Raw genomic sequence first — 72,089 nt, forward strand, 5'->3', positions numbered from 1 at the left:
ACGTTGTAATATGTAAAACGATTGATACGGTAGTCAAGACCAGAAGTAACAGACTCGTTGACTGCATTATCGCTTCCTTCACACGAGAAACACAGAAAAATAAAAACCAAGGAACTGTAATGAGTCTGAATAACATCAGAAGATTTATCTTTGACATATTATTGTACATTTATCATTGGAAGTTTAGACCTTGCTTATTTCAGAGAGCTTTCGATTATATTCAATTCAATAGTTTATCCATTTCCATTAAAAGAATAAAAAAGATTCAAAGCGGCACACATTTACAGATTAACTTTCATTCATCTGACAAGGACAGTACCTTGAACAAAAGTATATGAACCAACGATATCATAAAGAAGAACATGATAAACAATGCAAACTTTGTCATGCACGGTAACAAAAAAAGAAGAAGAATTAAGAAAGTCTTCCATTATAAGAACGAGTAATAAAGATGTCTTCATACATGACGTAAAACTGATCTGAACCAAGTATTTCTCAATCCTGTCTTAGGACGGTTGTCGATGGAAATAGCTTCAGGCCTGAATAGCAGAACGGAAGTAGACCTACTAGTAATGAATGGCACGTGTGCGTGTGACAGCAATGGATTCAAGAAGTTATGATAAACATCCAGGTTCCCTGGATGATTTAGTTTGTGGTTTTACAAATTCTTGTAGTGCTAAACTATACTTCCAGAAACAATGACAGATGTTTCAAACGAAACAACTTGATCTTCTACATGGTAGACACCATGGCTGAAGCTTTCTTCAACTTAACCTCAATAGGCGTAGACTATACATAGTGGTTCACTTCATCACGCAATAAAAATGTATCAATGCGCCATGCCAGAACTAAGGACACTCATAAACAATGGGTTATATATATCGTAGTACAAAAGATGTTATAGTTACCTCCTTATAGGTGTGTCTTCGACAAATTATAATAATTTGAAAATAAAAAAAGAGATATTGCTGTCAAGTGTGTCTTCAAATCTCTGAAGACAAACATTATTTTCTTATGACTGCAGAACTGTCGAGATTTGCTCGAAAATGTATTCAAAGTAAGAAATAGGGGGAAATAGTATCTCAAATCGACTTGTAACAAAAGTGTTGGTTGAAACAACAACAACAAATCTGGTGCTAGTGTATAATACTCTACCCACACATTTGTCACCTTTATATGCTCAATGAATATGAGGCCTAAAAAAGAAGAAGGTAGGTTTCTCATCCAAGCGCCAATCAGATTTTTCCATTCAGGTGTCTTGTTATAGTTACTGTTGTTGCTGTTGTTGCTGTTTAGTATTCACCATTTTTTTTCACATCACATATGAAAACATTAAAAAAAAATCGATATTTGCTTTTCTTAGCCTCAGATAAAAAAGGAGAAAAATCGGAAATTCCCATATGTTTTGCAATGTATGATCACTTTGCATTGTCATAACAGTGTGTCTATTTACTAGCTGTTTAGAAAGCATCAACAATTACGTTGTGAATGGACAAGTTGTTCCACAAACTCGTACAGGTGTATTAAGAGCCAGGCTGTCTTGGTTTTAAAATATTATGTACTGGGGATGGTATTCTGAAAACCTTCCTGGGAAGATTTTTTCTACCTATGTCAAGATTTTTTTTTTCTTAAGTGATATTCTGAAAACATTTCTTTCTTTACTTTCTTTAACTAAGCAGGAAGAAACATAGAATATTCAAATAAGGATGAATTCTAAGGATATGCACTTTTCTGACTTTAAGAAGAAATTGGTTCATTGTATTCTAGAACGCACTTAAAAAATAATTTTAGGAAGACTAATAAGGAGAGCCTTAAACCTGTACTAAGTACGTTATCATGATAATCAATGTTATTTCTAAGATATAGCAAGATATACAAAGAATCATGTCAGCGGCTATAGCAAACAGAAGGATGCAACATTACAGAGGAAAGATTACCCATGTTTCCCCCATAAAGAATTGCCGCCTTCATTATAAAGACTTTCAAAGGCTGCGTGAGTATGAAAAGATTATACATTTCGTAGTGGGCGCCATTTCATACAAACACGTAATATGCGAGGCAGAGAATTCTCTCTGGTATGAATTATAACATTGTAAGTAATTACTTCTGTTACTCTAAGTAATGGAGACTGCAAGTTGGGTGTTTGCTTTCCTATACAAATTGATGTGAGTGCATAAAATTCTCTGAAAGAATCCATGAACGTTCAGTCAGTACTCGCTGTACTGTAAGCCTACATACGGAAAGCGAACAGGCGTAATGACGTATGTATGAGTACTAGGCATGTTGGAAGCGTTTGCCGCCGCGCTGCCCTCGGCCGCCGGCCCGCTGGTCGATCGTGTAGCTAGCTGGATGTATCCAGCCGGTCAGCCCTGCCACATACCGTCAACGTAGCCTAACACACGTGTGCTGTATACACTGACTAGAACTAACCCTTGTTGTTTGTTTGTTTACTTTTGTACAAAACAAACAAACAAACAAAAAGTCAGCCATTTTCTTTGAATGCTTCTTTCCTTCTAAGAAGTTCATGTTTTAGGACTGTGTAGTATCATGGGTATTCCAGTTAAATTAAAACACGAATTGTTATTAACCTGCTGTCACTTGAATTTCATAATAATGTCACTGCACTGGTTACTTTTTTTTCAAAAGCGACGACTAGTAATGTTGATTTTGATATCAGAAACTGCAGTGGGCTGGGATAAGGATGTCTCAATTTACAGTAAGAATTTCTTGGGATCACGTGTCAGACCCGGGTGTTAGATTTGAATGGTCTTATCTTTTTTAAGCACTTCATAACTTTGTGCCTTAGGATTCTGGAAAATATTTAGAAAGAAATTTAGGAAGATTTTCAGAATACCACCCCAGGACTCGTGCCCGACATTGGGCCGGGCGATCATTCATGTGGTTGTATAGTAAGTAGGACAAGTTGTAGTTTCGTGTCGCCTCATATTTATTATGATAATAATATTCACACATCTACAAACTCGTCCTAAATGTTTTGTAATCTAAACCACATCTAAAATTGTAAAAACCTTGGAGAAGTTCAATTTTTCGGATACACTTTTACCCATTCTAAAATAACTCGATGGTTTGAATTGAAGCTCTGCGCTAGCTGCACTCCAACAGTTGGCCGCAGTGCGGTAGTGTACACGTACACGGCAGCGAAGTACAGTCATTTTTAAATGAGTCTAAAAGTGACAAAATTAACAGCAAATATCCAACTTTTACCAGACTTTGTATTCTCAGATGTAGGGACTTTCGTTTGTAAAATATTTAGGGAGAGTTTGTGCATGTTTGAAATTTGCGTGGCGATGCAGAACTACACTACACAAGCACTGTGCCTCCCGCTAGATTGTGCATTGATTTTGACGTACATACAACACTGTATGAATTGGCTAAAGATAAAGAGAGAGAGAGAGAGAGAGGGAGGGAGAGAGGGAGAGAGATGAAGAAAGAAGCAAAACTCGAGCGAGAAACTTCTTTAATTCAATTTTAAATCATTTTTTTTTTCATCTTAGATTTTTATTTTATTATTTTCATTTCTGTAACTTGGCCTGAGTTACTCAGTACATTATGAAATACGTGAATAAATGAATCAAACTTACGGTCTCCTTCACACCTCACTCCGGCGTCTTCACTGTGACTACAGCCATCACATCCCCATGGATCACGAAAGCAATAAACCAGAGAGTTTTCCGTTCCATCACAGTTAGCCCTGTTAACCCAGATTGGTCCAGATCCCTGCCCAAAGTGCGATAACCTATAAGTAGCTGAGGCCGATGAGTAGCCGAGATCTCTGCACACCACGTGCGCGTCACTCATATCCCAGTGAATGTCACACACCGTGCCCCACTGCCCGTTACACGATATCTCAACTCGGCCTTCATTTGGGGTTGATCCACCAACCAGCCTCACTGTAATAACATGAGATAAAAAGATAAATAGATATATGAATGACATTTATCAAAATCACATGAATTGCAACCTAATATTGTATTGTACGTTAGGCAGATTAATCAACACATCCCATAAGAAAAAGAAAAGTCTGCCCGCAGATCTCCGGCAGACTTGCCGCAGGTCTGCAGCATACTTTTTAGTCTGCAGCGGGGGTACAGTATGCGGCAGAACCAAGCTTTGCTGCAGACCTGCCGCATACTAACTGTTAGTATGCGGCAGGTTCAACAGTCTGTGGCAGATCTGCGGGAAGGCTGCCACAGAGAGGAACTTGCGGCAGACTTCTCGCATACTGCATACCTGCATGTGTAGAAATCTTGCCGCAGATCTGCCATAACCTCTTCCTGAAATTGTACTTATGAATCAGCCTGCTGCAGATCTGCCGCAGATCTGCCACATTTATTTTAGTAACCGTGCCATAAAACATAACAATTTTTTGTGGGTATACAAATCATGTGATGCATTGCAATTGTATGTAGAACTATAGCTGAGTCTAAGCATTAGACTGCTGCATACCTGCCGCTTACTTGCAGCAGCCCTAGCTAATTCGTGCATACTTGCCGATGTAGGTTAGGTCATCTTAATACTAGATCTACATATTTAATAGGCGTCTGCTGTGAGACTTGCCGCTGACTTGCCCCAGCCTAATGCCGCTTTAATACTTAATACTGCATACCTGTAGAAATCTTGCCGCAGATCTACCACTTAAGCTCTTCCTGAAATCGTACTTATATGAATATTCATCATTAACAGTCTGCCGCATAGATCTGCCGCAGACTCTCCAGTCTCCCTCAGTGGCCTGGAAGAGTCTGCGGCAGCAGCTAATTTGCATGTGAAAATGATGCCTGTCTGCGGCAGATCTGCGGCAAGGCATCCGCAGCAGTATGCGGCAGGCTGATTTCTTTCCTATGGGATGGCGCAGTTAATAAATATTCGTAATAAAAAACTTAACTGCAAATGCACATAACATTAGAAACCAAGAAACAAATCCCTTCAAATACACACATATACGATGTTGTGCTTGTCTGTTTTTGCAGGCTTATCGTATTCATTCGTTTGTGAATATCTTCATATTCACGGACACAAATCTGAGGGTTGGTGTTGTGAGTAACCCGTGGGTCTTAGGTCGATGTTTAGTAGTGACATCTCACCAGATCAGCACAATAACGACATCACAAACCAAACCAATTACAAACATTTCTGAGACAACCAAACGACGCCTCTTACACAAACTACTAGTTAGAGAAGTCTGTTCAACACTTGCCAAAGTGCCATAATGTTAACGTTCAATATTCCAACATCTCTAACTCATGAAATGAGAATAAATACACCATAATAACAAATCAAATTCATAATCTCTTACAGTCTTATCTGCTATAGCAAACTCAAATGGCAACTTCTACAGGAACGCAGGACACAGAGCAAGATGCTGACGATACACCGTGTAATCGACCAGAGTATGGGCATCAAAACATCAAACATCAAACATTCCTAGAATGCCGAGTACCAACATCACTCCGTGGACACTCCAGGCATTTTCCAGATAAATTTTGTACGGACTCTTGTCTAGGTCCTACCCCTTCCCAGATGCTATCAGGTTATGGAAACACTCTGTCTGAGCAACTAGTCACCACCACCTCTGTAAACCTCTTCAAGCAGATGTACAACATCCTGTTTCATTGATAGAAGAGCATTGTTTTTAGCTGCACAAAGTACGAATACGATGTAAAACTGTTTTTAAAGTCACTAGTTACATCCACCACACCTGCCAATAGAACACCAATAGGCTTATTTTACATGTTCACCTGATGGTGGACTGTACTTTCCAAGAAGAAGGGGAGAGAAAGGACTCGAGAAGAAAAAGAAGAAGAAGAAGAAGGAGAAGAAGAAGAAGCTGTTTACAAAGTAAACCTTATGGAAGAAGGATTAACCTAACCGGTATTAGGCCTATGCCGTACTGCTAATCAAAATACTATTTATGATAATCAAACTATCAGTATACTAGCAGCTATCACAGCACTACAGTACAAGAAATGATTTTAATATTTTTAAATTGATTTAGACCAAATCAAAGCGACTTGAAACTTAAGAATTTTACAATGTCTTGCGTCTCTTAACAGGCACACAAACTGGAACAGCAAACGGTATGGTCTATAGTAGTAGGCCTAGTGTAGGTCTACGTCTATAAATGTTAGTTTAACTGTAACGTTTAAGTCTGATATCATCAATGCTAGGTCATTCTACTCCTAGTTTCTACCTCTTACATTGGCCTTAACTCTACATGTTAATCACACCTTACCCTCATGATCACGATAGCATTTCCAGCAACCTTTAATCCCAATAATAGTTGACACATTCACGGGCTGTCGTAACCTTACACTTTCTCCAAACTTGTCATCAACTTTGGTGTAGATACAAGTTTATCCAACCGAATTTCTTTCGCCGAAGCTTTCAGCCAACACACATACACTACGCACACAAAACTATGCAACATGCACACACTATGCGCGTGATTTCACACCTTAGTATTTTGTGATAGTGGAATGCGATGCAATCCCGCAGACATTAGCAGCTGCCAGGAGCCGGCAAATGCAAGCCAACTGAAATGTTACACTAAGAATAAAGATTGATTAGTGTAAGCATTATAAGAATTAATGAACATGCACTAGTAATCCTATCTTAATTGTCATTTAAAAGCAATGAAATACAGCTTCAAATAATCACTTTAACATAGGTTCGACTCACCATCCAGCCATGAACAAACAGCAAGTGATGCCGAATTTATGAAATGGATGATTACTAGATCCTAGTGATGTAGATTGAGCCCTCTATAGTTTGATCAATGCACAGCATGCACACCGTGCCGCCCCCCCCCCACATTCCCCTATCATGACAATTAAAGTTTTAAGACTGTCATTATTTACAAGAAAGAACATTGAGAAATATATTTTTTTAAAGGACAGATTACATCTTATATTTCTGTTGTATTTCAATAATGAGAATGTCACTCCAACAAATTAAAAATTAAACTTTGAATGATTATCTACATTAACAATACGGGCTATACTTTGTTGCAGGTGCATGATTTTCATGACAAAACGATCTGCAGCCAAATTTGAACTTGGGCCGTTCTTATTATAGGCCTTATAGAGAGACTCTTATAATACATAATTTCTACCCCAAAACGATGCTCTTGGCTCTATGGAACAGAGTATAGGTCCTACAAAAAAAAAATGTATCACGTTACAACAGAGTATCACAGAAGATATAAGAACAATAAACAAAGAAACTATACTCATAGGTGCCTATATACAAGTAAACATTCTTTGTCAATGTAAATACACAAATCATAGGTCTTGAGGTTCTTTTTGAAAGCATCAATAGAAGGTGCTGGTCGAAAAGATATTGGAAGGCTGTTCCAAAGTTTTTGGCCCATGTATGAGAAAGCACAATCCCCTCAACTAATTAATTCGAGGTGAAGCTTTAATCTTTGTGAGTTCTATGAACGAAGATTTCGTGGTGATTGGTAAAGAAGAATGTTTTTAAGATAGGCAGTGGAAATTTTTTTTACAATGTATACGATAGACATGAAAGAAGAAGAATCTTGAAGTTAATACCTTTTGCTATATACCCCTGTCATGAGCCAGCAGCCCCCCCCCCCTTTACTTTTCTGCACACGTATTTTTTTTCTTGTGTTCTTTTTTGTTACCTCATGAAACCCCGATGTGCCCTCCCCCACCCCCGCACATACACACACTTTTGAAAACGTGGCTCCGGCGCGCCGGAGCCACGGCGGTGCTGGCGGCACAAGGTGAAAACGGTGCACTATACTTAGTTATTTGTGACAGGCTGCAATACATTGCCGAAATCTCAAGTCTGAAGTGTTGATAACCACAAATTGTCTATAAATATAACTGTTGGCATCTTGACATGTAATTTACGTGAATACATGAAATTATGATGAAAACGTACAAAACTAACAAGAAAATTCCTATTATAGAGGCGTTGTTAATGAAATTTTATTGTAATTAATGCAGTTGTTTTGGAGGACGACCGCGTAGTTCCAAAACACAGGAATGATATTCAAATTATGATCATAATGTATAAGGGCGTAAGGGATATTCATGGCTCTCATATACAAACGAAACAAAATAAATCACTATTATTGTAATCCATATTTTCAAGCATTCTCAAAAATACCGTATTTTGGCCATGACAAGAAGTAATCATGACCGGAGATCAAGCAGCTGTCAAGTGGGTACACCGAGCTTCATTCAGTTCTTGCTATACTTGCTATATCTTGCTATACAAATAAACGATTTCATGCCCATTTTTTTTTTTCAGGAAAACAAGCATTTGCTTTCTGCCCTATACCAATAGGGCCTGGCCACAGTGGGAAAGGAGGTAAAAACTTCATCATGTATTTGGCATTGAACAGGGATTAACAGGACATTGGTACTTTGGCTTTTTGATGAGGAAAGTCATTACCATGAACGGGCTATAAGAAGTAGGGAAAGACAAAGCAAAGTGAAGTATAAGGCGAAACAAGATTTGCTTTAAAAGTTGAATCCAGCCGTGATTGTGTGTCAGCTGTATATACTCACGTAATAACTATAGGCCTATCCATTGGTACCGCCTCTCATCATACTCATTTTGCTTTGATATACGCGCACAAAGCTTAGTGTACCGTATTTATAATACAATGTGCCTGTTCCACTGTGTATTTTGGAACGTAGTCAAATTATCAAGTGGCGTGCACCCGTCCCAGTGGCGGATCCAGAGGGGGCGCAACTGGCGCACGCCCCCCCCCCCTCCTTTATTTTTCGTTAAGAATAAAAGAAATGAATAGAAAAAAAAAATGAAATGAAACCCGGAAGTGGCACCAGAAATATCATTTGCCCCCCCCCCCCCCCCTTTACAAAATTCTTGGATCCGCCCCTGCGTCCGGTACTCACCCGCATAACCAGGACATGTGTTTCCACACTTATCGCCGCATCCAGTATAGAGTGGACGTTATGTTGTGAATTTCATTCGTCACACAGCACACACTGCCTCTAGGTGTTAAAAAGTTAGTAATCGACAGAAAACCCTACCTCAGGAGTTATTTTAACCCGGTTAAGATAAATGAAGGGATCAAACACCGTGCCTTCTCTATAATTTTAGTAGAATACTTATCTCACATGGTGTTGAAATCCTACCCTTCCTGATTTTCAGCACTTGTGGGTAAAAGTTGACATCCGATTTCTCAACTCCATTGTTTTCCGTTTCGACATTCTGTGTGATAAATTTCCATTTCACCAAGCATATCTCCCTGTGCTAAGACCTTATTGTCTTCTAAATGATTTGTATAAAGCTTCTCGACATGTGTCACACATTCTATCCTGCTGTTGTAAAGTAGGAATTTTTTTCGCTTGTACAGAGATCATTTCAGACCTGGAAACTATACTCGTTTTATCAGGGACAAAAATCCTTATTATAAGCCTTACATGAATATGGCAGAAATCGTCTGTCTTTTAACGTAAGTAATTTCAATTTAATGAACCATTCGGTCACATTTTCAAGGCTAAATATAATATCCAATAATCACATGCATTCAGATTATGTCCGTCACAAACTCATAAGTACTTCAAATTCATTTTCACAATTTTTACCGGTCAGTCTAACCCAAAGAAGGTACAGTAATCATCGCTTCGGATGATTTCGCTGGTAGTGGTGAAGCCGTCTGTGATTTGGACGCCGTTCAAATACCAGGTCAGAGCAGCCGAGCCGTGGATGTCATTTCCTGAGCACACTGCTGTGACTTCAAGGCCAGCCCGGAGAGTCAAGGGTACCTCGAGGTTCACTGTCATTGCAACTGAAAGAACAAAAAGAAAATCTATAAGGGGATTGATACTGAGTCATGATTTAATGAATTTAACACAGATACAAAAGACTCGTATGCACACTTTAGGTTCTACATTATCCTAAATACAAAGTACACATGTATAAGTGAAGTGAGCAATTGCATTGAGTAATTTGATAAGAAAGGAATGGTAAATACAGACTCCTGATGATACACAACATTAATAGATGAAAATTTACCCAAACATGGTCATTTTCAGTCTTTCATAACATTTTATAACATTCGATTTGCTTCACGACTTCCCACATATCTCTTCGCCGCTTCACACGTTGTAGCTGCCTGCAATGTAAAATTCATGTCAGTGTATATAAATTGCACGAAAATGGATAATGCCATGGTGCAAAATAATAAACAGACTATTTAACGTTTTTTATACTCCTTACCGTTATGGTAAATATTCATGAGAAGAATCCCGACCTGAACCAACACTCCGTTGCCGATCATTCTGATGTGAGTCTTGGATAACATGAGAACCCTGCTGGATGAAATAAAGATGAAAATAATTAACTATACTATAGTGAGTACATACTATTAAAACTTAAGTACATTGCATTCAAAAATACAAATAGATATAAAATATCAATAAACTGACAAATGAATACAAAGAAATGAATAACTTATCATCAGTATAAGATATCGATACAAAGTAATTCTTCTTAATTTAGTTGACTTCTAAAAGAGGAATGAATATTTCGCATAGCAAATACCAGATGTTTGAGGAAGATAAAATTCAGCATTCGTTAGTCTTCTGTACTCGCCTCTACTCACAATTGATATCACTCCTGGAGAATGTGAAGGAGAGAGTGTTGTACATTTCAAGAAATACTTGATTATAAACATCACTCGTCACCCGGTCTGGTATAGTTGTAAATGGAGAAAAGACAACTTCCGTGATCCAGATCCGTCCGCGCAACGTGCGGTGGGCTGGAAGGCTGGTCTCTCGCTTTACATCCCATGATCAAAACACATGTCTTGATTTCCTTGTTCTACTTCAGTTGGGTTTGGATGCTGTGAAAATCAGATTTCTTGTGTTCAAGCTTTTAGAGTTTAAAATTCTATTTGCGTAGATATACGAGTCTTTGCAAATCCCTTCTGAAGCATATTTGAACACCAATGTCTATTGTTATCGAATTGCTGAAAAAAAAAAACCTTCAGATAAATAAAAACAGAAAATATGACAGATTTGCTACGGCGTAGAGACGAATTCAAGGATGTACCAAGAACTTCCGTTATAATGATAAGTGAGAAACGGACAAAGATAGCATGTGTTTATTGTTTAAATCATGAGAATGGACGAATTTTCACAATTGAGATATCAAATTTAGACTGATCAATGAACTACAATGTATATAAATGGGAATCACGGCATTGCGCATTGGAAATGCTGGTCTGAGTATTATATAGCATCATGATGTATCCACTTATTTGTTCATGGATATTTCCTGTCAAGCTATATGGATAATTATATGATCTCACTTTTTGCTGTTCTTGTTTTGACTGCTTGGGCATATTTCCGGTTTTTTGTTGACGTTTGAGGTCCTGCGAGTCCGTTTTGAAATTATTTCACTGCACTTCCTCTATTAACAGTTCGTAATGATCTGTGAATATAGCAGACACTAAGAATATGTGATAATCATTGAGGTGTTGATAACTCCATCTTTTATAAACTAGTATAATACTATGTTCTGATGTTCTCAATATTCTACCACAGTTACAACTATAGCAGGCACATGCACTGTGACGTCTTGTTGAGATGTCTCTACTTGTAGGAATATCTCAGATTCGTTTACTTTCAGTGGACATACAGTATTACCAATACCACCTGTGAAAGTTCTTCAAGGCCCTAAACTTACTGAACTGTATTTTAGGTTGACTTCCGTCTGCCTCCTCCGACACGATTTTACTGTAGAACTAATGGTAAATACGCTCTGTTGAGATATCTCGACTTGTAGAAAAACCTCAGGATCTTTTCTTTTAATGCTCCATTACATTTTACTTCTATACTGTTATACTTCTAATAGTACGATGTCCTGTGAAAGTTCTTTAAGACCCTAAAAATCATTGAACTGTATTGCAGGTTGACTTCCGTCTGCCTCCTCTGACGCGATTTTACTGTAGAACGAGTGGTATATACGCTCTGTTGAGATATCTCGACTTGTAGAGAAACCTCAGCTTCTTTTCTTCCCATGCTCCATTATATTCTACTTTGATTTTTGTTATACTACCAATACTACCGGTGAAAGTTAGAGACCTTAGACGTAATACTGGACTGCATGATTGCAGGTTGACTTCCGTCTGCCCTCCTCAGACACGATTTTGCTGAAGAACTGGTCGTTGAGGGAGTTCATCAGTGTGGCTTATCAGATTCGGCACTGGGGCTTATCTTAGTTGTTGTGGGTACATGCATCAGCACTTTCGTAATTAGCTCACGTGAACCTTTCCGAAAATGACCTTTCTTTTTGCTCATTTGGTTGAGGCATGTAATTTTTGTTTCAAAGCGTTATGAGGCATACGGTTGCCCGACGTAGCAATTTATGGAATTCATGTTCAAACAAAGAATAAATTTGCATAGACCAGACTGGTTACCAGAGAAGCCGCCTCTCGATCAACAATCAGGGAAGCATCATTTCATAGTATGCACTGTATGCAGAGCAAACTATTTCTACTATTATTGCCAAATGCTGGGCTTTAATGAATAATTTGCTGCTATCAGGTGGATGTGCTAGCAAGAACTGTTAAGGTTTACATGAGCAATCATGGCATCACAGATGCAATGCCTGTTATAAAATGACTTTTTTTTTTTTTTTTTTGCTCATGCGCAAAGTCGAACTACAAAATGGCTTTTAACCAAACAAAACCAAACCAAACCAAACAAAACCAGGGCGATTGTTTTTCAATAGCTCTTTCGTTTGAAAATATACTGCCCTGTAACTGAAGATAGGAGATTGGTATCTACACGGAAGATAGAAGTAGAAATAAACAATGACTTCGTAGAGGTCAGTCGAAATAAAGAAAGAAACAAACAAACAAAGAAACATCAACAAACTCACCTATTTAACAGGAACCCATTAGAAAGAGTAACAAAATTCACTTGCTTTCAACCAAAGGAAGTCTGCTCTTTAAATTCAAGCTTCCATATTACTATCAGTGATGAATGATATCATTTTTTTTTCAATTTTTATTTCATTTCTTTTATTTCAATATTTGCCATGAGGGGCATATCTTCAATGCACGTATTACTTGATATTCTAATGTAATAATACATATTAATTTGTAAAAGACAATCCACTTTAACAGGTCAAAAACCATTCCTGGCAAAGGAATGGAAGCTGGTGATGAAGTTAAGAACATGTGGCAACATGAAGCAACAGGCTAAATCTAATTACGTGTTCATGGATATTCCCTGTAAAGCTATATCGATAGAGGATCTCACTTTTTGCTGTTCTTGTTTTCACTGCTTGGGTAAATTGCCGTGTTTTTTTTTTTTTTTTTTTTTTTTTGACGGTTGGAGTCTGACGAGTCCATTTCAAAATAATTTTACTGCACTTCCTCTATTAAATCTTCGTAATGCTCTTTGAATTCCAGAACCTAGGAATATGTGATTAGCATAAGGTGTTGATAACTCCATCTTTTACAAGTTTAACAGGTCGTATGTTCATGCATGATGTTCTCTATATTACATCACAGTTACAACTTACCGGCACATGCACTGTAAGACGTCCTGTTGGGATGTCTCTTCTTGTAGGAATATTTTTACTGTTTTACTTTCCATGGTATATTATGCTACCAAAACCACCACTGAATGTTTTGTAGAACTTAGATTATTGAACTGCATTGCAAGTTTACTTCCGTCTTCCTCCTCTGACACAAATTTACTGTAGAACGAGAGATTGACACGTCTTGTTGAGATATTTCGACTTGTAGGAAAACCTCAGATTATTTTACTTGCAGCACTTCATTACACTCTAATACTGGAATACTACAAATACCTTTTAGTTAAATTACTTTATTTGAGGTTTATTGCAGGTTGACTTCCGTCTGCGGCCTCCTCCGACACGATTTTGCTGAAGAACGAGTGACTTATCATAAGCAAGTGTTGAGATATCTAGAATTGTGGGAAAACCTCAGACTCTTTTAATTTCAATACTGCATTATATTCCATTATTATAGGCCTTCTCTGATCAATCCCATTTCTGACATTTCTGTATAAGACCTGAATCTTAATGGTGGTGAGGTTGACATCTAATCTGCCTCCTCCGATAGAATTTGGCTCTATAGAACATGTCGTTGAGGGCGTTTGTCATAATAGTTTGTTTTATTTTAGATTAAAACCCCCACCAAAATCATCATCAACAACAACAACAACAAAACAACACCTTTTTGTTAAAGCTCTTTGCGTTTGAAAATATTTGACCCCGTTCCGTAGATATAGGTGGCTGCTTTCGTGAAACATAGAAATGAAAATGAAGTAATAAGACTTCGAAGACTGTATAATTATTTCGGAAACGTTTGTGTGTTTCCTTTTTGTTTTGTTTATTTATTTTTTACTTTAAGCATAATTGTGTGATTAGATGTGCCCGAAGAGCCCCTTTTTCATTTCTTAAAAATCTTTACACACTTTTCAAGATCAATTCTTACATCTTCTGCAAGGATGCTGCTAGCACTGTTTCGAAAGTTGGTACTACACACAACATGTGTCAATCATATTAGTCGAGCATGATCAAATTCATATTGATTTGATAATCCCTTCACTGTCGTTGCTATGAAGTTTTACAATATTTTTTTTTTGCCCTACTCCGATATTTATTTTACACAGCACGGCTCACGGTAAGATTAAACGCTTGCATAGACTGTACTTCAGAACCTCTTTTCTCTGAACACACTTTTCCAGAGTGTGTGCTTTCTTTCCAATATTTAGATAGCTTATAGGAGAGTATTTTTGAGTTGAGTTATGCATTATTTAAAGTTTCAAGTCTGGATACTCTTCCAGAACATGATCGCGCTAAAAAATCCATGTCTTGTGGCTTCTTTATTGGTTTTCTGATGTAGGGTCATTTATGTATATATATACAGTGCACTCCCGTTATAACGAACACGGTTATAGCGAACTTCCGGTTATAACGAAGTAAAAATTTGGGCTGCAATGTCATCCACTCTATGTATTTCTATTGTTTATTTTGTTCGGTTATAACGAAATTCCGATATAACGAAAGAAAACTGCCGGTCCCGAGGACTTCGTTATGACGGGAGTCCACTGTATATATATATTATATATATATAAATTGAAACAAGAGAGGGAAAACTGACCAGAAACAAATAATAAATTGAGAAAGCTTTGAGCGAAGAAAATGGGTTTTCATCGGGATTCGAACCCGAGACCTCCGGATTACACGAGCAAAGAGAATTAAGGGTTTGGGACGAACACCGATCTAGGGCTTTCAATAGCTCAGTCGGTAGAGCACCGGTCTAGTAATCCGGAGGTCTCGGGTTCGAATCCCGATGAAAACCCATTTTCTTTGCTCAAAGTTTTCGCAAACTATATATATATATATATATATATATATATATATATATATATTTATTTATTTATTTATGTATACATGTACTATTCCCAAATACAATGCGACACGAAGTCTACGTTCACCATCAGATGTGTTGTTACTCCAAAAATCTAGAGGAAAACATGGATGGGGTGATCGTGCTTTCTCCGTTATAGGGCTCACACCCGTAAATACAATGGAATGTCCCAGACCCCTTCACAAATTCGTACCAAAGATACCAAAATAAATGGAGAAAAAAATTAATTAAAAATCAATGATGTAGTTTGGCAAAAAACTGAATAGCTGTAGATATTGAGTATGAATTCCTCTACAAATTGCATTTTGGTTGGAAGATGAAAGCTTTTCTGGTGGAATTTGAGGGGACTATATTTCATTGGGTACGTGTACGGAAAATGGGTGATTTTTTGAGTGACAAGAACTCGTAGTCTGGCTTTGCGGACCCCTGGACAGAATTTGAACTGAATTATCCACCCTGAGAATTTGATGGATGAAAGAGTATATCTAACTTATCCAGGTAAGTGAAGCTGAAACACCTCATTTCTCCCAGCTATTTTACAGAATTTTTTGAAATTTGATTTTTAACACACATCCCTATGGGGAAATATTTATGGGTGTGAGCCCTATAGGACCAGAATTGTGGAATCAGCTACTTATTCAAATGAGGCAACTGTCATCTACAAAATATTTGAATCCAAACTTAAAACGTATCTGTTCCCCTCACAATGAGGACTATAACTGCAATCTGTAATGTTCGGAACGATTGCATTCTTTATCTGGTATGTGGTTGTTTGTTGCTTGTTATTGTCTTCTGTGTTTTCATGTTTGAACATGTATGATATTTATGTTTATTTTTATTTCTTGAAACGCCATCGAAAAAAGTGGACCTGCGCCCTGTGCAAGTATAGGCACCATTGTTTTTATTATTATTATTATTATTATCATTATTATTATTATTATTATTATTATCATTATTATTATTATTATCATTATTATTATTATTATTGTTATTATTATTATCATTATTCACGTCATTATCATCATTATTATTTGTAAAGCAAGCAAGCTTTTCACTATTGCATTCCTAGATTGAATGCAGAAATGGGGATCTCTGAGCGTTAGCCTTCGATGACCAGCACGACCGCAAAGCAAGCAAGCAAACAAGCAAGCAAGCAAAGGGACAAGACAAAAAACAACAACAAAAAACAAACAAACAAACAAACAAACAGATGATTAATGTATTATCGGCTCGGATGCAGCTCGGGAAGACCGAAATCATTAAACAGAAACGAAGAATTAATCACTGTGATTGCGAAGACTTCGTTGATACCCGTTATTTTTCGCTGTTCACAGAATATGAATTTTTCCACTGAAATAACAAACGATGTTAGAAAATTGAAATGGGAGGGGTAATTTTCTTGTGGCAAATTAATTGGCGGAGAGGTGATTGTTTGGGGCCTAATTTTAGAAAAGGGCAATTTTAAATGGAAATAATGTTCTGTGTTAGCTATTATATAATCTATAGTGGTTAATGCAAAATGATGCAGCAGGGCAATACTGAAATGAATGGTACGGTATAAACAGAAAATAGCATCGAAATTCTCCTAGACACATCTGGAGGCGGTGATAAGAATTGTCCAAATAGATACAGTAATGTATTCATTAATTTATGAAATAAAGGTAATATATGTGGGCCCATAACTAGACATAATCATGGGATATTGCGGCTACTCCATGACCTTTCATCCCAAGCAGAACTGCCTCTGAGTAGTTGTCTTGGGCCGTGGGTTCGGGGGTGCCCGATGGGGAATTGTCCTGGTGAATTGGCCTGGAGGATAAGAAGTTTGATATCCAGAGGTAGTTGTAGGCTATCAGGATTGGTGGGAGAGCCCTAGAGGGAGTAATCACTCGGGTGATGTTTATCTGGTGAGATGGGCAAATAATTGCCCTGGGAAAATTGTCCTGGTGGTATTTATCCGGGGAAGGGGGGGGGGGATGTTGTCGGGAGGGGGGGGGGATAGTTGCCCTATTGGGAATAGCCCTGGAGGTAAGTTGTTCGGGGCTAGCCCTGTGATTGCCATGGAGGGTAATTGCGCTGGGAAAGTTGAAGATTGCGGTGGTAATTCCCCAGGGTAGTACTAATTATCGGGTAGTAGTTATACCAGGGGTAATGCAGGTAGTAGTTATCCCGATTGTAGTGCAATCTTCGTCATAATACTATGTCGGTGTTAGACACTGTGTTGTCACGGAAACAGAAAAAAAAAAACCACCAGTGTTTTGCTCACTCCATTGGTCAGGTTTCTGCATTGAGATTTTAGTAAGGATAATCATTTCTAAATGAGCTGAACATATCTTTGATCATCGTTGGGCAATGTGTTGCCGTTGGGTGGTACTATAATGACAAGTTTGTTTTTTCTGAAAGAACATAAATCCAATCACCAGTTTTGCTGGATGAGCTAACACCATCGGGTCAGGGTGGGGCATCGGAAATATTCAGTGATTGTTTAAGTTGTATTTGTCTTTGAATTCACTGCTTTTTTTTTGTTGTGATAATGTTTCATTATAGTGCTATCTGGGGGTAGTCATCTGCGCGATAGTTATCCAGGGGGTAGTTATCCGGGGGGTAGTTATCCGGGGGATAATTTCGGGGGGTAATTATCCGGGGGTACTTATCGGGGGGGGGGGGGGTAGTTATCCGGGGGTAGTTATCCAGGGGGTAGTTATCCGGGGGGTAGTTATCCAGGGGGTAGTAATCCGGATAGTAGTTATCCAGGGGGTAGCTGTCCGGGGGTAGTTATCTGGGGGGGGGGGTAGTTATCTGGGGGGCAGCTATCCGGGGGGTAGTTTTCCAGGGGGTAGCTGTCCGGGGGGTAGTTATCCAGGGGGTAGTTATCCGGGGGGGGGGGGGGGGTAGTTATCCAAGAGGTAGATGTCCGGGGGTAGTTACCTGGGGGGTAGTTATCCAGTAGGGGTAGTTATCCAGGGGTAGTCATCCTGGGGGTGGTTATCCGTGGGGTAATTGTCCTAAGGGGGAATCGCCCAGAGGGGTGATTGCCCTAGGAGGGTAGTTGTCCGGTGGGTAGTTGTCCTAGGAGGTAATTGCCCTGGAGGGTAATTGCCCTAGGGGGGTAGTTGTCCGGCGGGTAGCTGTCCTAGGGGGAAATTGTCCTGGGGGGTAATTATCCCAGTGGTAATTATCCGGAGGGTGGTTTTCCAGGGGGGTAGTGTTCCTAGACCCATATATACATATATAGATAATCATATAAACTCCTCAAAATAAGTTCTGCAATTAAAGTTTGATATCATATTTCTCTTTTACCCGCATTATCTTTATTAAATATGACCTAAGAAAGCCTGATTAATTATCTTTAAAGTGACACCTCACTTGCTATGATTTGGTATTCCTGGAATGCACAGTATGACCGAGTATGTGGAAAGGTCAAATGTGAAATGTTGCAAAATAGAGCAAATGTGTTATGTCAAACAGCATAATTCCCGTTTGCTTTGTCGTTTCAGGGAAGGAATGTGCTTGAAAAGAATGCATTATGAGATTATCATTAGATTCCAGGCTTCATCCATGAATCAAAAACTGCAGTAGTATCTGCAGATCAAAATTAAACATAAAGGTTGACCAAACAGTCATCTGATGTCTAGGAAATGGGAGTTTTTTAAAGTACTGTCATTTCAGCATTGCTTATTCCAGTGGCCTTTTTTTCATCAAAACTGTACATTATCAATAGCAGAATTATGCGATTTCTCACTTTTGATCTGTCCCCATACTGAGCTGTTTTGCACATTTCAAGAACACCCAATCATAGCAAGTGAGGTGTCATTTTAAAGATAATTAACCAGGCTTTTCTTAAGATGTCCATTGTAATGAAGATAATGCGGGTATAAGAAAAATAAGATAGATCAAACTTTAATTGCAGAACTTATTTTGAGGAGTTACGTGTTTCTGTACCAATGATAGATATATGCGCGAGTTATAATCACACACAGACAATTGGAAAATCAATGATTATTCAATTGAATTATTAGAAGCAAAATGCAGGGGACCGTCATTATGATAATAAAAAAAATGATGGATACTTCAGCAGAATTGAGAAGCATAGAAGACTTTACTCTGTGAAGATTGTATTGTCCGAAGAACTGGCCGAGCAATTTTCAGCGGAGCAACAATTGTCCGCGGAGCAAATGTCGACGGAGCAATAACCAATAATATGTCGCGGAGCATTTTTCGGCGGAGCATTTGTAGTGGAACATGTAGAAGAGTTTTGGAACCTTCCATCATGGTGAGAGATCATAATGTAAAGCACTCCTAGATAATTGAAAGCGAAGGGCCTATAAGGTTACAACAGCTTGGACCTTGGGCCTTATAAGGCTACAACAGCTTGGACTGTAGATGGTTGCGTCTTTGTCCTGATTCCTGCAAGCAATGGAAAATCTACCAAACGACTGATAAAATGCAAAGACGATCTCACATAGCTTTGACTTCTAAAAAATGCATATACACTGTATTCATGTATATCTTTGAATCAAAAATACACCTTGTATGTTATGCCATCCTTTTTTTTCTTTTTTTTATTTCTTCCTTCCTCTCCATCTCTCCCTCTTTCTTTTATGTACCGATGTGTTGGCTCAGTGAGTAGAGCGGCTGCCCTCACAATCGGGAGATCATGGGTTCAAACCCCGGCCGCGTCATACCAAAAGACGTTAAAAGATGGGAGTTGCTGCTACCTTGTTTGCCGTTCAACAGTTGAAAAGGTTAGAGCAACGTCGATCTGGCGCTGCTCAGTGGCTGCCGGGCCCACGATCAATTGGGCAAAAAGAATTTCCATTTTCGGACAATAAAATTTGGAGTTTACATCCAAAACAATTATTATTATTATTATTATTATTATTATTATTATTCTCTCTATAGCTGCATACAGTATTGCTAATACACTTGTATATATACTATACAGTGGACAAAGTATGCTGAGTAGATTTTCTGTTCTTTTTTCCAACAAACATACCATGAAATTCATTATAGTTCTTAAAGGTCATTAAATGCATTAGCTACCCCGTGGCTTCCTCTAGACTTTGCTCTGAGTATTTTTCGGTATGATAATAATAATAATAAATATCATTTATAAAGCGCTTATTACAATGTTTCTAAGCGCTGAAGAAAAATTAGGAAAAATAGATTCAATTATGGAATATAATACAAATTGAAATACGATGAAATGCAATACAAGATACAAAATATATAAAATAAACGTTGTAAGTTACAACTTATAGAACGAACTTAACATATATGCAGACTGCATATAATAAATCAATACAAATTACATGGCATGAGAAAACAGATGAGTTTTCAGTGATGATTTGAAGGAGTCTACTGTTGGAGCTTCACGGACGTGGATGGGCAAGTTGTTCCATAGTGTAGGTGCAATAACACTGAAGGCACGGTTGCAATAACGGGTACGGGTATTTCGGTATCTATAATGTATCATCGTAAATCCTTGTGTTTTATTATTTTTCAATATGTGTGTTTTTATGTGTGTGTATTAGGCAAATGTCTGAATATCAAGCTCAAATTTACTTTGATTCTGTCAATAGTAACATCAGTAATAGTGTAGGATTGTCTGAATATTTCTCTCCTTTCGCTAAAAGTGAAGAAATGGAACGGTCCATTCAGTCTTTTCAACACAGAAATATATACGTGATGTTTTTATCATGAAAATATTTATAGCACATTTTCAACCTTTCATTTTAACTGCATGATTTTGCGTAAAAATTTTGATATGGATGGAAATCACTGATCTCTATGGAAGAGCCCAAAGAGCTTTTCCTCAGTGGAGAGGAGAAAAATCTCTTTGCAAGATCATCGGTGGAAGTAGGTGCTTGGCGGAGGTCTGCGCTCTCAGAGTGCTTTTCTAGTTGATATACGATGATGATGCCTATAACGAAAGAATAAAAAATACCATAAAAAAGTGTGAGCGCAAGTGTGTGTGTGTGTGTGTGTACGCGTTTGCTTGCGTGTGCTCTTATGACTTATGTGTGTAATGTGCAAAACTAAATCGATGTGTGCAGCTGTGAACTATTATATAGATGATGGCTGGTGGGGGAGGGAATATACCGAATGTTCCACCCGAAGGGTTTGAAATGCTATTGAGGGAAGCTATAAGTCCCGAGACGAAGTCGAGGGACTTATACTTTAGCCTCCCGAAATAGCATTTCAAACCCTGAGGGCGGAACGTTTGAGACATGTTCCCGACAAAAGTCATCATCTGTTATATTATATAGGTTAGTCAAATCTGCTTTTTCACATTGTATGGAATAGGCAAATTTTATCCTATCGATTGCGTGAAAAATATGATCGTTCAATCGTTGGTATCGTTTGTCATTAATTTGTTACGAGAAAATGTTCGCCCATGGGAGAACATTAAAAAATGTTCTCCCATGAACCAACTATATATATTAAAGTGCCATTACACTGTCGTTTGTTATAAAGAATACCTATGGAAAATAAGACAGACGAAATGAATAGGTTCTTGACGAAAATAAACACTTTACACATGTTATGAATTACAACTTTAGCATAGAAAAGTTTCAAAATAAGTTTGAACTTATCACATTACAAAAGAAAGAAAGAAAGAAAAGAAAAGGAAAGAAGGGGAAAGTAATGGACTACTGGCTTCGGGACAAACAGATTTGCGCGAGATGTATGAAGACATCACTGCTGGATTGATCACAATTATTATTAACAACAACACTTCAATTGTATCCTTTTGTAGAAACTATCTTTGTGATAATTTCTTTCTTATTTTTCATAGGTCTTCTTTATAACAAACGACAGTGCAATGGCACTTTAATATAGAGTTGGTTCACTGATCAAATTTATAAAGTCTTGAATACTGAATTAATTTATGTGGCTGTTTTCCCCTATGAAACAAGTCTTAATGAAAACAGAAATAACATCTATGCCCATTTGTCTTATATCAGGGAGCCACGTGTGATGCGACAGTAGACTGAGGTTTTCGTCTAATAGAAACTTTTTAGACCTGGAAAAGTTTTTAAGTACAAGTTTTTTTTTGTTGTTGTTGTAGTTGATCCGTTTTGTGGAAGGGTATTGGAGTAAATTTAGCATTGTTACCACCTGGGCAACCTTGGGCAACTTTTTTTATTAGCCTAATTAGCATAATTACGTAATTAGCATATATAAATATGTAATATATTACTAATCTTGATACAGGGAACCAGAAAACATGGGAAATAAAACTTTTAAGGGTTTTCTATATCGAGGAATCTATTCATAACATTAATTTTCAATTTCAAATTATTTAAGTGTCTTAAATATCGTAATTAGCATAATGAGCGTATTTGCAAACGTGTTAAAGTGAAGTATATGGTAATACATACCATTGAAATGACCTGAAAATGCCGTTAAGCCCAGGGTTTTTTTGGTGTTGTGGTTGATTCATTCTTAGGATGGGTACTGAAGTTATCTGAGCTTGCTTGGTACCTTGGCAACCTTGAACAATCATTTTTATTAGTCTCATTAGCATATTCAGCTAATTAGCGCGATATGTCATATGTTTTTAATTTCATTGCAGAAAGCCCGAAAACACACTTATACATGTAATACGATTTTCAAAGGTTTTTTTAAGACCAAGTATTAATCTGTAACACTGGTTTGTACTTCCAAAGTATGTACATCGTAACTGTCTTAAATATCATGATTAGCATAATTACATAATTAACATATTATATGTACAGTGTACAATAGTCCAGCATAATGGTGTCATACCATGTACTGTATATGACCAGTAAAAGTTGGTATGTACAAGGTCTTTGTAGACTGGGGTTTTAATAGATATGTTAGATGGGAACTAACAAAGCAGTAAACTAGTTAAGCTTGGTTGCCCCTCTCTCAACCTTGGTTAATTATATCTGATTAGGCTAATTAGCATAATGTTAGCTAATTAGAATATGCAATGAGCATGTTGCTGATCTTAATCCAGGAATCTGAATACTCATAAGATATAACTTATCGAGGTTTTGAGATTTGTATTCAAGGACAAACAATATTTCGGTGCCACTTTGGCAACATCAGGCAATTACAGTTTAGTAGCCTAATAGCATAAAGATCTAATTAGGTTGACAATAGAATATGATGTTTACACTTTATGATAAAGAAAGCTTGAAAAAATAACACATTTTCAATGGTTTTCTATGAACAGGAATCCATTTGTGGCGCCAGTTTTTATGGGGGATGGCTGGGTTTGGAGGGGAAGGACATCTCCCTATAAAACAAAATAATAGTTTTTCATTGTTGTATGATTAAAATATGTATATATATATATATATATATATATATATATATATATATCATTACAGTCATGTATGAGGAGGGAAATACTGGTGGCACAACAACATGTCACACATTCTGACAACAAAACAAATCACAACCACCAACTCTCTAAAAAAAATCGAGTGAAAATATTCACTCTTAAAGGAGTGAATACAAAAAAGAGTGAATTTAGAGTGAAATTGGAGTGAATTTCGAGTGAAAATGTTCATTTTCACTCGTTTTGGAGTGACCTCAGGGATCACTTCAAAATCTTCGAGTGATCCCTGAGATCACTCCATAATGAGTGAAAATGAACATTTTCACTCAGAATTCACTCCCATTTCACTCTGAATTCACTCTTTTTTGTATCCACTCCTTTAAGAGTGAATATTTTCACTCGATTTCTTTTTTAGAGAGAATGATATCAGACTTACGGGATGACTAGTCACTGATCAGTGGGAATCGGTGGGAATGCTGGGGGGATGTTCCAATCCTTGTGGGATTCATTTAAGAGTATACATTCTATATCTGTTGTTGTGTGAAACTTATTTGCTTCAGAATGGTCTCATATTCAAGTAATGTGCAGTTCGATCGCCCCGTCACTGTACAGGCATGCTATAACCTGGAAACATTAAACCGCACATTACTTGAAAACTTTTCCAGGTCATGTACATGGTCTATGACATCGTCTACTAGACTATTTGGTCATATTGGTGAATTTGTTGATGAACTTGGATTTCCACCAATAATTACTTTTGTAGAGTAACAAACAAAGCCCCTGGAGCCGAAAGTCATGTGTTTTGATGTGATTCGACCGTCAGAATTGACAATACTGTATATATTAATACTCTTCCAATTCCTATCAAATGCGTTGTACATACACAACGAGGCAACAGTAGAATGATGTGAGGCGACAGTAGACTGATGTTTGGTCGTATTGATGAATTTACTGAGGATTTCTACCAGAAGCATATTGTAGCACCATCGTTTATCATAGGCCTACACACAGGAGATTCAATCATCAATCGTAGCCAACATAATATGGCAGTGGAACAAAATCGCAGCACTATATACAAGTGTAGGGCCTACATGATGACAGGGGCGGATCTAGCTTTTTTTCCGAGGGGTTTTCAGGGGCTGAGCTGGTAGGCCTATATATTGCGAGGGAGCGAAGCGAGCGAGGGGGGGGGGGGAGGGTGTGGGAGGGGGTATCCCCGTAGCATAGTAGGGAGATTTTTCATTTTTAGCGTTTCCAGCTTGCGATTTCAAGCATACTTGCATGCCCTATTTTTTCTCTTTTTTCTTTTTTCCCAAATAATTGGGGTGGGGGGGGGGGGAGGGGGATGGGAAGGGGCGTGCACACCGGAACATTTCTTTTTTGTTTGTTTGTTTGTTTTTTGAGGGGCAAAATCTGGACGAGGGTACATTCATGTGACGGTGTGAGATCCTCGACGAGGGAGCGAAGCGACGGAGCGGGGGGGGGGGGGGTGTGTTGCAGGGGGAATACCCCCTCCCACGGTAGGGACTTTTAACGGAGTACAATAGTCCCGTTTATAGAGCATTTAAAAGCAAAGTTCTATAGATAGGGAATACAGTGTAAAGAATCATTACGAAGGACTATGATTATAACATACGGGGGTACCATAATTATGTGACGGTGCGAGATCCTCGGTGAGGGAGCGAAGCGACCGAGCGGGGGAGGGTGTGGGAAGGACATTCCCCTTCCCACGGTAGGGACTTTTTTTTTTGTAAAAACAGAGTATAAAAGTCGCGTTTATAGAGCATTTTAATCAAATTTCTGGGGAATTAAACATAGTGAAAAAATCACTGCGCAGGACTATAATCAAAACTTAGCAAACTATTCTTATTTTTTTCCTATAAGTATAACAGACAGAGCGAGCGTTCCACTCTCTGCACTTTGCCTTAAGTCTGAAATCATTCATTATACGTAATCGCATTGTTCGACCAATAAAAATTATTCTTATATTTAGAAAGCATAGAAGAAAAGGAAAATATATGTAGGGTTTATTAAGATTATGTTCCACGGGGACGTAGATGGCGGAGTGAACGGACGTAGTTCTGGCGTGCTCTTGACTTTTACTTCCCCGGAATTCATATACACCTTACTTTTTCACATCTCTACCGAGAATGTTGTCTGAACGTGACAAGGAAAAAGAGACTTCAATCTTCGAAAACAAACTGGAAATAAATCACGTTCAAAAACCAAGCCAACTGAAATCGAAACTGAAGGAAGTGCGACTGGGGCGTCTTCTCGTGATGAATCGCCAGATCCCTCCGTGCGGCCCAAGGAACCCAGCATTCCTAGCGGCTCCGCCCAGCAGGTTGCGCAGGACCAGAGCGAACCGTCCATACGGGAGCTTATGTCCATGATGACTGATCTGAAAGATACTATCACAACAAAAATGGACGCTGTCCTTTCGGAAGTGATTTCCTTTAAGAGAGACCTAGCTGAAGTCAAAAAGAACATTGCAGAATTGGAGCACAGCGTAGCTGACACCTCGGACAGGATCGCCGAAGTTGAAGATAGTAAGTTGCCCAACCTGAGAAAAGAAATAGACAAAAAAGAGAAAATGCTGCTCTACGAGATTCACAACCGGAAACTAAATCTACCCTGCTCGAAAAAAAATCACAAAAATATTATAAAAATATTCAAAAAATCACCCAAAAAATATATTTTTACGATATTTTTGTACCTAAAGAATACTTCAAAAATATATTTTTGCAAGTATATTTTTTACGTACAGTTTTGGAACACCGAATACTGTATGTTAAAAATATATTTTTTGAATATTTTTTGTCATGTCGTGCTGCTACAGCAAAAAAATACTGTAAAAATATGTTTTCTAGGTATTTTAGTGCCTTTATGATTTGGGGCTACAAAAATACTGCAAAAATATATTTTTCAAATATTTTTGTTATACATTTTCGAGTTTGGACAAAATAAATATTAATTTCTTGAGTTATGTTGATGTTTGAGCTTATCCCAGAACACATAGATTGTACATCCTGTGTATGTGAAGACATTATCAATATCCAAATTAACCTTTCATAAACATAACCCTACAACTAGTCTTAGAGCCTAGGCTTTAATATGTAAACTATGTGTCTACACCCTATACCTAGTTGGTACCAGACACATCACACTAACTTATGTAGGGCCATTTAGTTATAATGTTTTAAGGCATGGTTACCAAGTAAATTACACTTTTGATATTGAAAAATGAAAATGCCTCCTCATAATACAAGTTGAAATCATGAATACCACAACAATAATATTGAGTAAACTTTCTAACACAGTTCAAAGCTTATTGTAATCATAAAAACAATTAGAACTATATTTTTTCTTTCTCCATTCCAAGAGAATTTGAATAGCTTACGAATATGCATGACCAGTAGAAATCAGTAAAAACCAACTGGTATTTTGGTTAATTGGTTTTAATCTGGTATGAACTGGTAAGCAAGCCCAGTCAGGTACATGGCTTTCAAGTGTCAACAAACTGTTTACACACAAATTAACACACACACACACACACACACACAAACACACACAAGAGCATTATACATACCTGGTCTACATTATAGTTTGCTAGTTGAAATGTCAACTGACTTCAGTTTGCATCAACTGAATTAACTTTTACCACAATTTTACCACATTTTTAATTTTTAAGCATATTTTAATGCTTTATTTACTAATTTGTTTTTCACTAATCAAGCTGAAAAAATACGGGAAAAATATAGATAATATTTCAAATGAGAAAAATACCCAAAAATATCCTATTTTTAGAGTATTTTTACAAACTGTCAAGAACGTTTATAAGAAAGATGAAAAAATAAAAAAAAAATATTCGTCTCGTCTCGAGACTCGAAAAAATACCCCAAAAATATGCTATTTTCAGAGTATTTTTTTTAAAAATACCAATAAAATATGGTATTTTTAGAGTATTTTTCAAAAAAATATCACAAAAATATGCAGTTTAAAAGAAAATACTCAAAAAATATCCGAAAAATGTGTAAAAAATATATTTTTCAGTTGGGAAAAACGACTGGGGTACTCAATACGGCGTCACCCCACAAAGCAACGAAAATGTCTACGAAGCAGTCTACACTGTCCTCCTTGGGGTTTCCCGGGACCAGGTGGAGAAAATACCTCTAAGGCTGCGTTCACATAGAAATATTCGGTATTCGGTATTCTGTATTCGCTATTCGGGCACCGAATACACCATCACCCGCACCGTCAACTCACCATCCCATGCCGTGAGGATTTCTTCCTCCTACATCCCGGCAAATCTTATTAACAATTTCTAAACTGCATCAGAATGTCGGTCTACATGCTTATTTTTGCTAAAGGGCAAATCCAGACCAAAGTGTCATTGGCGTTCCGTTTATCAACTCCTTTCCTCGGCAGAAACAGGATATCCAAACAGCTTTCAAGGAATTTTTACGAGTTGACAAACGCAAAGCTGTTTTGAAAGTCCTTTAGGAAAGCCTTTTACGAAAGGGTGCGTTTATCAACTCTCCTTTCTCGGCAGAAACTGGTTATCCAAACAGCTTTCCAGGAATTTTCACACGAGTTGATAAACGCAAAGCAGTTCGAAAGCCCTTTAGGAAAGCCTTTTCGAAAGCCCCAAATTTGTGACGATCCAAACAGGTTTCCTAAACAGGTTATCAGAAACCTGTTTGTAAAAGCCTTTCGAAGTTGATAAACGCAAAGCTGTTTTGAAAGCCCTTTAGGTCGCCCTACTGCGGTTACGCAACCATGCGTTTCCGGTTTCTGAAAAGACGCGCGCCACGTAAAGTGCACACGAGTATGTGTGTAATGCACGCATATGCTTGGAACAAGGAGGTGTTTCTTTCACCAATAACAAGATTTGAGAAATAGAGTAACAACAGTCTCATTCCCTTTGATCCCATGTCTCATGCCGCCACTCAGAAATATTTGAAGTATGTGCTAAACTGGAGCTGCCTCACAGATAGGCCAGACAATTACATGTGGCACTGTATCATGACTCGTCACTCTCAAATGAAGATATGTCTTTATGATGGTAATTGCTTTTCGCCGTCCCTTCTTAGAAAACAAGCGGCACATTAATAGTACAGGCAGTCAGGGCTTTAGGGCTCTCGAAAGGGCTATGGAAAGGGCTTTCGAAAGGGCTATCGAAAGCCGTTTAAACAGGGGGAAGTTGATAAACGCAGCCGACGAAAACAAGCGGCACATTAATAGTACAGGGGAGTGGACAGGGCTTTCGAAAGGGCTATCGAAAGGGCTTTCGAAAGTCGTTTAAACAGCGGAAGTTGATAAACACAGCCATTATTTCATAAACGAGAGACGGTATACGCTGCAAAATCGAACAAGCTCGATTCCCACTTTGCTATACTTTTCGCAGCTATTCGATACTTTCGAATAGTGCCCTCTTAGGCTGCGTTCACACAGGCTGCGTTTATCAACTTTCCCCAGATTAAACGACTTTCGAAAGCCCTTTCGATAGCCCTTTCCATGGCCCTTTCCATAGCCCTTTCGAAAGCCCTTTCCATATAGCCCTTTCGAAAGCTCTGTCCACTCCCTGTACTATTAATGTGCCGCTTGTTTTCGTCGGCTGCGTTTATCAACTTTCGATAGCCCTTTCGATAGCCCTTTCCATAGCCCTTTCGAGATCCCTTTCCAAAGCCCTGACTGCCTGTACTATTAATGTGCCGCTTGTTTTCTAAGAAGGGACGGCGAAAAGCAATTACCATCATAAAGACATATCTTCCTTTGAGAGTGACGAGTCACGATACAATGACACATGAATCAATTGTCTTCCTATCTGTGAGGCAGCTCCAGTTTAGCACATACTTCAAATATTTCTGAGTGGCGGCATGAGACATGGGATCAAAGGGAATGAGACTGTTGTTACTCTATTTCTCAAACCTTGTTGGTGAAAGAAACACCTCCTTGTTCCAAGCATATGCGTACATTACACACAGCTGTATGTATACACCTGTGTACACGTACTCGTGTGCACTTTACGTGGCGCGTGTCTTTTCAGAAACTGGAAACGCATGGTTGCGTAACCGCAGTGGGGCGACCTAAAGGGCTATCAGAACAGCTTTGCGTTTATCAACTTCGAAAGGCTTTTACAAACAGGTTTCTGATAACCTGTTTAGGAAACCTGTTTGGATCGTCACAAATTTCGGGCTTTCGAAAAAGCTTTCCTAAGGCTGCGTTCACATAGAAGTATACTATTCGGGTATTCGGGCTCGTTTTTCGAGGGCACGCGAATACCTTGAATCGAACGATAGGATTTCCTCACACCGGTTCACATAGGAGGGCACTATTCGAAAGTACGAATAGCTGCGAAAAGTATAGCAAAATAGGAATCGAGCTTGTTCGATTTTCTTGCAGCGTATACCGTCTCTCGTTTATGGAATAATGACAATTTTGGTCTGGATTTGCCCTTTAGCAAAAATAAGCATGTAGACTGACATTCTGATGCAGTTTAAAAATTGTTAATAAGATTTGCTGGGATGTAGGAGGAAGAAATCCTCACTGCATGGGATGGTGAGTTGACGGTGCGGGTGATGGTATATTCGGTGCCCGAATACCGAATAGTGAATAGCGAATACCGATTTATACTTCTATGTGAACGCAGCCTAAAGGGCTAGCTTTCAAAACAGCTTTGCGTTTATCAACTCGTGAAAATTCCTTGAAAGCTGTTTGGATAACCTGTTTCTGCTGAGAAAGGAGAGTTGATAAACGCACCCTTTCGTAAAAGGCTTTCGACTAAAGGGCTTTAACAGCTTTGCGTTTATCAACTCGTAAAAATTCCTTGAAAGCTGTTTGGATAACCTGTTTCTGCCGAGAAAAGGAGTTGATAAACACAGCCTATAATAGAAGTATATTCGGGTATTCGGGCTCGTTTTTCGAGGGCACGCGAATAGCTTGAATCGAACGATAGGATTTCCTCACACCGGTTCACATAGGAGGGCACTATTCGAAAGTACCGAATAGCTGCGAAAAGTACATTGTATAGCAAAGTGGGAATCGAGCTTGTTCGATTTTCTTGCAGCGTATACCGTGTCTTGTTTATGAAATAATGACACCTTTGGTCTGGATTTGCCCTTTAGCAAAAATAAGCATGTAGACTGCGCCATTACTGAAGAAGGAAACAACAGACGATTCGGATGTAGTTGAAACGATTTATTGCCGTGGCCGAGACGAGCTTACGACCAACACAGAAACTCAACGTGCATAACAATAACAGTGGCTATGGAAAGCCATTAGTAACAAATAATGTAACACAGCTATTATAATAATCTAACTATATTGGCGTGGCTTCTTCTTTCCTTTTTATCTCTTTCATTTCCACTATGTGATTTGTTACGCCTAACAAATAAACGACTATTTAAGGCTTCAATCTCTAAACCTAAATATATACTCATGTATAAATCAAATCAAATTTTCTAACAATCACAATACCCTACCAAAAATTACAAATTGTTGAAACCATTTCTACACGGCAGTATTATGGATCCAACTAATTTTGTACACCAACAGAGATGAGGAACTCTGTATTACACAGCGCCTACCATATATAATATTAATTTACCTACCAATAACTGTTCGTATACAAACAATCTTCATAAAATGAATCAAAAATAAAATCACCTTACCAACAATCTCATCTTTACTATATTACTGTTTAATAAATATGTACGAAACAAACGTATATGTGCATTATAATACAAAACCCTGAATAAAACTGGATTTAATAACATAATCATATTGCTGACCTGTCGTGCATATTTATCTAAGGAAGTGAGGCTGCACCATTGAAGATGGCAAAATAACACACCTTAGTTTTCCTACTCCCTACCCTTCACCTCAGGGGAGGGGACTACATCTGTCACAACCAATGGGCCATAGTGCATGCCAAAGGACACAGACTACAAATATGTGTGCATAATAATAATAAAAAAAAACAAACCCACAAATACTATAAACAACATGGCAAGCGTTTATAGGTAACAGTTGGGAACTATGGAAGGTATGCCCATGAACCTCACAGACCCCTCCACTTGAAAGGCACATAATAAAACATAAAACAAATGAAAATAGGTTTACACGTTGTACATGTATAGTTTCAAATTTAGCAATACATTAACATTTTCAAAATCTATGTGGGTGAATGAGGATTATGGGCACCATAAGCGAATACAATACAGGAAGAACAAAAACTAGAAAATATCAAGGGCATTTGAACCTAAATTATAGAAACTCGCAGGTACACGAATAATGTTGAAGGCAGGTATACATAATAAAACAAAGGTACATGTATGTGCTGTGTATCGTGTAAGCTGGCACATAAGATATGCCCGGGACAAAACTTGTAGTTACAGCGTAAGGAATGTAGCCCGAGCAATTAATGCCCTTAAAGACAATAACGAAAAAAAAAACCCACCAAAGTGTTGGTGTAGCAAGCAACGTGTACAAATAATCCTTTCATAAAAGGAACATACGGAGTGGAAAAAAACCCTTCATGACAGCCTGCAACCAGAGTAAAAACAGCATATGAATTACATCCACTATCACACCTGTGCCCTTAAGGTTATACTTAAAAATAAAAGCACAAATTCAATATGCACATAACAATCAGCATAATAGTATACAAAGTGGGATAGGTACACTAGATAAGCCACATTAATAAAATATACAACATCAACTGGAATCCATATTAACCATCTTCCGTTTACCCTCAAAAAGCGCAGATATGAGGTCCCCTCAAAAGTAATCGTTAAAGAAATTTTAATATAAATCATGAAAACACAATCACCAAACAATTCTCATTATGCATAATATGTTGTTTCATGACCAAAAAAAAAAACAAACAAACAAACAATTAAAGTAACAAATTGAATTTCCAGCTAGTGAAAACCCACAGCGTACCAGTCTCAAAAAAGGAGTATCGCATTGTAGAAATAAGGTGTACAAACATCATGTGGCCCAGAAATAAAGTATTATCCTACACCACTTATGGTATCGGAATATTAAAGACCACACATAATCTAACAAAAATATTGGTGTATTTTATAAACAAAGTACACATACATTTACACTGTACTTATGTACATGTACATACCATTATAATAAACAATACTAAGTAATCAAAGTCTGGAAAGTACACTGTACTCTAAAAAAAATCTCTAAAAATATAAAGCAAATGACCTAATTAACTATTATGATGTGGGTATATGTACTTAGAATGTCCTCTGTGCAAGTACACATAACATGTACCCAATAAATCATATGTACAATGTATATACACTACAATACACTTCAGTGTGGAATTTACGGGGCAGTGTAAGGAAACTAGGGACATGTAACTAGTGACACACTCAACCAGGGGTCAACGGGGGCATGGGAGGGCCATGGAGTACGGCTGGCAGTCCAATGTAGTCAGGGGGTGCTGAGGGATGGGGAAACTGGAGCACGCGAAGATGGCGGACGTCCATCGGATCAGGGCCAGCACGATCACGGGTAGGAGCGCAGAAGACATTTCCCAGATGGGTGGTGGCTATCATCCGAGTTTCTGCATATCAAGCTCCAAGGTGGGGACGAGGGAAAGGACCTCCTTCACTCATTGATGATGGCAGGCAAAGGCAACCAGTCCAGGGGGGACTCCAAGCTGGGGGTGTGTCGTTATCAGTAGAGCCAACATCATCCATTCCAGGTGGATGGAGGCATTCAGTGTCATCATCGGCATTTGGAGAAGTCAGGGCACCAGGCCTAGATGCTCCTTGGGGTGTGAGATCTGCCTCTGAAGGTGTAGTCTCGTCGGGAGGCTTGCCTGTACTGTCCTTAGGACCATCAAGGTGTTGCCGTGGAGGTATAACTGGCGGTCTCGTGTTACTGAGAGAATGGGTCGGCGTCAAGATGTCCAGGGTGCTCATACCAGTCTCTCTGCAGTCCTGAGAAGCACTGTAGCCATGGGTAACACCAGCACCACCCACATGACCCAGCTGGCCAGCATCGCGGCGCCGGCTGGGACAGTCACCCACACGACAGTCGGTGTGAGAACACTTCTCAACAGCATCTGCACTATGCTCAGCAAGCTGGATGTGTGGAGCAGTAGAACAGCACTCAGTGGACAGACAATTGCTATCAACATCTGTCCCAGCGCAGGAACAATCAGAGCCATAAAAAATGGGGATACAGCCAACGTCTGCAGATACACCAGGTGGGAAGTGAACGGAGGAACTGCTACCCAATGAATCTATATCAACACCTGACAGGTAACTGAAGTACTCTAACGACTTTACATACAACTCCATGTTGTCATGAATATCATCCCTGTCCTTGTGTAGACCAGTATGTTTGTCCTTGTGTAGACCAGTATGTTTGTCCTTGTGTAGACCAGTGTGTTCAGTGATGGTGTCACTGTGTGTTGATGTAAATTTGATGATCATCTCACATTCACCTACAGCTTTCATCACATTATGTATGAGCATTGGATCGCATTCATTCTCTGTACCCATCACATTACCAACACATTCAGGATCAACTTGTTCATTCTCTGTTCCCATCACATTTTCCACACAATCAGGATCAACATGTTCGTTCTCTGTTCCCATCACTATTTCCACACATTCATGATCATGTTCATTCTCCATTCCCATCTCATTCTCCACACACTCTGTCTTTGTGCCGTGGTTGAAGGTCATGTGGTCACAATCACATCCATGCATGTGTGAGTGAGAGGTATTAACAGTGACAGTACGTGTCATGTGATCACAATCGGTATGTCCATGCTTGTTTATTTGTGTGGCTTTGCCTGTGTTTGTCTCTCTGTGTGTATTGTGACTGTCTATCTCATGTTCATATCCACCAACAAATCCATTCACACACTCGCTGTTCATCACACAATCGTGTTCAGTGTCAGTATTGTGAACAACACCAGCCACATCTGACCGAACACCAGGGTGGCCATCCTGACCAGACGTAGTACTGGCACCGTAACTAAAAACACAACTATCACCAAACATGATGACATGCTTAGAGGGTCTGACCGACACATCATTTTCCTCCATAAATGGAGAACCAGCCAAAACATCAATGGCAGTGTCATGTGTGTACAATTCCATGGTGTCATCATCGATAACTATAGACCATCAAACCACATGTCTTGTTGATTGTGTACAAGTGAAAAGCAAGCGAGGCCTACAATGCCTTGTTTCAAGATGTCAGTGGAGGAATCAAGGTCAAAATAATCACCATAACAAAAATCATCCACCACCACATCGAGGCCTAAAGCATCTGCAGTAGTTTGTCTAATGAGGTTTATAGTCGAACCACTTTTAACCCCTATTTGCACAATTGTGTCCAAATTCGAGTGGACATTGGCTGGGAAACACGGAAATTCATTCCGGGGTCGCCAAACGTCGCTCGGCGCGACACCGACCGGACACCATCTCTCTGATGCCCCTGCGGTAGCGGCAGCGCTTCGCTGCGTTGGAGCGTTGCCGGGGTTGGACCCGGCCACGGCGGCGCATCGCTTCGTCGATGCAACGTGCATGTCTACGGACGGGACTAAACGCACTATAAATCACTCCAATCGTATACCTACACCCAAACTATCACCAAAATATCAATGGAGTGCCTGTCCCCACTATGTTGGGCGAGATTTCTCCTTGTCTTGGAACTTGGGAGAACAGAACTGCGGCGTTAGATTCGAAATCCGAGCTGCCACCACGCCATTACTGAAGAAGGAAACAACAGACGATTCGGATGTAGTTGAAACGATTTATTGCCGTGGCCGAGACGAGCTTACGACCAACACAGAAACTCAACGTGCATAACAATAACAGTGGCTATGGAAAGCCATTAGTAACAAATAATGTAACACAGCTATTATAATAATCTAACTATATTGGCGCTGACATTTTGATGCAGTTTAGACATTGTTAATAAGATTTACTGGGATGTAGGAGGAAGAAATCCTCACTGCATGGGATGGTGAGTTGACGGTGCGGGTGATGGTGTACTAGTATTCGGTGCGCGAATAGCGAATAGCGAATAGCGAATAGCGAATACCGAATACCGAATACTTCTATGTGAACGCAGCCTTATGTGAACCGGTGAGAGGAACTCCTATCGTTCGATTCAAGCTATTCGCGTGCCCTCGAAAAACGAGCCCGAATACCCGAATAGTATACTTTTATGTGAACGCAGCCTTACCAACGCTCACCGAGTGCCTCGTGCGAGGAATCCCAAGGAAAATCAGAGTGACCGAGCGAACAACCCCCCGGACCCCATCATTGTCCGATTCAGCCGAATGGTGGACCGCGATAGAGTTCTCCGAGCTTTCGAGAGGCCGGTACAGCGCGAGGACCCGCCGAGAGCTGCCGCACTTAGAGCTGCCGCACCCAGAGCTGCTGCACCTGGCGCCACCAAAGTCTCCAACGAACGGATCATGATCCGTTCTGATCTACCCCCAAGTATGAAGCGAGAAAGAGGCAGGCTCGCAGCCATCGCGTACAAACTTCGACAGCAGCAGAAAGTCTCCACCAAAATCATCATCAACAAAACCAAGGTCATCCTCCAAACTAGGAAAAAGCAAGACGAGGGACGTCCAGATCCTTGGTCGACCTACAGTGAGTCAGGAAAGTAAAAAGAAAATGAATTAATGTTGGAAGGGAAAAGAACAGGTCAGCATTTTTGCATATGTCAATATTATGTCAAGCTTTCGTCTTCTTTTACTATGTTTATAGATACAACTTTGTTGTCTTGTATCATGAATTGAATCTATAGATTATAATAATTTTGAATCTGATTATCAAGAAAAAAAGTTCTTGGCATTAATAACAAAAAAGAAATAGATATAATTGTAGAGATTGATGAATTATTTTCTGCAAGCATGTATGCTAACTTAATTTGTAAATTTAAGTTTTATAACTTCCATTTTTATTTTCTTTCTGACAAAAAAAAAATCGAATCCCTCGTTTCTCCGAAACTGTGCATGACAAGGGTTAATTTGCACAGTAAATTATCATTGAGTTCATAAATAATATTACTTTCATAAATATATATTGGAATAGAACAGTCGTTAAGTGTTCTATTATAAAGCTGAGTATCATTTTGCCTTTTTTGTTCATTGACTGTATCGACGTATATACATTGGCCAAAAAACAAACAAACACAAAAGACATTTTAATGAAGCGGAGTATTATTTCGCCTTTCTGCTCATAGACTTAATTGATACATACATCGGCCAATTAAAAAAAAGAAAAAAAAGTGCCGCATATCAGTCGGTTATATTTTTAAACGACTTCCCCCTTTATCCTATCATTCAATCTGCAGCTTATTACAGGGGTCATATAAATCTACACTTCTACAGCGTTGTTATTGCCCTAAAACATGGCAAAGTCCTACACTCAATGATTTGCTGTCAATTCACTCCTCTGTCCATATCCCTATACCACCCTTCGATTTCCTCCTGATTTTATTTGCAGAAATACTTTTCTGTCAACACCATCAATGTTATGTTCGTATGGACCACATTATTCCGCTAATAGCTACGCGCCTTTCCTTATTTTTTCAATGCTGAGTGTGGTCATTGTAGTAGCATGATACCAATGGGATGTTGTGTGATCTACGTCTTTGTTTTGCATATTATACGTGATTATTCGCATACCTTTTATACGCTTCTACGCTTCTATTACAGTCAACAAACTTTCATTTTTAGGTGGCATTGCCATATTTGTTTCCTTTTCTGATGTGTGGCAAATTGTAACGTTCATACTGCACTGAACTGTGACAAAACATGTATAAATACATGCTGGTCGCATACTCTTTGCATTTATTGTGTGCTTCTAATTCATATTACATAAAGAATCCCCCCCCCCCCACAAAAAATATATATATATATATATATATATATATATGTATATATGTATATATATATGTATATATATATTTCTTCCCGAAATTGAGGTAAACTACTTTTTTTTTTAATTTGCAAACCGGATATTTCAAATAATAGTGCTTTCCGCTCTGGCTAACAGCCAGCTTGACCTATTATTCGATATTACAGTCTTGATGTATATGCTATACTGTGCATTAAGCATGCCGATTGTTTACGTTCTGATAAAGTTAAATATTTCTTTCGCAAATCAGCATACACCTGCCCACATACCGGTTTTGACCGACTATAAACTCCCCTATGCAGTGTGTGACCTAAGCTGGCTGCTCAGCTCGCTGAGTTGAAATACAGTCTATTATTATCATTTTGGCGCCACTTGCAGCGAGATTTAGTCTCATGAACTTGTTTTATGCCTATATGCATGTACACTAATGATTGGAAAAGGTTTTTTTTTTAATGAAACTACTGAAATGTTCTTCTTCTTCATACTTTCGAACTGACGTTTAAAAGCTCACGCTTTTACGATACGGCATATTTTTTTTCTTTTCTGTCTCTGCATGCTCGTATATAAATGTACTGGTTTGCACCTGTCGTATTCCTGATACCCTAGTAACGAATTGGCCGCTCAGCTCACTGAGCTGGCATACAATGGCTTATAGTCGTTGCCATTTTGACACCACTTCTTTCGTCATACGATTCGTGGTTGGTTAAATACATTAACGTTGAAAAATGCTCTAAGCACAATTAAAGATGTTATCCGCCGCTATATGCAATATCGGCACGGATTCTGCTAATTTTTCTTTAAAGTCATTTAAAAGGATATAAAATTTTATGATATTTATTCTGTAATATGAGCACATGCCCCAATGTTGGATTTGACTGTATACATAAGTGTCTGATACATGGTACTGACTGATTTTGTAATTTAAATAGGCTGCTCAGCCTACTGAGTTGATAGTTAGTCTGTGTTGTTTTCTCTTCGGAGCCGCTTGTGGCACAATATTTCAATTTCAATTTCAATTTATTTTCATATTTCTCGATGAAAAATTACATCAAATATAACAAAATTAAATGAAATACATGACATACATAGAATATCGCAAATATGTAAAACATAATAGTGGTCGATCTGTTCAGTTTGGAATCTGTGAATGAATGCTAAAGAAATATGAAGGAACCTACTTAAAAAGCGAGCTTGTTGAGCGTAGGTCCCGGTTAAAAACGAGTTTAAGATTGAGAAGGGGAGCACGGGTACAACAATGACCGGAACATAAGAGAAAAACAAAAAAAAATAAAAAAGTACAAATATACAGTTATATAACAAAATTCTTCTCTAGTGCAGGTTAGGGATCGGAAAAGCCACATGCTGTATATAGGCGGATGAACCATTGTCGTTCTGGCAATACAATATGACTTAATATAGTTATAATAACAATGATACCGTTTAGACAGTATTAGAAATGTGTACATTGCGTGTATTAAGAAGGGAACACATGCACCTGCAAATCCATTAAAAAAGACATCGAACAACCAGTTGCAGTGCAGTGAGAATGTGAAATACCAGCTGTTTTCTCGTCCCAGCTATCTTTAAAGAAGGAAAAATATACATAAACACAGTGATAGAATTTAAGGGCGCAAACAGCTGGGCTCTTAAAGTCTGGTTTTACATGACAACAACCCTGGAGTACAGTATAACGGGATAGTCCTGGACAGCACAAAACAGAATTTCAATGAACTGATGTAGCGTAATTATTCAATAAATACTGTCTTAATTTGCATTTGAAGGATGATAGTGATAAACAACCTTTGAGTTCAGGGGGGAGGTCATTCCAGTATTTCGGTCCCGCATACATAATTGTTTTCATCGCGAAAATTGTGCGAGTACGTGGAAGGTGATAAGCGTCCCGTTGGCGGGTGGGATAATTGTGAACTGAGTAGTTTCTTTTGAACATGTGAAGAAAAACATCAGGAAGATCATTCGTTGAGTACTTATACATGAAAATACCTAGATTGTAATCAAACAAATCAATCAATTTCAGAATTTTATTCTTGTGAAAAAATTCATCTGTATGAGATAAATATCCGGCGTTATTGATAATTCTGATGGCGCGTTTTTGAAGAAGGAATAGCGAATCAAGTAAAAATTTGGACGAATTACCCCATGCTAGAATTCCATAGTTGAGGTAAGGGGAAATCATTGTTGAATATATAATTTGTAATATACGTATGGGGAAATTATATTTCAGCTTGTTTAAAATTCCAATGTTTCTGGACAAAATTTTACTTAAATAGTTAATATGGGTTTTCCAGGATAGATCACTATCAATGTAAAGTCCCAGAAACTTGATACTATCTACCTGGTTTAAATAGATACCATTGATCTTAACATAATCAGAAACAGAGTTCAGAGAATTGCTGAAAAGCATATAATGCGTCTTATCAATATTTAGTGACAACTTATTTGCGTGGATCCAGGACTGAACAAGTTTCAGTTCATTGTTTAACATATGTATAAGCGTGTTTGAGTTACGATGTGAAAGAAATAAATTTGTGTCGTCAGCAAAGCATATGAAAGAAAGAATCTGGGACGAATTTTGGAGGTCGTTTATGTACAGGATAAATAATAACGGGCCAAGTAGGGAACCCTGAGGGACACCACAAGAAGTTGTTTTCAATAGAGACTCATATCCATTTACATAAACATATTGCTTTCTATTAGTAAGGTAGTCTTTAAACCAATCTTGAGCTGTCCCACGAATGCCGTAATGGCTTAACTTATAAAGCAAAATATCATGGTCTATCGTATCAAACGCTTTCGAGAAGTCGAGAAAAACACCTATAGTATGGGAAGCGTCGTCTAAAGCATGTGCTACTTTATCGATGAAAGCTAACAAAGCGTGGGTTGTGCTATGCTGTTTTCTGAAACCAAACTGAAAATTCGAAAGAATATTGCAGTTGATAAGGAATCTAAGAGTTCGTTTGTGAACAAGCTTTTCTAAGATTTTTGAAATTGAAGTTAAAAGAGATATTGGACGATAATTGCTAACCGATTCTTCAGCACCCTTTTTGAATATGGGAACGACTCTAGCAATTTTCATCTTTTCAGGGACCTTTCCAGTCGACAAAGATTGATTAAAAATATAAGTAAGGGGAGTAATTATTTCAGTTATTATGTTTTTTAACAGAAAAACTGAAATTCCGTCATCACCTGTACTTTTCTTGTTATTTAGTTTGCGAACAATTTCTTTAATTTCTTCCTCAACAATGGGAACAAAAAAACAAAGTGTGTGCATTCCTATCCCTTAGAAACGAATGAAAAGGTGTCCCGGAGCGAGGTATTTTCTAGGCAAGATCTGGCCCAAGGTTAACGAAGAAGTCATTGAATGCATCTGCTATCTCCTCTGGATTGTCTAGCAGGCGACCCTCTTTCAGAATACGATTTGGAGAATTCGCCTTAGTGCTGGATTTTAAAGCTGTGTTAATCACCTTCCACGTACTCTGTATATCAGATTTGCATCTATCAAACTGTCGGTAAAAATACTGTTGCTTAGCTAAGCGTAACGTAGAGGTCAGGGTATTTCGATAACAAACATAACGAGATTTAGTTGAAACATTTGGGGATTTACGGTATCTACAAAATAATCTGTTTTTCTTATTAATAGACCTAAGAAGAGATTTCGTGATCCAAGGCTGTCTTGATATTCTTTTATAATTAGATTTGGATCGTTTTAACAAAGGTATATGATTATCACAAGTTTCTATCAACATTTTCATAAAAACCTCAAAGGATGAGTTTACATTTCCTGCGTTGTAGACAGGAGACCAGTCAACGGACCCAAATCCCTCCCTGAGCCTATCTAGATTGCGTTCAGACATGTCACGAATACCATGGTTAGACTGATGTTGGAGTTTTTCTTGCTGTAAACTGAGGTACAAGGGTATAAATCGGGAAGTGATCAGAAATGTCAGAGACTACAATGCCAGATGTGACATCAAGAGATAAATTATTAACAAATATATTATCGATAAGAGTTGAAGTGACATCGGAAATTCGAGTAGGTTTTCTTATAAAAGGAATGAAGGATTTGGACAACATAATGTTGAGGAAATCTTGACAGACTGTAGTATCATTATAACTAAGGAGATTTATATTAAAGTCTCCCATGATAATGCATGTCTTGTTATCAAAATATTTATCAGAGAGGAGATCATGAAGCAACCCAATAAACTCAGTAGGGTTAGAATGCGGGGGTCTATAAATTTCCCCCAGTATGATGTTACCTTTGTTCGGAGTTATAACCTCCACAAAAATACACTCTATACATTCTGAGGTAATGCTGTATTCATGTAACAATTGACAATTCAGAGTTTGTGAAACATAAAAACCTACTCCGCCACCTCTTTTCCCGGTTCTGTTATTGGTAAGCAATTTAAAACGATTGATGGAGTATTGAGAAGAAGGCGACGTTTCCTTTAGCCAAGTTTCACTGAGGCCAATGATCATGTGACTAAATTGTAACTCGTTAACAAATGAAAGAAATTGATCAAAATTTTTATTCAAACTTCTGATGTTGATATGCGAAACAAAGAGATCTTTCGGGTTAGAATGAGACAATGTAACTATATCATTTTCCAAAAGATAATTAGAAGATACATTTTTCAGTGAAATATCATTTAAATCAAAATCCAGATTTAATTCCTGGGTTTCTGCATTTAAAGATGTGATAAAATCGGTGCTGTTGCCTTCTTCACAATCAGAACACGTTAAGGGAGAGTTTGGTACAGGTGACTGATAATCACATACTTCGTTGTTCATAACAGGAAGTACATTTGCATTAATTTCTTCAGCCATATTTGGTGGCAAACAAACACAAGTTACATGATGGGTTGTTTACCAGGAATGCATGTTCGTAGATTCGATTTCCATCTGTCACTTTGAGACAATTTTCAAAAACAACATTCCAATGATAAGCAATGACAGAAGTGCAGGCGTTTACGTGGGATAACATCCGAAGAGGTGATAGTGACAGGTGTGCATTGCAAATTGTATAAGTACGCACTAAGGACAGGTATATAATTTCAAGGGCTGAGTTGGTTGGTATACAGGTAGTGGAAAATTTCAAGAAAGAACCAAATAATGAGGAACCTCTATAGACAGTTTGTTTCACTATGACAAAGTGAGGTCCTTGACAGTCGTATCTAGGCGTGAGTTGATCGAGTATCAACGTTACGTAACAAGTAACTGGAACAGCAGGTTCATGGAATTTTCTACACGTTGCATGAATGAGTAAGGATATGAAGCTTGTCCTAAAAACAGTATTAAATTGGAGAATTTCAAATGCCAGACTATACCAGAAGGCGTTATCAAATAGCTTATAAATCAAGACTACTTGCATTTTGTTGCATACATGTACAGACATGCGGCTTTTTTGTAATAGCGAGCAGAAACAAATGAGACACAGAGTAAAACGGTAGTTGTTGGTTGGTATACGGGAAATGCATTGAGAAGTGAAAATTGATCGAAACATATTCATGAAGGAAAATATATCCAAAATAACGTAGAAAAATAGGATTTGCTCTGACTTCGAGCATGTTAAAGCACATAAAAAGGCAATCCAAAACAGACTCCCAACAGGCATATCATGAACGGACTCCCGGAGTATCTACGGTCACACACCCTAGCCCCCCCCCCCCACCCCCTTCCCTATCCTCGACCCAGTCAGATAGCATGTACAAAGCTTTGTTCAGTTTGTAACTTGACTGAGTTAAAGTGAAATACAACCAATTTGTGTTACAAAACCTTGATAGAAGCTGATAGCAGGGTATCAGAGTCTGTATGCGTGAAAAATATGCGTAATTTTGAAGGCGTATAAGCAGTCGTGATAGGTTTCATGCTGCCAGGATGGCAGCCGAGAACGACACGTGCAATATAACATGAAGACATTAAGCGAAGATATTTACCAGTTGTCGTCAAAGCAATATATCTGGTACAGATACATATTATGTGTATTTACGGAAGATTATATTTTACTTAAGGTGAACACAGGAAGGATACAGATCTCAATCATCAAGATTCATTTTCACCAAAATATACTTAAAATACTTGGTAGCAAAATAGACAAAAGGTAAGGCAGGTTTGGTGTATAACGATTTCATGAATCCTATAATGGCAGCCGAGTACGTCATGTACAGCATGAGCCAAAACTATGAAATAACATGACAGCAATTATGTTCAGTTAACATGGATGTCTTATGTTCATACAAAACCAGGATTGAGTTTTACAAGGATATACTTAGAAGACTGATTGACATATTTGAATAAAGGATAAGGGGAAAGAGAACAAATTCGAGTGGTTTAGCACAAGCAGTACGTGTTAGAAGCTCAATCCTGAAACAGATTCCAGCTCGTGGCGCCTTTCTCTTTCCAGTGAAGTAACACATTTGGACCTACCACCGATATTTTTGTGGACACATGCTTCTCTTTCCGGAGGTTGTACGCAGCTTTTGCGAGGACACTCCTTCTAGCTTTCAAGGCTGGGGGAAGGTCTGTGCGGACGGTGATCCTTCGGAGGTCCTGGTCCGGGAGGGCACCGTTGGATGCCGGCGGTTGGCGTTGGCGTTGACGGTCTTCGAAGGCGGCCAGGATTCTGTTACGATCACGCATGTACACAAACTTGGCAATGATAGCACGTGGGACTGTGTTACGGGATGGGCCAGTAGAGTCTTGGTGTGGAGTCACGATATCCCGACGAGGAAGACGATGAGCGTTGACCATGGCGATGTTGTCGATGTCGTTGACCCCCAGGTAAGTGAAGGTATCACGAAGAACGTCCTCAATGTGCTCGTTTTGGGCTTCTGCGACGCCGTAGAAGAGGAGATTTGTGCGTCGACCATAGATCTCCATGAGTGTGAGCTTTTCCTGCAGCTTGGTGATTTCATCCGCCATCTTTTTTTCCACTTGTGGTAGTTTTCTCTGTTCAATCTCTATGATTTTATCTGAATTCATTGTCACCGAATCCTCGAGGTCAGAAATCTTCTTGTTAATGGAGGCAACTTCACTAGACAGGGAGTCGAGCTTCGCACAGACATTCGCCGAAGAGAGTTGAATACTGCGCTGGATGTCGACCAGCGTGAGGTCGGCAGGCTCACTGTCGCTTGAAGATTCGGGCCGTGCAGAGTGGGCTAGCTGGGCGGTGGCGCTCAGTTCCTTAGTGGTTTGTCGGGTTTTGCGGGAAGCCATAGTGTCGTAGATTCTAGTTGACAACGAAGAAAGTTGCAGTACCAGACAATATGGATTCACTTAGTGGTAGGAAGATTTCACTGGAACAATATTGGCAATTTGATGAGAGCAGAAAACAAGCGCAGTTGCTGTCAAAATGCGGAAAAGGAGGCGAGAGGCAGGGCGGAGACCGAGAACCCGAGAGAGAGTCTACAGTTGCACGTCCGTCTCCATCGAATGTCGAATGTCGAATGAATATGTCGAATGAATATTGTCACTAAGTAGTTTGTCACTAAGTACTTTGTCACTAAGTAGTTTGGAACTGGTCATGCACTGCTATATGGTTGATAATGTTTCATAGTGTTACGTTTTATTCATCATCAATATACCAGAGCTGTAAAGATTCTGCTGAAATGATTCAAAAACTGTTTTTTCTAAATATTGAAGTTATTTTTTAAAAAAAGATGGTATTGGCCGACGTGCCGCTTGCCGTTAATGCCGTACTTGCGTTCTCTGAACCATTATGACTGTCATTGTAAGTGTTGAAAGTTTATTTCTAAGTTTAATTATTGGAAAAAAAATATAACTATGATTTGCATATAAGGTATTCCACTGATGGTTCATTAGCAGTAACCACCCTACTGGATAGGTTCACCGACCTATCATACTATCCAATCTCAACATTCACTTTTTATTTATGCTTCATGCACTTTGAAATGCTGTTGTCTACGTTTTATGCTGTTATGATCTTCTGTTCGAATCAGGAGCACCTGCTTATTTCATTTCATTTTTAATTTCATTTATTTCATTTCCAACAACATTTTCATACACAAAATAACACAACATCAATGCAATGTAGTAACAAAGAAAAATACGTGAAGTTGACAATACTACGCATCACAAAAGCAAAGTAAACAATGAAAATTGAATTGAAACTAAAGTTGCAGGAAATGAAGGAGACATGCTAAAAAGCTAAGCTTGTATTTTGCAGTCTCCTCGTGGACAAAAAGACTAAATAACATCAAAAGGCAATTAGCTAGACATAATATATCGGTGTACAACACATACAGACCTATACATATAAACAAACAAACAAACAAACAGACGGACAAACAAACACAAGCAACCTCTCTTGTGAAGAGAAAGATAGAGAGAAAAAAACAAAACACAGTAAAGGAAAAAGAGGAAAAGAGGAAATTATTTTGAAAGAAGTAACAGAGAGACAAGAGGACAGGGAAAGGCGAGAAAGGAGAAGAGATGAAGGGTCTATACCAGCACACGCGAGGCACATGATGCGGCGGATCACCGAGGTATATGTACATAATGTAGGAAAGGAATAGATAAAAGAAAAGAGTGAATATAACGAATATAAAAGAGAGCTCAGAATTAAGGCTAATTAAAATATAACTCATTCAACTATATAAGAATTTATGAACAACTTCTTCAGTTTAAATGTGAATGTGTTTAAACTTAGAACTTGTTTCATACTATTATCGAGAGTGTTCCAAAGTTTGGGGCCAGTAAAAGAAAACATGGATTTAGCAAACATAGTCCTAGTTAATGGCAAATGAAATGAGTTGGATTGCCGGGTAGGATAAAAATGAACAGATCTATTTTTAGTGAACATGGACTCAAACACAAATGGGAGAAAATTATTGGTAAGTTTGTACATGAATTGTCCTAGGTGTAACAAATACAAATCCTTAACTTTTAAGATTTTGTTTTCAAGGAATAACACATCAGTATTTCTTCTCCACGATTCATTGCAAATAATGCGAAGAGCTTTTTTCTGTAACAAAAGTAATCTTTCCAAATGAGAAGAATGTGTGTTTCCCCAGGCGAGTATACCATAATTCAAATAAGGTAAAATCAGAGATGAATATAACATTAAAAGAACATTTTTGGGTAAACAAAATTTAACTTTATTTATAACACCTATATTTCTTGAAATGATACGGCTTATGGAATCAATATGTAAATTCCAAGTAAGTTTACGGTCAATAATCAAACCTAGGAATTTGATTAAAGAAACTTCTTCGATAACTGTATCATTCAGATATACATTTCTAGGTACATTTTCTAAAGAGTTACTAAAAATCATACATTTAGTCTTTTTAATATTTATGGACAATTTATTTGCTCTTATCCATTGAAGTAATTTATCCAATTCAACATTTAAAACATCAATTAACATATTAGGATCACAATGTGACAAAAAAACAGAATCATCAGCAAATAATAGAAAGGAAAGAATACTTGATGAATTCGGCATGTCGTTAATGTAAAGGATGAATAAAAGAGGTCCAAGCAAACTTCCTTGAGGCACTCCACAATTAACATTTTGCATGACAGATGTATGCCCATAAACATAAACAAATTGCTTACGGTTAGAAAGGTAACTTCTAAACCACTCCAAGGCCTTTCCTCGGATACCATAATGTGATAATTTATAAAAAAGTATATTGTGGTCAATGGTATCAAAGGCCTTGGAGTAGTCAAGGAAAACGCCGATTGTATGATGAAATTGATCAATAGCTTTTGAAACTTTATCTAAAAAGGTAAGTATTGCGTGGGAGGTGTTGTGGTTTTGCCGGAAACCAAACTGATAATCAGAAATTATTTTATGAATATCCAAAAACTTCAATAATCTAAAATGAACAACTTTTTCAAGTAATTTCGAAATAGAAGTCAACAAAGATATAGGTCGATAATTGCAAACATCTTCCCTATCCCCCTTTTTATAAATAGGAATTATTTTAGAAATTTTCATATCCTCAGGGACAACTCCGTTACACAAAGACAAATTAAAGACGTGTACTAATGGATCAACAATTGAATTGATAATATTTTTCAAAAGAACATTATCAATACTGTCATGCCCGGCACTTTTCTTGTTTTTCAAATTCTGAACAATATCTAACAATTCATTTCTCTCTAAAGGAACAGTGAGTTAGGATTACGAGTTTGTAAAAAATCAAAAAAATTATTTTGACTATCCGGAACATTGTGAGCAAGATTATTGCCAATTTGTGAAAAATACTGATTAAAAATATTTGAAATGGATGTAGCATCATCGATGATCAAATTGTTATGTTTGATTGTGGTAATACGCGGTTTCTCCGTATTTTTATTAATAGCTGTATCGATAATTTTCCACGTATTTTGAATATCATGTTTAAACAAAGATAACTGATTAATAAGATATTTACGTTTCTCGCATCGTATTACTTGCGTGAGAACATTCTTATATGAAGTATATTTATAATGAGATTGCTGAGTGCGTTTAAGTTTATCAACATAATACAAATTATTCTTACGGTTAATCGATCGCAACAAAGATTTAAATATCCAAGGCAGCCTAGGATATCTTTTGTAATTGTTACATTTTTTTTCTAACAATGGGAACATGTTTATCCAAGATGGAAATTAACGTTTGCATAAACAAATCATAAGATTCAGTTGGATCCTCTTTATCATATACATCAGTCCAGTCCACTCTGTTTAGCTCGTCTTGTAACCTAACTATATTGTCAGGTGTTATTTTCCGGAAACTTACCATAGGAGGCTTTAAAGAAATTCTACGGTTAAGGGGTATATAAGTGAAGATGGGATAATGGTCAGTTAAATCTGATAAAATAATTCCAGAGACAGGTAAAGGGCTGATGTTACAAAATATATTGTCGATAAGTGTTGCAGAATGATTGGTAACACGAGTTGGTTTTGTTATAAGCGGTAAAAAAGACGAGGAAGTCATTATATCCAGAAAATTTTGGGCATTGTTTAAAGTCTGAAACTTTGACAAATCAACATTAAAATCTCCCATAATAAAACAATCTTTATTATTAAAAGTTGGGTTTGATAATAAGGATTGTACGTAATCAAAAAAATCATAGATATTTGAATTAGGAGGTCTATATAATACTGACACAATTATATTCTTTGAATAAGGGACCTTAATTTCAATAACAAGTGATTCAACAATTTTACTCATACAGTTCAATTCATCATGAATAACATAATCCAGATTTTGTTTTACATATAAGGCAACGCCTCCGCCCATTCTCTGATTTCTACTATTATGTATGAAATCATAACCTGGGAGTGACAACATAGAAGTAGAACCATGGGTGGTCCATGTTTCACTAAGACCTATAACATTAAAAAAGGATCCATGAGTGCCATCCATAAATAAGCGAAAATTATCAAAATTATGATTCAAACTCCTTATATTCAGATGCATTAAAGACAAATTATTGTCACAATCATTACCTTCAACGAAAGATTTGATATTGTTAATAGTGAAATATTCTGAACTTGGATATTGTTCATTGTTATTCTGACAAAAATTAACAATATCCTCATAAAAATTAAAAGGTAACTGATAATCTTTAATAGAGGGGTCATTATTTGCCTGTGTTTCCGTGTTATTACTGAACATTTCAAAGAACTCATCACTGTTTAATGAATGAAAGGCCAAGTCTTCGACTCGCATCATCTAGGAGTCAGAAAGAAATAGGACGTACTCGTTGCCATCGAGCGCCAGTGTGCGTTCGAGCATGCATGGCAGAGACCCCAGGAGGATGAGATAAGAGAGAGCATAAAAGAATGTAAGAGGACGAGAAGGAGGAGGAAGGAACAGAAAAGTGATAGAAGTAGAAATAAGAAAGAAAACGTAAATACCGGAGAATTACAAGAGAGCAGAGGACAAACAGTAGACAAGAACAAGACAAACACCACAAAAAACACATACCTATCGACTCATGACCAAGGTACATTTCCGAAAAACTAAACCCAATTACTAGTATCGCTCTCCCTGCCCCCCCCCCCCCCCTCCTCGAGAAAAGTATGTCAAAACTGGTCAGGCAAGATAGACTCCGAATAATGCATTTACAATCCTTTTTGTGAGTACAGTATTCAGTTAGTGCACTGGATGAAAGTTGCCAGTGAACCCGATGTTACACTTGCTCGTATGGGCTAGGCTGAAGCTTTTCATTGGTCGAGCCTCGTCACGCCACGCTACTCCGTCACCCAACACACAAACTTGACGAGAATGCGTTCACTGGTGCATGTATTGTAGACCTTCGGTATGTGACAGTTATTGTTCCATCTCAAAACTGAACAAGATCAAAGCGTTTGTTACCAGTACATTGTCAAATATATCGTTAGATTTCAGTGCATCTGGGCAGGGGTTCACCGAACCACACCCCTCTGTCATTTACATCTCAGTTCACACATTATCATATTAACGAAGTCTCATTACGAACACACTATACAGAGACCTGTCCAATTGTTAATTTCTGAGTTCAATGCCTGTACCAAAGTAAGAATGATATATTCCCGGGCGGATCCAGAAATTTGCGATAATAAAAGGGGGTGCATGCACCCCTCCCCCGTTTTCTTTTTCTGTCTTTTGTTTTAACAAAGTACGAAGGGGGGGGGGGGGGGGGGCGGCGTGCGCCCGGTGCAGTCTTCTCTGGATCCGCCATTGTATCCGGAAGTCATCTGCCCGTGACATAGGTTGTCCAGTGCTCCTATAGAGCATAGTCAAATAAGATGACATTGTTATAGAAAACAAGAACAAGAACAAAGCTATTCTCAAAGACCTCATACTATAGAAGACTATTTTCCACAAATATACATAACATTTTAGTAAAGATGTGCAACTCGAATAACTCGAAGCACACCCAGCCAACACAACCGATTGGAATCAAACATTAACAAGTATATTAAATTCAAACCCTCAGTTATTTGCTGTTTATAACGTAATAAAATTACTGAATAAAACGTATTTATTTCAAAACTATCGAACAGTGTGTGAAAAAAAACAACAACAACAGCTTTCTCAAAATTGCTCTCAAAGCTTTACTGAATGTCTAGCAATAACCCCAGGTTGATCAATGGCAATGCACAACTGCAGTACACAAAGGCCCAATGAAATAGAAAAAGAGAGATCAACAGCAACATCAGGCCATTCTTTTCAAAATTATTCAAATAAAAGGTATGGTCCCTGTAGTCATGATATCTACATAAAAGGATAACAAATACGAGACCTGTGTTTATTGACTTCAACTTGACTTCCGAAATGCTATGCTTATCTGAGGCCATTGAAGTTGTCATTGGAGCAGTGAACTCTCGATACAAATAGCCTAAGACCGCCTAAATAATCACACATAAATGAAAGGCGGTCGGTCTTACGTGATAATGATTTGAACATGAACATTAAATGTAAGAGAGAGAGAGAAAAAGAGAGAGAGAGAGAGAAAAAAAAAAAGAGAAGCAGCCAAGACTGAAAGTCTCAAGAGAATAGAGAGTGAATACTCTGAGCGCTAAGAATACACAAAGACAAACTTGGAGTTCTTGATGTTGGTATATAAAGACAAAACGAACTAGAGGGATTCCTTTCTACACTCTTGCCACGGGGCTTATCGGGCAGTGAACTCTCAATTATATGACAATAATCACAAAGAAAATCGAGTGCGCTGAAGTGCGCTGAAGTGTAAGGCGGTCAAACCTTACGTAATAAATCAGCATTTAATAGATGTAGTACATACGCAATGAACGAGTAAAATGAACTGAACCAAGCCCAAGAAGCCTGGAATTCTCAAGCGCTTGGAGAAAGAATGCTCGGAGCGCCAGCAATAATATGCACATAAACAAATTTATAGTTGTTGTTGCAGGTACACAGAGGAAAGAATGAAAAAAGCACAAGAAAGTCCCTTTCCATATTTGTCATGGAACTCACAGGGCAGCGAACTATCAAATACCGCATTAACAAAAAGAAGAAGAAAAGAGAAAAACAAAATCCAGTGCACTGAACTGAAAGGCGGTCAGTTTTACGTAATAAGTCGAAATTAGATGTTGAACATGGAGCATAACGTCGGGCGCCAGACCTCGCATCAACAAAATGTCAAATGTTCAGGAGAGCCAGAAAACATGGCGGCCAAAGCACTAGAGTGAATGGGAAAGCCTTTCACTTGACCTGCCGTGGTGGCTTCAATTTTTGGAGTAAAACAGTTGAAATTGAAACCGGACATTACTTAACCCATGCATTATCTGACCATTAATCCAGAAGAGTCATTTTCACCAAAATTTCAGATGCGAGGTCCCGTCACCCCAGCGGCGATACCCCCCCCCCCCCCCCCGGAAGTCTAAGGCTCATGAAAAGAAAATGCTTAAGCTCGAAGCGTCAATAATACGCATTAACAAACTTGGGGATCTAGTTGTCTTAACTAAAGACCTATAGGGAGAGAGAGAGAGAAAAAAAAAGAGCGATGCACGAAAACCACTATGACCACGACACCCATGTTCGCAGTGCACTGTAATTAAAGGCGGTCGGTCTTACGTAATAAGAGTTTGAACGTGAACATTAAATGAAAAAAAGGAATAAAGCAGCAGTGCCTGAAAGTCTTAGGCGAATAAAAAGTGAATGGTCGAGGTGCTAAGAATACTCATAGACAGGGATTTACGTATATAAAGAAAAAACAAATAAACAACTAGAGGGATTCCTTTCTACAATTGTCATGGGGCTTATAGAGCAACGAACTCTCGATTACCACCTTGCTTGACCTGGAATAATAATACTGGTAATAATACAAATTCTAGTGCACTGATCTGTAAGGCGGTTAATCTTACGTAATAAGTCAGAGTTAGATGTAATACATGAGCAATAAACAAATAAAATGTGTTGAACCATGCCTGGAAGTCTCGAGCTCATGTAAAAAGAATGCTCGGAGCGCCAGGAATACACATAAACACTTTGGAGTTGTTGCTGTAGGTATATCAATAGAAGAAAAGAAGAAACTAAGCAAATTCCTTCCGCTAATTACTATGGAACCTATGGGACAGCGAACTCTCAAATACCGCTTTAACCAAATAGAAGACTGTTGGTAAGAAAAAGAAAAAGAAAAAAAAAACAAATTCCAATCCACTGGACGGAAAGGTGGTCAGTCTTACGTAATAAATCACAATTATTAGATGGTGAACATGTGCTTGGAGTTTTTTTAAAGGAAAAAATCCTTGAAAGAAGAGAAAAAAAGAAAGAAAAAAGGAAAGGTTCTTTTACAAACAGAGTCATGTGTGGTCACATAGTTGCAGGCAACGTCAAAAACATGACTTGAATTCTATTAGATAACAATTATGCATTTGAAAATCAGAATCCATTGGGCTATCAATCAAATGACATTTTTTTTCAATATATTTTGCAAAAAATCTTATCGAAAGATGTCACTTCTTAAGGGGATAATTTCGCGGAAGAAGAAAGAAGAAGAAAAAAAAGGCCAAAAAAGCGAAACAAATTCCTCGATGTTACATTACCGTAACAGAACTAAACAAGGGGATCAAGGCAACAGTAAAAAGGAAAAGAAATTCAGTACCAAAAGCCAATATGTCGTAGGTTATCCGAGTGTATGGCTTTGGCCGATATGTGAGAAAAGGGCAAATAATCAGAAATCCAATTAAACATATATTTTATTGTAAGGAAGTTATATTTTTAGTGTCGAAATAAAATTTGGTGGTCAGAACACATTCAACAAAATTATCAATTATTTCCATGTATATTTAAAACTCATTACTGTCAACACTAAAACCTACGTACTGACAGTTATCATGGTGAATCACAATAACAACACGACTATTCACTCCATGACGCGTCAATACATGAGCCCAATTTTGACAGATTAAATAATTCAGATGAAATTATGAGGCGTTGGCAAAGAAAATAGTTACCTGATCAACACCATTCGATTATCTGTTAAACTCAAAATAGAACAGAACATGGCGTCCATCGACTATCTTCACTCCGCTTAAATAGTTGGTGTTGGCGTTGGACTTTACCGAAGGCTACTCCTCCTAGACAGTTTGGCGGGAGACGATATTGTAGATGTTCCTTACTCTATGATCCTCACAATTTATGCTTCCAATCAATGCACAGCGAAAAACAAAGAAAAATAGAAGAAGAAAAAAGCACAAGAAACGCACTGAAATCCATGGTACCATTGCCTCCGCGGCTTACACACTTCCAAATAATTCCGGAAAATTAATGTAGCTAAAGTAAGACCTTAGCTGTTTCCGCTTCCATCGACTTCCATCCCTCCACTGGCGCTATCTCCGGCTTTGTTGGTTGCACTGGGGGACGGCCTGCCGAACGGTCGGCCTGTGGCGATGGATGATCCCTTCCCCTGGCTGCCCCATCTCTCAACGAATTCCTTTTGGTCGGATACTGGTAGGTGGACACGGTCTACAAGAAGTTTCCATGGCTCTGGTTTGGAGAAAGCCAGCTTGCCCGCCGAGCGAGCCGTTCTCAGGGCTGCTAGCTGTGGTTGCCTCTCACGTCTAATGCGCAAAGGAAGATCTTCTGCAATATACATTGCAGCACCCTTGAGATGTTTGGCGTTTTTCAACACCGTTTCTCTTTCCTTGTAACGTAGGAAGCGAGCTTTGATGGGTCGCGGTCTGGCAGGCGGTGAGCTCTTTGGTACTCGATATTGTTCACGACCTCGGTGGGGATTTTCAACTTCTCCACGTAGAACTTGGCCAGCACACTCTCGATGTTTTCGTTTTCTGACTCGGCTAAGCCGAAAAACACCAAATTTTCCCGGCAGATGTATGCATTCAGTTTGTCAATTTCATTTTTGTAGTAGCTTACTCTCCTCCTTCATTTTGCCTTGAATTTGTGGAATTACTTCTTTTTGCAGCGTTTCCAAGTTTTTGGAGTTGAAATTCACCGCCTTGGTTAGTTCCGTCAGCTTCTTGTCGACCTGGCGCATTTCAGATTCCATCTTTCGTTCAAGATCTTTAACTGCATCCTTAATTTTGTCCGTTTGATTATCGAGCAGTCTTTAAATGGATGGGAGAAGTGGTGGACTGTCCGGGGTGCTAAACACAGGGCTAGAGGCCTTGGTACTGGAGCGTTGACGGGGGCGCTTCCCGGCAATTGACGCCATTCTCCTCGTAAAGACTCAGGAAACACGGAACAGTTTATGGAACCTGTAGCTGTCTATTGAAAACTTGCGGGAGGGGGAGAGAGCAGGGCAAAGACGTCCTTACGCTTTGACGGTCATGAGTCCAACGGTCATAGTCTGGGTGCCAAAGGCTGAACCTTGGTTTACCGTCCACCCAATGTTTTTTTTTTATGGTTTTACCCTATTTCGGGGGTGCTGAGTCTGAATCTGCATGATGCAACTCTTGCATCCTTGAGGGTTTTGAGATATTCAAGATGGCCGCCAAAATGGCCGCCAAAACCGGAAATTCCCATGTATTTCCTTCTAAATGGTGAGAAATTGAAAACAATTCATGGTTTTACCCTATTTCGAGGGTGCTGAATCCAAATCTGGATGATGCAACTCTTGCATCCCTTGAAGATTTTGAGATATTCAAAATGGCCGCCCAAACCGGAAATTCCTATGTATTTCCTTCTAAATGGTGAGAAATTGAAAACAATTGATGGTTCTAAGCTATTTCGAGGGTGCTGAATCCGAATCTGGCTGATGCGACTCTTGCATCCTTGATGATATTGAGATATTCAAGATGGCCGCCAAAATGGCATCCAAATTACCCGGAAATTCCTATGTATTTCCTTCTAAATGGTGAGAAGTTCAAAACAATTTATGGTTCTAAGCTATTTCGAGGATGTTGAATCCGAATCTGGCTGATGCGACTCTTGCATCATTGAGGATTTTGAAAATTCAAGATGGCCCCCAAAATGGCCGCCAAAATGGCTGCCCAAACCGGAAATTCCTATGTATTTCCTTCTTAGTGTTGAGTAATTGAAAACAATTGATAGTTCGAAGCTATTTCTACGGTGCTGAATCCGAATCAGGATGATGCAACTCTTGCATCGTTAAGGGTTCTGAGATATTCAAGATGGCCGCCAAAGGTGCTGAAGGTTTTGAGATATTTACAAATGTCCTGTATAAACGGAAATTCCTTGATATTATCTTATACATTGTGAAATATTGTGCTATAACGTGAAGCGAGTGATTAAATGCAAATAATCCGTATTCTTGAATTCAACTCGGTTGAGCAAATTTGTCAAATCAGCCAACAATTAATGGCATCCAAAATGACTGTCACAATGGTATTGTAATATACTGAGATATTCCGATATGTCTCAAACGGAACTTTAACACGTAATGGAAAGAAAAATGATATTGACATCATATACTGAAACGTACAAACACAAGGATAAGACTGAAAATTTCTTTATGCACAATTGTTATAAAGTAATGCCTGTGGTAGCCAATAAGGGCTCCGCAGACTGATGTGAAGTTAATCCTCTTTGGCTAGAAGAGTAATATTAAATTATGGCCTGCTGGTATTTAGTGTTGAAATTTGTCTTGTATTCTTATGAGTCTCGCCGCGTGCTCTTATGAAACTTGTGGCATATTCTAATGACGTCACTAGAAATGGTTGCATCCATGACTACTATAGTAAATATTTATCAATATAAGGGTAATTTCAAAAGCACTCTACGTGCTTATGATATTCGTAAGTACTGGACTATCAACTATTACCTTACATGTTGTCGTTTGTTTGTTTTTTGTTTTTTACTGCGCGTTACCTGTGATTTTTCCATCCCCTCGTGTGTATATTAGCTGGGGGCCTAAGGGCTCAAAATGGGTTGTTTGGTTCAGATTCTTCCAAAAGCACCAAATTTGGCTCATAGGTCCCTTGTACCATACTCTTTCGATTTTTGATGGGCGCCAAGACTAAAAACCCTTGGGGCCGCCAATTGGTGGAATCCAATATGGCCGCCATCCGGGTTAAAGGTCAACTGCAGTTACAAATTGAAAAGGCTGATTAATGTAATGAATCCCATGTGGAAGATTTTATGGGGTTAGAGAATGTGATTCTAAATATCATTTCTGCAATTCAAGGTCACTATCACCTCTCAAGGTCACTTTCAAGATCAAATAAGGGTCGAATCAGGCATTTTGTGCATTTTTCGAAATGGCGTCTGTGAGCATTCAACTGCAATTCATTGGTACCCCTATTTTGTACCATTTGTCATCTCTTCCATACTCCTTCAATGGTCAATTAGGGCAAAGAGGGGTTCCATATCAATAATGGTTATGACAAATAAATAAAAAAATTATTTTTAAGATACATATACATATATATATACGTAAATATATTGGAATTTTGAGGACAGAAAATGGGCTTCCATCGGTTTCGTTTTATTTTCTCATTTTCTTTGCTCAAAGTTGTCACTATTTATCAATTGTTTCTGGTCAGTCTTTCCTTTCTTTGTTTCAATATATATATATATATATATATATATATATATACATGCTTAAATACGGCCGCCATCCTATTCCAAGGTGCCGAATCAGGGTGCAATGGCAAAGAGGGTAATAAACACGCCTAATCTTATTTTGTCTTCGTTTTTCCTTCCGACGAGATAGCTGGATAGCCCGTATGCAACTAGCTGGTCAGTTGTATGTACTTGGGGTGGACCACTTTACCGGTTTATGCACTTTGAGTTTTCCGATAACGGAATGCCGATTCGGGATCTTTTCATGTGTATGGGTTTGTGATTCTTTCACACAAGGGACTTCCACTTTTTATATCCAAGTGATGAGGTGCAAAGTGTTGTACCTCTGCTAGAGGGGACGGTATGACAACACACACCATTGCTCAGCTAGACTTGAGATAAGTGGGATTCGAACCCGCGCCGGAAGACAAATCTTTAGACCGCAAGCCATACGCTACCGACTGAGCCACCTCGTCACCTTTCATGGTCAATCATATAACTTTCCAGCTGGCAAGCGATATGATTCTCCTCCTGCTGAAATTGGTGCTGAAATTGGTGTATGCCTGCTCTCCCTTGCTTACGGGGAATCGAGTTCCTCAATCCAGGTCAGACCAGTATTCTAGGGGCAGTTAACTAAATTCGATCATTAAAGTCCTTTAATGGCAGTATCGTATCAGAGTAAGTGAAGACAATGCAGCTGAAGTTGTTTTTCTTATCTTTTTTTATTCTCTATTTATCAAACGAAACCGTTTCTTTACTGAAAGCGCAAATGACTAGGGAAACTGAACACCTATTGATGTTGTATGGGATACTAATCCTGAAGAAAATATTCTTAACATTTTTGCGCAGCAACACTGTGAAGTCCTCTGACAAGAGATGGTGATGGCACCACTCAAATCTAAAATTATGATTGGAAGAGCGTAGCGGCTTCCCGAAAATTAAGATTGAAAAATAAAGAACTGCCCTCATTTATCAGCGCACAGATATCCAAGAATAAATGAGCACCTGATTCGAGACGGAAATATCCAACAGGAATTGTGATCTCACAACCCTTCAGCTTTCCAACAACTTAGATGCTATCTAAGCAAAGATATCCTTACAAAGGATGACATGATGTTTTCTGAAAGCATTTTCTGAAAACAGTATACAATCGCACGGATGAGCATAATATCAAATTTTCGGTAGTGTGCTTTTTTTTAAATCCCTTTGATCTGAGGGAGTTACGGGTGGGTCGTGGTATTGAAAAGATAAAGGCCTTTTCAGCTCTTTCCTGTACAGCATACCTCTCTTCCAGAGCCCAACATCAGGCACTGACAGGGTGCGACATTACTTCAGACTTGCTTTGAAGTGGCATGCAAAATGCCTAAGTAGTATGGGTCAGCAAACCAGAGTTCACTGACACATTAACTACTTACATAATCGTGCTCATGTCCAGCAAGGACTGATGAGCAACAAGGTTTATGGGGCAGCCTGCGTCAACGAGGGTAGGCATCATCTCGTCATAACGTGGGAGCAGATCATCAGAAACCACCCTATCTGATGTGATCCCTGACTTCAGGGAGTGATGGAGTTGGAGGAAAGATGGCACAGGTACATGGCAATTACTAGTACTATCAGCCACTCTCCGCAATGCTTCAGCAGCAAATTTCATTCTTCTGCACCACAGCTGTTTTAAGACATGCATTTGGAGGTGGAAAACATGGAAATGGAAAAAAAATAATGAAAGGAATGAATGAATGAATGAATGAATGAATGAATGAATGAATGAATGAATGAATGAATGAAGGTGAAAATGCACAATGTACAACAGGTGTCAGACGAGCCATGGTCAGTAGTTTGATATTGCTGCAAACTTAAAGTGGGGGGGGGGGGGGGGAGGGAGGGGAGGGAGGGCCTATCTGACGGGAGGAGACATTGTCGCAATGCCAGCGTCTCGAAGAAATTATTTTCGCTGTCACAACTAACGCGATTTCCAGGGCGACGTCCAAGACGTCTTCAAACAAAGGGACAACTTATTTGCTTGGAAGTCACGGGGCTGTTGGCACGGCTTTTGCAGTCGCAGGGACTTATCAGAGACGTGTTATCTCAGCGATTTCTCCCTTTCGTCGCCATTATGTTATTACGGTCTCCACAAGATGCGGGGACATCTCGAAGATGTTGCAGACAAATTTAGTCCCCACGACATGGCCACAGTGATGGAGACTTCGCAGAGACGTCTCGGAGACAAGCTGGAAGACGGAAATAGTCTCTGCAAAAATCGGAAATGTTCGATTCTCCTGCGAATCCTGGAGATTGGGCTCGTCTCCAGGAGACGTGCGTCGTAGAGATGTTGCGGAGAGTAGAGTTGCAACCTATAGTCTTCAGACTAACGAGATACCAACTTATAAAGTCTTGTGATATCATACCAATTTGCGTCCAAGCACTTTGGATAGAATCTTAATAGACCCTAGAAAGTGTCATGAAAGTTGTACTATGGCATATCTAATCTGAACCCTGTTAATGGTGTCACTGTGGCACCTGTGAAATATGCTTGTTCCCTACATGACGTCACCAGGACCGTCATGTTCTCTGAACGGCATATTTAGCTGAGGAGGCACATACATTTCCTATAAGGACTTTAGAATCGAACTTTCTTACACAAGTTCGAAAATAGCAAATTGATGTCAACCTGATGTACTAAAAACTCTCTTAAACACGACAGATTTTTTTTTCATCCAGATTAGGAGTGATCTTCATGATTATTATTCCATTGAACTTAAATCTGTATTATGAATATCTATTGTGATTGAGGATCCCTGAACTGCAACAGAGAAATAAAAACACTTTTCTTTTAAATGGCAACGTCAGGACGCTGGTAATATAGAGAGTAGCCCCCCCCCCCTTATTTCTAAGCGATTACTATATTAGGTAGCGATAGGATTCTATTTCTCATATATGTATGTTTTTATTGCATTCCTTGCAGATGAAGTTGAAAATAATAATCCAATAATTAAATCTTGAAAACTCTTTTAAAGGGCATTACCCATAATTCTAACTAGCTCTTTTGGCTGTCATTAAAGCAAATGCAAATATATTGAATTCCGTAAATATGACCAGTCGGTGAGGACAGTGAGTTGACATCAGACCATGAAAACAACTTCAGAATCGAATTTCTTGACCCATAAAACCTCTAAAGCTGACTTTTCAAATTATTGTAAGACTTCAAAGGTTTTTGATTGTTGTAGGCCTACTGGCCTTTAAACGTAGGTGGCAGCCATATTGGATTTTGAAAATATGCCGCCCTGGAGGGCGCCCTTCACAAGAAATACGCCTTTTTTTCAGCCGTCGACAACTGCAATTCTATTACTAAGGCTGGCATTCCGGGAATATTGACCATGGGCAAGCCATTTTTTCAGTAAACTGTTATGAATACAATGGCTTGACCCCTAAATGACCTTAAGGTGACCTTATAAGGAAAAATTGACTTCAGATCATAAAAACAACTTCAGATTCGAATTCCTTGACCCGGAAAACCTCTTAACCTGACTTTTTAAATGATTGTAACCCTTTTATGTTTTCAAATGCAAGTGACCTTTAAACCTATATGGCGGCCATATTGGATTTTGCCAATATGCCCCCCCCCCCCCCCAGAGGGCGCCCTTCTTGGCGCCCATCAAAAATCGAAATAGTATGGTTTGGGCTACATGTGTGCCAAATTTTGGTGCTTTTGGAAAATTTTGAACCAAAAATCCCTTGCGCCCCCCACTATATATGATATCGTCGCTTGGGCGACAAGACCCTGTATCTGAAATTTTAGTGAAAATGACATTTTTTGAATAAACAGATAATCAGTTAATGATGTCCTGTCCAAACCTTAGCTGTCTTATCCCAAAAATGAAGCTATCATGGCATGTCAAAGGAAAGGTTCTCTCATTTGTTATAGTGCTTTGGCTGCCATGTTTGTTTGCTTTCTGTTTTTGTTTTTGTTTTTCTCTCCTGAACATGTGACATTTTGTAGATACGAGGTTTGTCGCCCCATATGTATATATATATATATATATATATATATATATATATATATATATAACCCCCCCCCCCCCCCAAACCCCAAATTGTCTCAAGGGGGCGACCAATGTTGTACAGAGGCGGATTAATGTTGGTCTGGTCTGTTAGCTTCTCTCTGTACTGGTCGGGGGTTAGGTAATCACATAGACACCAATCATCATCAACTTTCAATACCAAAATTTAAAAGGGACCTAATATTTCTCCACAGGGGTGAGGACAAAATATAAACAAGGGTACAATTTATATAGTTAACTCTAATGCTTCTAACATCATATTTATTCACCGGCCTTCCCGTAGGCCTGAAATAATGAATGGCTCACAAACAATTTCCTTTTTACAACTCATGACACATTTTCTGCAAGTATCTACGGAATGACATTTTGTCACCTTTGCAACACCAATCAATAATACTTAATATAACTGGACCTCTCTCTCGCACTCATCTCTTTAACACTCATTAACAGGAGACCCTTTACGACCATTTTTTCTTTACGGAAGGGGAAGGGGTTTGGTTAGTTGGGAAAATGAAATTAGTGGGGGTGTGGCCACTTAGCTCGACGTCTGTTTGGTCGACGCATGAAGACCTCCTCCGCATGTCGATCTCGTCATCGTCGATGAGCTGGGGTGTCCAGTCGAAAATCTGCCCTTATCACAAACTCGTATACCGGTTCATCACCAGGGGCGTGGGGAGTCCAGCATCAACACAGTTGCTGTCACTTTACTTTGCCCATGGACCTACAACAATAGGTCCCTGCTTTGCCTCAGTCGGATGGAACGCTCCGACCATCATGACCATGACGCCAGTCAACCAGTTGTTGCTCGAGTTCATTACACTCTGACTTTGGGTGAGCCGAATTAAATCAGGTGAACAGTCCGATTAACATCATCGTGATGACGCTCACAGTTCTATGTCAGCGAGGTACACAGTGTCAGTGCAGGTTAATAATTAGTTTGGAGAGGACATGATGGGTGAAGGAAGGGGGTTTCCAACTCTATCTTAGTGGTCTCCAACCAAAAATCTGCTCCTGTCTCCTCAAGCTTCAAACAACTCTCAAAGTTCCAAAATTCTGTGACGCTCTTAATTGCTTCTCTACATAATGTGTAGGAGCTCGGTCGAATTTTGCTTGCCACTTCTCTCTTAATTCTCAGCTCAGTCATTCACCAAGTCTGACACTCTCCAACTTTTGACACTCGCCAACCTTTTAAACAACTCTCAAACATGCTCTTTTATACCTAATTAACTATTCACATTTTCTTTTCCTACCACTATTTCATTGGTTAAATCTGATCTTTGGGAGTGGTCTCCACAAAATAATAAAACCCCATTGGTGAAATGTCCCATTAACTCCTCCCATTATTTTCTATGCAAAATCTTCTGTAGTGTTTCCTGTCAATTTCCGCTTACAATTAACGATATCAAACAAGGGGCAGGAGACAAAGGGCCAGTGTCCGCATTGCTCACCAATGGTCTCTAATTTGTTTGACTACTTCTTAAGACACCGGAATCAGTGCACATGAAAATTAGGGTGTGAGGCACCTCCTCACACTAGTTACGTTCAGTTATTTGGAGTGGGGCTCTGGGTGCTGAAGATTATGGACCTGTTATGGGGGAGTTAATTGCTAAACTCATAAACTGCTGTCAATCACTCTTTTCTTGGGAAGGGGCATTGACGATGAGAAAACAAAGGAAGTCTGACAGGAAGCAAAACAAAGGATTTCATCAGGGACCTCCCTGATTGCATAAACTCAAAGAAGGGGCTGTATGGGGCTGTGTACTTTTGTGTCACCGGGCAATTTTGTGTGCCAGTAGCCACTGGGCTACATATATATATATAATATTACATCATATTGAAGAAAAATTTGAAGCAGAACTATAGAAATGTCCAACTCTTGTCTTCAACAATGTCATCAAGACCACCAATATAAACCAATTAACTAATGTGAGTGTTCATGGATGAAACGATTAAAACTATTCATGGATTAAAACTGGTAATATTGGGAATCTCAGTAAACTTCTCTACATCACTATCACAATATGATCGAGATGGGTATGTCTTGTCCACTGATTGTTAGTGTTCAAAACATATCAATGATATGTAGATGAAACAGTGTAATCGTTCAAATATTCAACCGCATCTGTAGTCTTGCAGGATTCATTCCTGGCACAGCTGTATCTTACAAACTCCAAGATATCCGGTAAAGCTGGTTTCCCTGTACAGCAAGCTCAGACTGGGATGGACAATATGCGTTCGTTTATCAGCAAAGTATGGGTGGGTTTAGATTTTGCCATTGACGAAAACATAAAATAGGGTAAAACCATTTATTGTTATCAATTTCTCACCATCCTGGCGAGCAAATTGTTCTCAATTGCGAAACATTAAAATTGAAATACGTGGAAATTTCCGGTTTTGGCGGCCATTTTGAAATCGGAATAGGACAGAACCATCAATTGTTCTCAATTTTGAACCATTGAGAATGAAATACGTGAGAATTTCCGGTTTTGGCAGCCATTTTGGCGGCCATCTTGAATATCTCAAAATTCTCAAGGATGCAGAAGTTGCATCATCCAGATTCGGACTCAGCACCCTCCAAGCAGGGTAAAGCCATCAATTGTTTTCAATTTCTTACCATTTGGAAGGAAATACATCGGAATTCCTGGTTTTAATTGGCGGTTATTTCGGCGGCCACTTTGGCGGCCATCTCGAATATCTCAAAACCCCCAAGGATGCAAGAGTTGCATCATCCAGATTCGGATTCAGCACCATGGAAATAGGGTAAAACCATCAATTGTTTTCAATTTCTCACCATTTAAAAGGAAATACATGGGAATTTCCGGTTTTGGCGGCCATTTTGGCGGCCATCTTGAATATCTCAAAATCCTCAAGGATGCAAGAGTTGCATCATCCAGATTTGGATTCAGCACCCTCGAAATAGGGTAAAACCATCAAGTGTTTTCAATTTTGAACCATTGAGAATGAAATACGTGAGAATTTCTTGTTTTGGCGGCCATTTTGGCGGCCATCTTGAATATCTCAAAATCCTCAAGGATGAAGGAGTTGCATCATCAAGACTATTATATGTAAATGTATACTGGTTTTGGCCGACTACTTGCCTGACATGCCTGAATTGGTCACTCAGCTCACATAGGCTGCATTTATCAACTCCTTTTCTCGGCAGAAACAGGTTATCCAAACAACTTTCAAGGAATTTTTACGAGTTGATAAACGCAAAGCTGTTTTGAAAGTCCTTTAGGAAAGCCTTTTACGAAAGGGTGCGTTTATCAACTCTCCTTTCTCGGCAGAAACAGGTTATCCAAACAGCTTTCAAGGAATTTTCACGAGTTGATAAACGCGAAGGTGTTTTAGTGAAAGCCCTTTAGGAAAGCCTTTTCGAAAGCCCCAAATTTGTGACGATCCAAACAGGTTTCCTAAACAGGTTATCAGAAATCTGTTTGTAAAAGCCTTTCGAAGTTGATAAACGCAAAGCTGTTTTGAAAGCCCTTTAGGCTGCGTTCACATAGAAGTATTCGGTATTCGGTATTCGCTATTCACAATTCGGTATTCGGGCACCGAATACACCGCCACCCGCACCGTCAACTCACCATCCCATGCAGTGAGGATTTCTTCCTCCTACATCCCAGCAAATCTTATTAACAATTTCTAAACTGCATCAGAATGTCAGTCTACATGCTTATTTTTGCTAAAGGGCAAATCTAGACCAAAAGTGTCATTATTTCATGAACGAGAGACGGTATACGCTGCAAGAAAATCGAACAAGCTCGATTCCCACTTTGCTATACTTTTCGCAGCTATTCGGTACTTTCGAATAGTGCCCTCTTATGTGAACCGGTGTGAGGAAATCCTATCGTTCGATTCAAGGTATTCGCGTGCCCTCGAAAAACGAGCCCGAATACCCGAATACTATGTGAACGCAGCCTTAGGTCGCCCTACTGCGGTTACGCAACCATGCGTTTCCGGTTTCTGAAAAGACGCGCGCCACGTAAAGTGCACACGAGTATGGAGGGCCATCGCCGCCAAAACGCGTGCCAATACCATACGCGTGCATGTCAGAACGTACGCATGGTTGTTTCGTGACGTACGCATGGTTCTGTTATAACGTACGCATGGACATTTGTCATTATAGTTCTATGAAATTCTTAGCGTACGCATGCTACTGTCATAACGTACGCATGTTACTGTCATAACGTACGCGTGGTCTTACCATTACATACGTGTGCTTCTGTCATTACGTACGTATGGTCTAACAGATTTTTGTCATTACGTACGTAAGGTCTTGGAATTACATACATATGGTCTCGTCATTACGTACGTATGGCCTTTTCCTCACGTACGCGTGGTCTTGTCATTACGTGCGCATGGTCTCGTCATTACGTACGCATAGTCTTTTCATTTCGTGAGCAATATATAGCGGGTATGTTGGAATGACCAATTTGGCGGTAGTCCCTATGTCATACCAATTAAGGAGGTTCAAGAACAAGAGTTCCAACTGGCAGTAACTATTCAAACAGCTGTCAATTTTGTAAGGATTCACAAAAGAATTCCACAGGTGCATTTGTGCCTTTGGCGATTGGGATTCTATGCCGCCGTCTTTCTAAGCAATCTGAAGATTCTTTTGAGCACTAGCATAATATCGGCCGTATATTTCGCTTGTTTATTTATTCAATGAAATTACATTTTACCTGATGGTAAAGCACATTGAACAGAAGTAAATCCTGTCCCAAACAATGTGCAGAGTTCAATCATAAATCTGAGGCATAATGTTATGAAAATATTTGAAACAGTATATCCTCACTGGAAAGCCTATTATTATCATTTTCCGATCAACTTCGTCAAATGAAGCTAATAATTATGTGATTATAACCATGGACCTACTACTCATTGACATTCATCGCTTGTTAATCAATTCATGCACCTGTTTCTGTCAAAGGCGTCACAATAACTTTTTGCTGTAAATATGCTTTCCTGCTTTGATCATATTGCCATATCCTTCATAATATAAAATATTCAGGCTGGATGGAAATAATACTACGTTTTGAAAATCTAGAAACTACATGCGCAGAAGATAATAACTCTCTTAGATCAGGAAAAATGCAAAAAAAAAAAAGAGAGAAAATGCGTGTGCAGCGGTAGTGTATATTGGGAAATGATCGCTCAAGTAATCTCATTTGCACGTACTTTACAAGAGAAAGCAAATACTTTGGCAGGTGGATCGTGATTTGTAATATGATTTTCCCATTTCTCGCACATTGGTTCAGAGTATACACGGACAGTAGCGATTGACAGATATGTCTTACCACTGAAGCAACGTTACTTGCTTGCCCACAAGTGCCCACTGCAGCAATCGATATTCTTTTTTACACAAACTTTGTTGTGTTTTGAGGTTTCCTTTTTTTTTAAACTACATATCTCGGCGTAGGACCCATTGTGCCACAGCCACGGAAGACATTCTGTACTCAGCCGTGGCATGAAGATTTTGATAGCACGCGAACGAAGCAAAACTACTAGGGCTATCACCTTCCTTTTCAAATTTTGCAAGTCGATAAACTACTCTAATTCTCGACACAGGGTCCTTATCGTGTATATATGGTCAATGTGATCTCCCTCAAATCAGGCCTTCATACAGACCAATTCACCCACATTCTGATCACAAGCACTTATAGTAAGTCACACCTACGCTCAGTGGCGTACCATGGGTCAAGACATGGGGGGGGTCACCTCGTGGAAAAGTAATTTTGAGGGTGTGTATGCTTGTGCGTGCGTGTGTATGTGTGTGTGCGTGCGTGCGCTGTCAGTCTGCAAACTTAACGGGGACTACAATACATAACGGAATGTGATACATTCCACAGAGCAGTCATTGAGCAACATGGTAAGTTTTCCTTACATGGATTATGGAATGACAGTGTGAAACGACAAATTACTGGCAGCAACATCAGGAGAATTGCATAACAATCAAAGGACAAGTTCACCTTCATAAACATAAGGATTGAGAGAATGCAACAATATTAGTAGAACACATCAATGAAAGTTTGAGGAAAATTGGACAATCGATGCAAAAGTTATGAATTTTTAAAATTTTTGTGTTGGAACCGCTGGATGAGGAGACTACTACAGCTTGTGAGTCATATGCGTACAACAGTATAAAGAAAATGTAAAAGAAAATTCAACATATTTTCACTTTTTTCGCATAATAAAAGAGCTCTTGACTTGCCTCTTTCTAAAGGCAGGGGGAATAATATTACCCATAACATTTGTCGGTAACGAGTCAGGGGAATGTGTACTTTTTTCAAAAGATGGCATTTTGTGAAATTCTCTTTATATTTTCCTTATATTGTTGTACGCATGTGACATCTAAGTTATTCATACACTGCAGTAGTCTTCTCATCCAGCGGTTACTGCACAAAAACTTCAAAAATTCATAACTTTTGAACGGATTGTCTGATTTTCCTCAAACTTTCAATGATGTGTTCTACTAATATTGCTACATTCTCTCAATCCTTATGTTTATGAAGGTGAACTTGTCCTTTAAATGCGAGCAAGCGGAGCTAGCGAGCTTGAAAATTGTGACATTTTACAGTCCAAAAACTGCCGTTTGTAGCTATGTTTTTTCGCTTTGGAATTTAAGGGGGGGGCAATTACTGGCAGCAACATCATGAGAATGACATAACGATTAGATGCGAGCGAGCGGAGCGTGCAAGCTTGAAAATTTTAACATTTTACAGTCCAAACACTGCCGTTTGTAGCTCTATTTTTTCGCTTTAGAAATTATGGGGGGGGGGGTGCACCGGGCGCAACTGCTGGCAATTACTGGCAGTTACATCAAGAGAATGGAATAACGATAAAATGCGAGCGAGCGGAGAGAGAGAGCTTGAAAATGTTGACATTTTACAGTCTAAAAACTGCCGTTTGAAGCTTATACTTTTACGCTTTGGAAATTAAGGGGGCTCAGGGGGCGCAACTACTGGCAATTTACTGACAGTAATATCAGGAGAATGGCATAACGATTAAATGCGAGTGAGCGGATTTTGACATTTTACAGTCCCAAAACTGCTGTTTGTAGCTATATTTTTCGCTTTGGAAATTAAGAGGGGAGGGGGGCGCCCATAGTGTGTCCCCCCACTTGATCCACCACTGGTAGTCAAGGGTGTCGGTTTATGTTCGTGATTGGGGGAGGTATGCCTCAATTAATATTTAACAAAACAGAGATGAAATTTTGACGGGCAAATTTTTCATGGACGGCAAAGAAAAATTTGTGTTCAATTAAGAAAATAAATGCCTTAAACAAAACATAATTTGTATTCAGATTCAATATTCATTGATTGTAATCTGGCAGTAACATAGTTTTTCAACCTAGCTTTAAAAGAATATAACGTTTTACATGATTTAGCATAATCTGGAGGTGTGTTCCAAAGGTTTGGTCCATTATGTCTTATAGATTTTTGTGCAATTAAGGTTGCAGGAGGTCGCAGGAGGTCGTATCAATAGAGGTCGCAAGAGGTCATAGAGGTCGCAGGAGGGCGTAGATTTGAATCCCGCCCGAATATGTAGGCCTTTGATTATTTCTTATCGTGGCTACTACTAAACACTGATTAATTCGGTGCCTATTTATACGTTGATGTAGAGCAATATCAATTGCAATTGAAACACTTTATTGAATTGACCCCTCCTCCCCCCACCCCCGAAAAAAAGAAAGTCCTCCTGATAATGTATTTATCCTAGAACACCAGAGATGTTCGCGTGCATTATCAATTCGCAAAATTTCGCGAGTCAAGGTTTCCGAAATGAAAATGCACGCGACAGTTCTTGCCTACTATACCATATGCATTGAATGCCAGCGGCGATTCGCGAACGTGTTGTGCCACGAAAAAAGACCGTCGGCTCCAAGTCACGACAATATCATGCCGCGAAAATATTTTGCTTTTCAACCGAGAAACTATCTTGTTTCCCCATGGCTCAACTTCTGTAATAGCCTACTGTATGGAGTTACTGTAACAAATCCGAAATTGATGCGTTATTTCTCGTACAGAAAAGGACATTCCAATGTGTATATATATACATTCTGTCTATTTAGCTCACACCTCTCTATCAAAACAACTATAGAACTATGAGAGTATGTGACCTCTGTACCTACCAGTCTGCTATGTTAGAGCACATCAACACAATTACTTCATTTCTTCCACGATACATTCCCAACTGCAATATCAACCTCCTATCCCACACGTCATTGCAAAGATTTTTCGTTTTCAATAATCCGAAGCAACTCCTCTTCCATAGTTCTATCTCATACCACGGACCTTGCAGTCAATAGAAATCACTGCCGGAAAGAATCAAATCGTGCGCGACACCTTTGTTTTTCTTTCAAATCTCCCATGACAAAGCATATCAAACTCTAAAGATCAGGAAACATCTAATTATGTCATTCACGAAATGCTTTATGCATTTGATATTTCGGATCACAGTTCACGAATGTATTAAACATCAAACCATTCAGGAAAAATTCACGCCTATAGTTTAAGGCATATTGCACTCACTTCATCCCTTTATACTTGAAAATCTATTTTCATCAACGCAACGCAAAACTCCAGAATATTAGATAACATGGTTTTCTCGTTTGCTCTGTACTTTCAATTTTCTATTATCTTTTTTAAAACTCTTTTCTTCAGACTGTCGTCTCTTCAAGTTATTAGCCTATTTATAACAACAGACTTCTGCATTCCAATCCCGCCAAAATCATTCTACCATGAACCAGTTAGATCACCGTTTATTCCTCTATCCTAAATTGTTAAAATCAACACAATTTTGCATTCTGTCATCAGACTTCTGTATATTCAATTTTACCTATATGAATGTACTGATTGTGCGCCTTATTGTTCTTCAAAAAAATATAAAAAGAATACTCTTTTTCATTTGAAGTACGTTCAATGCAGACAAGAGAATAAAGTCCGAGTCTGAATTGAACTAAACCGAAGTGATATGTTAACTTATAATTGCTTTCTCATTGGTTGAGCGAGATCGTAATAGCTACAGAAAAATATATGATGCACTACATACGCATCGTCGAGTAATTACGTACGCATGGTTCCGTAATAACATACGCATGATTCCGTTATTTATAACGTACACGTGGCTCTGTCATTACGTACGCATCGTTCATTCATTACATACGCTTGGTTCTGTCTGAGAGTGTGCCATTTTTTCCGAATCCATGCGTATGTAATGGTAAGACCACGCGTACGTTATGACAGAAGCATGCGTACGTTAGGAATTTCATTGAAAAATAATAGCAAATGTCCCATGCGTATGTTATGACAGAACCATGCGTACGTTATGAAATAGGCATGCGTACGTTCTGACATGTATGCGTATGGTTTGGCACACGTTTTGGCGGCGATGGCCTTCCATACACGAGTACGTGTACACAGGTGTATACTATGGCAAGCCGTTCGGGTCAATGCGTCAGGTAACTACACCCGGGGCCCGTTTCATAAAACTTGTCATCAGTGACAAGTTGTCATAGATGTGACAAGCTACTGAAATCCTTGCATCTGATTGGCTGAGAGCAAATTTGTCATAGAAATGTGGCAGTTGTCACTGATGACAAGTTTTATGAAACAGGCCCCCGGTGTACCTCGAAACACCTACGCGTGCCTGACCACACGTAACGCGTGGGTACACGTCACGTTACGTGTACCCACACGTCACGTAACGTGTACTTAAGCACGCGTAACGCGACGCGTGGGTACACGTTACCAGAGACTCCAACCCCAAGCACGTACCTTATGATCTGGAGATTCTACCGCCCGATACCCCTAGCAAACGGGAGACTCCAAGTTGATGTGTGCGAAGCGCGAAGTTCCTAGGATTCTAGATGTTCTCTGGTGCTGTCTAAGGCTTATTTTTGCAACATACGATAGAAATAGGTAAGAAATCCTTTCCACCGGGAGACACAGAGCCAGGGCGGGAGAAATCAAATCTCAAACGGGAGAACGGGAGATTGTGCAAAAATGGACTTTCGGCGGGAGATATTGTCCCGTCGAAAACGGGAGAGTTGGAGTCTCTGCGTTACGCGACGTGTACCCTGGCGTAACGCGTGGTTGTACCTGGCACTACACGTAGTCCACCACGCGTTACGCGTGGGGTAGGCACACGTAACGTCAGGTTGACTACACGTAGTCAAGTGTACACGACGCCACGCCAGGCTCCTGAAAAATTAGCCTTGTTTGAGGATATGTTTTTGTTTTTTAATCTGCTATAGTCGATACGTGTCTAAATATTTTTGATGAGCTGAGATATCTTGTGTAGGGGAAAAATACTTGTCTAAATCATTTTGATGAGCTGAGATATCTTGTGTAGGGGATGAATATCTAAGTTATGGAATTATGATTTCATTATTTCATTTGGAATGAGAGTGTTTTGTTTTTTTACTTTGTGTCTGCTAAAATGAAATCGATACTTTTTAGTGTAGTCTGTTGACTTTTAATGACTAGGCCTATGGCGTTGATTTCACAGATTATGATTTTTGTGATTGTTTCTTTTTTTTTGTTATATATCCTATATGTGTAGACATTTGTTTCATGTTACTTTCATTTGTTTTTACCGCTTCTTCAGTAAACTGTTCTTCAGTATTACTTTGCACTGATCATTACAGTACCTGTACAGTATTTGGTCTACATAATGGTGATGAACATAGATGCCAGTTACGTTATTGTTTAATTTACGTCGTTGGCTGAGCAATTAAATTCTTCCTTTTTAACCACAACTGGAAACTGATTGTTTGAGGAGAAAATGAAACAACCGGAGAGGGTCAGTTTAGCCACAGAGAGAAAAAAAAAACAGGAAAAAGAAAGGGAGAGGGAGATCGGAAAGGAGAGGAGAGGAGCAGAGAAAGGCAGAGAAA

The sequence above is a fragment of the Diadema antillarum genome, unplaced genomic scaffold (genome assembly GCF_040938485.1).
Source record: "Diadema antillarum isolate AM-2024a unplaced genomic scaffold, OU_Dant_1.0 seq00000998_RagTag, whole genome shotgun sequence".
In the NCBI taxonomy this organism is placed as follows: domain Eukaryota; kingdom Metazoa; phylum Echinodermata; class Echinoidea; order Diadematoida; family Diadematidae; genus Diadema; species Diadema antillarum.